The sequence below is a fragment of the Ambystoma mexicanum genome, chromosome 2q, assembly GCF_040938575.1.
Source record: "Ambystoma mexicanum isolate Mex_15411 chromosome 2q, UKY_AmexF1_1, whole genome shotgun sequence".
Classification (NCBI taxonomy): domain Eukaryota; kingdom Metazoa; phylum Chordata; class Amphibia; order Caudata; family Ambystomatidae; genus Ambystoma; species Ambystoma mexicanum.
In genome coordinates, this window is record NC_090924.1 from 1,231,846,465 (window position 1) to 1,231,918,553 (window position 72,089).

Sequence of the window (72,089 nt, forward strand, 5' to 3'; positions counted from 1 at the left end):
TTTATGCCAAGGGCCCAACCGGGGACAATGGAACGGGGACCAGAGATACCTGAGGAGCGGAAATCAATTCTAGTGAATTTATCCACGTATACGCCTACTAACATGGAAAAACAAGTTCTGGAAAAGGGCCTAGGATTCGTTATTTCGAAAAAAACATCATCCTTTTCTGTTCCGCACAGATTTTTTTAAATTCATGCGGAAAATAAGACTCAAAGAATTCTTTGCTACACGTGACAAAACAAATAGAGAACCCAACACTCTGAACCACTCAGGGCTCAAAAATCCCTCTACTTTCTGTCCCCCCTCATACACTTATTCGCCAGAATCAATAATCTTTGAAAAAAGAGTTCTGGCGGAAGAAGCCAAGTTGGGACAACAAAACATCCCTATGTATCATAACTTGACCACTAATGAGAGAACAGCGATCGAATCATTAGCTTCCAATGATAAGATCATTATTAAAAGAGCAGATAAGGGGGGAGCTATAGTGTTGCTAAATAAGACAGAATACATAGAAGAATGCCACAGACAACTAGAAAATGAGAACTATTACAAGAGATTACCTACAGATCCCACAAAAGAATTGGAAAACCTAATTGAAACTAAAACTACCAAAGCTTGTGATAGAAGATGGATTAGCAAACAGGAATGGGTTTTTCTGAATAAAAAGGAACCAGCAACACCCAAGTTCTACTGCCTACCCAAAATCCATAAAACGCTGACTAAACCACCGGGTAGACCCATAGTTTCAGGGATTAATTCTATTTTAGAACCGTTATCTAAGTATGCAGATCACTACCTGAAAGGATATGTAGAGAAAATGAGTTCTTACCTAAAAGATACCAAAGATGTGATCAATAAATATGAAAATCTCCCATACGATCCCGCGAAAACACTCCTTATAGTTCTAGATATTGTATCCCTATATACTAACATCCCTCAACAAGCTACACTCGAAACCATCAGCGAAATTCTACTCAATAGACTTGACAACGACCCAGTACCCAGCTCGTTTATTATGTGGTGTATAGAAATAGCTCTTACACGAAATTATTTCGCGTTTCAAGGCTCATACTTTCAACAAATAGAAGGAACAGCGATGGGGGCTACGATGGCCCCGAGCCTAGCTAATCTATTTGTAGAATTTTTTGAGAAAAAATACCTTTACACAACAAATCCTTTTGAAGCACATATACAGTCATGGGCGAGGTATATCGATGATGTCCTGTTAATCTGGACAGGGACAGTAGAAAAAGCAGAGGAATTCTTAATTTGGCTTAACAATTGTAACCAACACCTTCAATTTACCATTAATATTCAAAAAACCTCCATCGATTTCCTCGACCTCACCATTTTTCATGAGCACGGGCGCCTGTTGGTTAAACTCTACCATAAAAAAACAGAAAAAAATTCACTCTTACATTACACCAGTCATCATGTTAAACACCTGAGAGATAACCTTCCATACGGCCAATTTTTAAGACTCAAGAGAAATAGCAGCCAAAATGTAGACTTTGAAACAGAAGCAAAAAATCTGACGGCCAAATTAAAACAAAGAGGATAGCCTAAAAAACTGATCAAAAAGTCAGCCAAAAGAGCGGCGAACAACAACAGGGAAGCCCTCCTAGAAGCAAAAATTAAACAACCGCAACAAGATATGCTAGTATGTGTTAACACTTTCTCTAATTTGAGTCTGAAAATTAGCCAAATAATAAAAACCCAATGGAAAATCTTTGAGAAGAGTGAAATAGGGATTCCTGTTCCTCTTTTTGCATACAAAAAATCCAAGACGATTGGGAACAGAGTGAGTAGTAACAAACTCAAAGAAAAACCAACAAAAACCCTGAGCCTGACTGAATCCTGGGGACTTAAACCTATAATTGGACATTACCCATGCACTAATTGTGCAATGTGTAAATTAACCCAAAAAAACAAAGAAATAGACATAGGGTTACTCACCCCTTGGAAACAAAAACTAATGACTAATTGCAACTCTGAATATGTAGTATACATGATCACATGTCTGTGTAATAAACACTACATAGGGAAAACAAACCGGAAGGTAAAAACCAGGATGTTTGAACATAAAAGCTGTTTGAAAAATAAAGTCACTAACGCACCTCTAGTAAAACATTTTGAGGAAGCACAACATGGTTATGAAAACTTTAGCTGGACTGTTTTACTAATGGTACAAGGGAGAGATCACAATACTAAAAATAGAATCCTACTTGAAAAAGAACAGAGATTAATTTTTTTAACTAAAAGTGACAAAATAGGACTCAACGAGTCTATAGATTGGTTAAAAATCTGATCGCCCTAATGTATAATTTATAATCATCGGCACAACCTTCTTTTTGACTGTTAATAGCAGAGCCAGAGAACACAATTTAAGTAGAGGCCCTTTAATGACATAAACACTAAAAAAGGACTACTAGAGAGCTATATATAGACCTCTCAAAATGGCGGCCCAAACATAGATACTAACCAGAACAGGCGCAGGCATCAATGAAGGAGGATCTTACAGAAGGAGCTAAAATCAGCCCATATAAGACACCAGCCCACAGGGATACCACTTCACCCTGTAGTGGCACCTTTGGGAATGACTAGAGACCAAGAAACAGGTAAATCATGATATACACGGTAGCCTGTGCAAAGTATTGAAATACTGAGAAGTAAGATAGCACTTAGATTTAAACTCAGCATTTGACTTGCATTTTTTAACATCCTTTTAGCATTGTTTTAGCACTTTTCTAGCTTTAAGAATAGCTGGAGAACTTTTTTCGAACTGTTTTCAGCAATGGGAAACAGGAATCCATTTAGAACTAACGGATACAACCCGTGTGGTTTATTTCAGAAACCAATTGTAGAAGCCTCTACAAAGAAGCTAAAACTGCATTAACACATCCGCAAAACATCGCGGCAAGGAAAAGAATAGAGAGAGTTTGCTGACTAAACTACTGGTAAGCTGACTAAAATGCGACCTTTTTAAGAACCCATGCATAAGGGATAAGCTATTATGATCTCGCCATTATGTTTAAAATATATAGAAACCATAACCAATTACTAAAGAAAGGACACCATTCCTCTCCAAATCAAACAACCTCGCAGAGGAACTGCAATTACCAGAATGCTGTGTGTTTTCTAAGCTGAAGGCTGGAATAGACTTTCTTGTAAATAAAATAATTTGTTGTTTGCAGATTCGGTAGGAATATCCTTCCTCCAAAGAAAATGATGCCCAACACATGTGGACATTTTTTCGCCTGCTAATCAAGAAAGCCCCCACACTAAGAAGACCAGGTAACCAAATGGACCCTGTAGTCTTTTTTGACACCTCTAAACGTGTCTAAAGAAACATAAATTGATTCTTTTTTAATGTTTCTTTATCAACAGTTATTATCATCTTAAAGAAGAGGCCAGAAGAATTCATACTTAGCTGAAGCCCATTCTAAACCCCCCTTATTGACCACTCCTGAAGAAAGTCCCAAGACCTACACAGAGGACTGAAACATGTCGAGAGTTTTTTGTCAGTCTAATTAGTTAAACTGTCTGAATGAATTGAAAATTCCAATGAAGGGACAATCTAATCCTAATTATTGAATAGAATTAGAATAGAAGAATTAGAGATTAGAAAGTCATTATCTCTAAGATCTTTTAGAATTGTATGTTCTTAATGTTTGTCTTTGTCAACACGATACACTTGTATCTTTTTAGAGGGTTTTATCATGTATTTTAGACTATTTTGCTATCTCCATTAAAATTTGTACTTTTTGAATTAACCAATGGCATTCAAATGAATGGATAACTGTTGATAAAGGACTAAGTCCTATCTTTTCGAGACTTGTATAACTTTAAATCCCAAATACAAGATAGGACTCCACAATCGTGGATTTTGGGCTCTCTTCATTGTATTCCTTACGTGTGTGGGTACCCAGGAAGTGGGTTGGGACTGTCTGGTCCCAATCTACACTGACAACATGAAAGCCACAGTAGTCCCTGATTGGACCACTGCTGACGTGCATGAGTGGGGCAGATCTCATTGGCCAGTTGGGTGCAAGCACTTGCCGGACCTGTGGATATGAGGAGCGGTACTGAATGCAGACCTGCAGATCAGCAACAGGTCTGAATTGACCTGTGGACAGAGGCAAGTATCCGGGAGAGCCAAGCAGAACAGAGGACTATCCAGAGATGCACCAAAGAAGGTTGTCACCCTGAGCCCACTGTTGTCCCAGTAGGGTCCTGCTTTGTGCTCAATCTCAGAAGACATGTGAAGGTGGGAGAAATCAATTTCAATGCCTCATGGTTGCACAGCAAACACGCTTGTTTGGAAGTATTCCTGGGCCATCCAGTTGTGGGGTATCATTTCAGCCCCAGAATGACAAATTAAAAGGCCAAGCAAGACCACTACTGCAAGATTAAATCTGGCTGAAGGTGCTACCTCAACATCTGCTCTACAGAACACAGGAGCAGACACTGATAAATGTGTCCACTACCCATGAGTACATTGAACATTTAAGGAAACACCTCCAGCATGTTTTTGCGTCTGCTCAGCACAACCTAGAAATGCCATCAGAAGGAATGAAAATCTACTAAGAACCTAAAGACCACCAACAAGGAGTATGAAGTAGGTAACAGGGTCTACCTGTACAATTTCCAAAGGAACCTGTCATGATTCCTGCCCCTCATGTCCCCAGCCTTCCAAGATGTCAGGCTGGAGCCAGGCCACAATCACCTACATGGCCCTCAAGGGCCTCTCCATCCCTCCAAAGACCCATTTGGAGTCAGACTTGGCGCTTGTGGCACCAGACTCACTCACTCCCATAGGATAACATTGGGGATTGGACTTGTAGTGCATTGATGGGGACAAGATGGATGCCCCCACATATTTCGGTTCCCAGAACTGCATGTGCAGTCTAGTCTTTTGGGTGTGGTTCAGCCCAGAGGCACCTGGGATACCCAGAGACTATTTAATCCACACCCAGGCTGAGAAACATGCTTTTCATTTTCTGCACCTGCAGCGTGACACTCACCGTCGTCGGATCGGTCTCCAGTAGGCCTGCATCTTTCTTCTGCGCTCAGCTCCTGCAACAACAAGAACACTGTTAGGAACAGCCTTACACTGTGGCGCTTCTGCCCATCATTCATCGCTCCTTCTGTTCTGCGGGCATCTTCGGCGGTGTCATTCCCATCCCAGCACGCCGCTTCCTAAGGAAAAGGGAAAAAAACAGAAAAAAGGCATTAGTAAGCATTCTGCAAATCTTCGCTTATTTTTAAATACTGTACGAGCTTCAAACACTTACCTGAATCCCAGCCACTCTGGGGGAACTCTGTCTCTGGAACTTCTCATCCATCTGCAAGAGGGAAAAGACACTCCAGGTTAGTGTGGAAACATCTAGAGGCGCTGAATACCGCGCTTACCCACCGCATTTGTTCTTCATAACAGGCATCCACGCTGAAAATGTTGTGGCACCTAAAAGACACAGAATAAGAATTCAGTTCAATGCAAATACGAAAGGGGTGCATCGCGCATCGCGCTCTCACTCACCTGCAGCGCTACTCATCTCAGCTGCACGCCGCCATCCCCGGACGCCAGCCATCATCTAGGAAGCAAAGGAACGAAGTTAGAGAACTGTTCAAAAGACTCATTATACTTACCTGTCAGACTCTTGACAGTGAAGTAACTAGGCAGCAACGAGCCCACATCAATCAATGCGCCCCTGCGCTGAAGGCAGGACGGAGAGCACACTATCCAAGAAAACAAGGTGAGCTGTGGATCAAAGGGAAGGATTGGACCCCGGGGAAAAATGGGTTCAAGCGCCCAGAGACAATAGGGAGTTAAACTCTACAAATCCTGTGTTTCAGGCCCAGTCTCCAGTCGAATAGCCTCCAGGGAAGGGTTTGAGGTCGTAAGAGGTCAGAACAGGCTGAGTGACGTCCCCGTGGATACCAGGTGAGCGTCACAGAACGCAAAGCCTCACATCAAAATCCACCTGGGCGTCATGGAAACGTCAGAAACCGACCAGTTAGCCCACATGTTGGGGCAGCTACGTTCTGAAGTACATGCAGCCAGGCAGGAGACCAACACCCTGAGGAGAGAGCTGATAGTAGCCAAAGAACGCACTGATGATTTAAGCCGGCAACTTCTCCAGTCACAAGCAGGGCATGCACCATTGCCGGGAAGCGTGCCCTCGATGCCAGCGCCATCAGCCAATCCCGTTCAGATAACCCTTCCTGGGGCAGTTCCCTTGGCCCCGCCCAAACGATTTACGGGGGATCCCAAGAGGTTTGCAACGTTCATGAACCAGTGCCGCCTGCACTTCTTTTGTAGGCCAGGGGCCTTTCCGAATGACCAATCACGGGTCGCTTTTGTGCTATCCTACCTGAGTGGTAGCGCCGCAGAATGGTCTGTACCCTTTGTGGCCCAAGACAATCCTTTGCTGCATGACTTCAGGGGCTTTCAGCAGGAGATGGAAAAGCTGTTCGCCCGTCGTACTCATGGGCAGGCATTAGACAACGAACTTCTGTCCCTACGCCAAGGGGATCAAGACCTATTAACATACATAGCCATGTTCAATAGACTCGTAGTTGAAGCAGAATGGCCAGTGGAGAAGAGAACCACGTTATTTCATCAGGGCTTGCGGGGGGAGCTCAAGGATGTTCGCGTACAAATAGTGAACCGCCCGAAAGACTGCTCAGAATTCATTGATCTTGTTGTTCAACTGGATCAAAGGTTGCAGGACCGAAGAGCAGATCGAACCAGACCGTACCCTCGCCCTATGTATGTGCGTTCAAAGGACAATACTGCCCGAACAACGGAAGGTTCAGGAGAACCAATGCAAATCGGGAAGGTCAGATCCCCCTTTGATAAAGCGGAAAGGGATAAAAGGAGACAGCAGCAGTTATGTCTGTACTGTGGAAGGTCAGGTCATTTCCTTAAAGAGTGCCCTGTGAAGCCACCGAGGAGGACGGTAGGGGCCACGGACAAGGAAGATACCATCAAGGAATCGGAAAACTCCCCAGCCCGACAAAGTGTAGGGGTCCACTTGTCGAGCGAAGAACGTGAACTACAGACCTCCCATTTTTCTGTGGTCTTGATCAATCACCAATAACCATCTCGGATGCACGCAGTAAAAGCATAAATGGACAGTGGAGCCGTTGGAATTACATCGACCAGGATCATGCGGCAAAGATGGGGCTTCCATTACGTCCTAAATCAACCACCGACACTGTTACCACAGTCGACGGCACAGAAACAGCTTCTGGTCCAATATCCCAATGCACTGCAGCTTTAACCCTTCTGTGCCAGGATGGACACGAATAATCTATCGTTTTCAACCTCATTAAGGCACCACAGTTCCGGTTGATTTTGGGAATGCCATGGTTGGTAGCTCACAATCCTCAAATTGATTGGCGAGCAAAAGAATTGGCCTTTCCCGAGACTTGTGCCCACACATGTTATCGCCAAGAGAAACAACCAATAGACACCAGAACCTCCACGCTTGTGACTGTGGCAATCGGCACCCTACCAAGTGAATACCAGAACTTTCAAGATGTCTTTCAGAAAGAACAGGCTAATACCCTGCCACCGCATAGACCATACGATTGCCAAATCGACCTGATACCCGGTGCACAAATCCCTTTTGGGCGATTTTACACACTTACGGAACCAGAAAACCAGCACCTGACGGCCTATCTTGACCAATACCGGGCCAACGGGTTCATCCGTCCCTCGAAGTCTCCAGCAGCCAGTCCTCTATTCTTCGTACCGAAAAAGGAGGCAGACTTGAGAACGTGCATCGACTATCGCGCACTGAACCAGATTACCGTAAAAAATCGCTACCCCCTGCCACTGATCCCTGAATTGCTTGATCAATCAAAGATGCCCAAATCTACACAAAACTAGACCTGAGGGGGGCATATCACCTTGTTCGCGTAAAACATGGGGACGAATGGAAAACCGCTTTTCGCACCAAATACGGCTTGTATGAATATCAAGTAATGCCCTTTGGCCTTTGCAACGCGCCTGCAATCGTTCAATACTTCATGAACGATGTCCAACGGGGATTGATTGATGTCTGTGCTCTATTGTGCATCAACGATATCCTAGTATATTCCGCATCAAAGCAGGACCACGTTAAACACGTGCGATCCGTATTGGAGAAACTCCGTCAACACCAGCTCTACGCCAAGCTCGAAAAGTGCTCATTCCACGTCTCAGAGGTGGAATTCCTGGGCTTTATTCTCAGCCCGAATGGAATCCGAATTGATGTACACAAGATAGATGCTATCCTGAACTGGCCATACCCAAATTCATTCAAGGGGGTTCAAAGTATGCTGGGTTTTGCAAACTTCTACCAGCGGTTCATCCCAGGATTTTCGCAAATCGTGCATCCCATCATGTCATTACTAAGGAAAAGCAACAAAAAGTTCCAGTGGACAACAGAAGCCGAGGAGGCTTTCCAGGAACTCAAAGCAAGATTAACATCTGCCCCAATCTTAGGCCACCCTCGCCCTGATCTCCGATACCTGGGGGAAACGGACGCCTCAAGCATGGCTATGGGAGCCGTCCTCTCACAAAAGGACCTTGAAACGTGCCAGTTACACCCTGTTGCCTTCTGGTCATGTAAATTTACACCCCCTGAACTCAATTACGCTATCACAGACAAAGAACTTCTGGCCATTAAGTCAGCCTTTAAGTCACGGCGGCACTACCTCTTGGGCGCCAGACACACAATCACCGTAATAACTGACCATCGGAACCTCCAGTACCTAAAAACAGCAAACGCCCAATCCTCACGACAACTACTGGGCAGACACCCTTTTATACCATGTATGGCAGGCACCCACGTACTTCTGTTTTGGACGTTCCGACAACCCTGGAAATGCCAGCAGTCAAAACCTTGCAATCAACCATTTCTCAAACCTTTAAAAGGGCAGCTGAAAACCTAATTCAAGCTAAGAATCGCCAAAAGAAGTTTGCTGATCAATGCCGAGCAAAGGCCCCCAACTACCAAGTGGGAGACAAAGTCTAGCTGGCGTCTAAACACGTGTCGATTAAAGGAGCCCAAACCTTCCGTCCAAGATACCTGGGTCCATTCACCGTCACCTCCGTGATAAATCCTGTGGCGGTTAGACTAGATTTTCCGTCAAACAGGCGAATTCATCCTGTGTTCCACGTGTCTCTTCTTAAACCTGTTCAACCTGGGACCCGGGTTGCAACGCCACCGCAGCCAGTAATAGTCGCCGGGGAGCCAGCATTCAAAGTCAAGGACATCCTAGATTCAAAGTACGTCAGATCCAAATTATACTAATTAGTAGACTAGAAGGGGTATGGTCCTCAAGACAAGACATGGGAGCCTTGTGAGTACATCCATGCACCTCGCTTGCTTAGACGATTTCATCAAAGCCATCCAACCAAACCGGGACCAGACAGAAGAACCACCTTGAGAGGGGCCTTGGGGGGAGTGCTGTCATGATTCCTGCCTCTCATGTCCCCAGCCCTCCAAGATGTCAGGCTGGAGCCAGGCCACAATCACCTACATGGCCTTCAAGGGCCTCTCCATCCCTCCAAAGACCCACTTGGAGTCAGATTTGGCGCTTGTGGCACCAGACTCACTCACTCCCATAGGATAACATTGGGGATTGGACTTGTAGTGCATTGATGGGGACAAGATGGATGCCCCCATATATTTCGGTTCCCCGAACTGCATGTGCGGTCTAGTCTTTTAGGTGTGGTGCAGCCCAGAGGCACCTGGGATACCCAGAGACTATTTAAGCTACACACAGGCTGAGAAACATGCTTTGCGTCTTCTACACCTGCAGCGTGACTCTCACCGTGTTTGGATCGGTCTCCAGTAGGCCTGCATCTTTCTTCTGCGCTCAGCTCCTGCAAGAACATGAACACCGTTAGGAGCAGCCTTACCTTGTGGCGCTTCTGCTCATCATTCATCACTCCTTCTGTTCTGCAGACATCTTCAGTGGTGTCATTCCCATCCCGGCACGCCGCTTCCTAACAAAAAGGGAAAAGAACAGAAAAAAGGCATTAGTAAGCATTCTGCAAATCTTTGCTTATTTTTAAATACTGTACAAGCTTCAAACACTTACCTGAATCCCAGCCACTCTGGGGGAACTTGTTCTCTGGAACTTCTCATCCATCTGCAAGAGGGAAAAGACACTCCAGGTTAGCGTGGAAACATCTAGAGGTGGGTAAGCATACCGCGCTTACCCACCGCATTTGTTCTTCATAACCGGCATCCAAGCTGAAAACGTCGCGGCACCTAAAAGACACAGAATAAGAACTCAGTTCAATACAAATACGAAAGGGGTGCATCGTGCATCGCGCTCTCACTCACCTTCAGCACTACTCATCTCAGCAGCACGCCGCCATCCCCGGACGCCGGCCATCATCTAAGGAAGGAAAGGAACAAAGTTAGAGAACTGTTCAAAAGACCCATTATACTTACCTGTCAGACTCTTGCCAGTGAAGTAACTAGGCAGCAACGAGCCTGCATCAATCAACGCGCCCCTGCGCTGAAGGCAGGACGGAGAGCACACTATCCAAGAAAACAAGGTGAGCTGTGCATCAAAGGGAAGGGTTGGACCCCGAGGAAGAATGGGTTCAAGCACACAGAGACAATAGGGAGTTAAACTCTACCAATCCTGTGTTTCAGGCCCAGTCTCCAGTCGAATAGCCTCCAGGGAAGGGTTTGAGGTCGTAATAGGTCAGAACAGGCTGAGTGATGTCCCTGTGGATACCAGGTGAGCGTTACAGAACCAGACCAAGGAGCCGTAGATCCTTCCCTCTCCGAGCAGGGCTTTTGAAATTGTTGATCAAATTTCACCTGTTGCCTATAATGGGCGCATGCCTAAAGGAGAACATACGGAAGAGAAATGGGTCTTTATCAATCAGTTAAAGGGCTGTCACACCAGACAAGCTTTATGACCGATTGAGGGGCCCAGTGAGGGTAGAGCTCAGGAACCATCTGAAGGATGAAAGGAAAGAATGGAAACCCGAATGGAAGAGATCACATATATAAAGGGAGTAAAGTAATTAATACTCTTCAGGATTGAAAATAATAATGTTTGTGTGGGAAATGTTCTGGTAAGTCAAATACATTTCCATGTGCAGTTTGGTTGTATCATTGTATGATGTTGTTTACTTTCAAATTGGAAGCCTATGTACCAGGGAATGGGCTATTGTATAATATGCTTAACCTCTCTTTTACTCCTTGATGCATACTCAATAATCACATTACCTTCACACTCCGGTGGGAGGAGTTCCCAAAAGGGAGGGGTTTCATGACCATACTTCAAAATCCAAAGACAGGGGCGGAGGCCAGAGCGCATCCTCCATCAGGATTGAAAAAGGAGCAGACGTGCGCCAATGGAAATAAAAACTGGGAGAAAAGAAAAAACCCACTTTCCCTTGCTCTTTCCTATGAGTGACCTGAGTCAGTTAAAGAGCTGTCACCCCAAGCTTTACGACCGATTCAGGGGCCCAGTGAGGGTAGATCTCAGGAACCATCTGAAGGGAAAGGAAAGAATGGAAACCCAGATGGAGGAGATCAAATATACGAAGGGAGTAAAGTAATTAATACTCTTCAGGATTGAAAATAATCATGTTTCTATGGGAAATTTTCCAGTAAGTCAAATAAATGTCCATGTGTGGTTTGGTTGAATCTTTATGTGATGTTGTTTATTTTTAAATTGTAAGCCTATGTACCGGGGAAAGGGTGTACTGTATACCATACTGAACCTCTCTTTTACTCCTCTCTGCAGGCCCAATAGCCCCATTACCTTCACAGCCTGTGGGAAGGAGGTCCAAAAAAGGGAGGTTTTCCAGAACCATACCCCAAAATCCAAAGACTGTGGTGGAGGCTAGAGTGCCTACTCCCTCAGGATGGAAAAAGGAGCAGATGTTCTCCAACAGAAAAAATAAAATAAAAGGAGAGAAAAGAAAACACCCACTTTTCCTTGCTCTTTCCTATGAGTGACCCGAGTCTAAGAGTCCGGGGGGATCTGTGGGGTATAACTTAAGCCCCAGAATGACAAAATAAAAGGCCAAGCAAGGCCACTACTGCAAGGTTAAAGCTGACTGATGGATGCAAACATGCAGGCCAGTCCAAATCACTTACTTTACAACACAAGGCCTAACGAGTGTGGAAAGGGGGCCTCACTCAACTCTCAACATTACCAAACATTACCAAAATGGGAAGGCATTCAGGTGAAGAAAAACATGCTTAAAACATTGATAGAGCAGAGTGTGCCCAATGGATTCCAAAAGACATGTGTTCTGAAAATGATGATGTTATGTAAAACGGAAAAGGCACATTTTGTCTGAGAGAAACAAACAGCAGCATGATACATGAGACTGCCATACATTAAAATTCTGTGCATGTGGAAAATAAAGAAGGAATTGTGCATTGCACCTAAAAATGAAGCCAATTGACATATTTCATTTGACACTAACAAAAATACTTACGTTCCAGCATGCAAAGTGACTTTAGGTAAAATAGAAAGGACTTCTTTGTTTTATAATGAACGCTGGTTTCCCAGGTTAAATAATAGCCCATGTGTGGACAATTCAAGGGGAATACTCATGTCTTTTCAATGGTCAGATTAAAGAAATATATTAACCCATGGAAAGCAGGCACAAATGCAATGCATTGAAATAAAATGTATGACATGCTAAACACATCTTTTGATTTAAAAAGAAACTGCGTTCAGCTTGCAAGTGTGATTGTAGTTTGCTTTTGCAGCTTCCCCCACTGAACTACCGACCTGTGTATCTGGAGTTCTGACCTCAGAGACCTTTAGCTGAGGCCCACCTTGAAAACAGGTCTGTTTCATGTAAACCTAAAGAAATACAACCGTTTTTAGATCAAAATTGTGGAAGGGTCAGATAAGGCACCCAACAGAATTTACCTTTCAGGACTGTCATGGCTGCAACAAAATGCCTCGCAGAGAATCCTAATGGTACTTCAAAGTCTGTGTATAAATAGACAACATAGATAAGCAAATGTCCAAGGGAAACGGAATGGATGAAGGAAGGACAATCGTATCCCAATAATCAGTAGAAACAGTGTAGAGACTGCACAGTCACTATCTCAAGGTGACAAATATGTTTTTGGCGCGCATTGAAGTTTGGAGGAAGTGTGTTGACTGTTGGGCTGTGGACCTGCTCGCCGCTGCTGAACTGTCCTTTTCCCTGCACTGGCAAGCTGTATGGAGGAGAGGAAGGTCTGCCATTTCAACTGAGGCGAAATGCCTCTTGGACTATTGGGACTCCATTAACCAAACTCCTTTGCGTGCTTTGGTCACGCCCCAGGTGTTCCCAGCATCCCTACATAGTGTAGGGGGTACGTGCATTTTGCGCGCGCATTGAAATGTGGAGGATGTGTGTTTACTGTTGGGCAGTGGACCCTACTCGCTGCTGCTGAACTGTCCTTATCCCTGCACTGAGACGCTGTATGGAGGAGAGGAAGCTCTGCCATTTCAACTGAGGTGAAACACCTCTGGGACTATTGGGACTCCATTAACCAAAATCCTTTACATGCTTTGGTCACGCCCCATGTGCTCCCAGCATCCCTACATAGAGAAGGGGGTACGCGCATTTTGCGCAAGCATTGAAGTGTGGAGGAAGTGTGTTGACTGTTGGGCTGTGGAGCCTGCTCGCCGCTGCTGAACTATCCTTTTCACTGCACTGAGATGCTGTATGGAGGAGAGGATGGTCTGCCATTTCAACTGAGGCGAAACGCCTCTTGAACTATTGGAACTCCATTAACCAAAGTAATCATTTCTTTTAACTTTACTGCATTCAACGACGCTGAATGTTTTGGGTGGGGTGTGGGTTGGGCTGTGGTGGACAGAGCAGTGCTGGGAGTGGGCTGTGACTGGGCTGGGAGTGGGTTGAACTGTACTTGCAGCTTTGGTGATTGCGAGCGTGAGACTTAGGTTTGTTTTCTCACGCTCCATTGCATATCCTTTGCGTGCTTTGGTCACGACCCATGTGCTCCCAGCACCCCTATCTAGTGTTTTGGGTTTGTGCATTTCACGTGCGCATTGAAGAGTGTAGGAAGTGTGTTGACTGTTGGCCTCTTAGGGTGTGGGGATGTGGGGCGTTGGTGGCTATGCGCATAACTAGTATTCAAGGTAAGGAGGGCTACTGAATCGATAGGACTGGCAAATATTGAATATATTGCACTATGTCCATACCCTTGTAAATATTTTTTTTTTAAATGGGAACAAAAAATTGAAAAAAAAAGTGTTTTCCCCTTTAAAGACCGGGATCGTTAGCTAATCCGTCTACCCTGCTTACTTTATAGACGTTGGTTTGATTTCTGCTTTGCCTTTGAGAACTGTTTAGGGTATGGTATTTTCTAACACATTACCTGAATGATTGATGGAGCAAGGACATAAAGTAGTGCATCTGGCAAACGCTTAGGTCGAGGAACCATTGTATCTCTGCTGTTTAGATTCACACGCTTGTGTTATAGCTCAATATTGGCTAAACATGGCTGACGGTTTAAGAAGTGGCCGTAAACTCCACAGGGATTTGGCATCAACTAAATTCACAACTACTGTTAGTACTAATGTGGAACTGGAAAACTTGGACTCACTTATTTCACTGACAGTTATGTAATGGAGGTAGGGGTTTTGCACAAAGGAAAATTTAATTCTCTGATTCCTTCATCATATCTTGTGTCTGTAAATGCCCAACAGGTGTTATGTAATCATGCCCCTTATATGAATGGATCTAGCCCTTGTAGTCTGTTAAGATGGATTTCTGAACTCTGTCCTGGAGGGGCAGAGGTTCAGAAGGCCAGCCTAGTTTCTTGGAACAGGGTAACCTCTGGACAACCAGACCAATCAGGGTAGCGGTGGCGGCGGTCAAGACTAGGTCTCAAGAGGGGTGAGGGTGACTGAAAGCCCGCAATGAGCACACAAAGCAAGGACGCTTACAAATTACTTCAGACAGGTGTTATATTAAAAATATAGACACATTTATTACCAGGCCCTTGTAACATCGACCATAGTAAAGAATCACGGTAAAACTCCAATAAACCAACACATCACAAGCAATACAATATATATACAAGACCAAGGGGTCTAAAGAGTTAGAAGCACGAAATATGCAGACCACCTAGATGGGGAGGAAAATAGGCAGTGCAAGTAATCGTTAGACCCAGTTCGACATCAGAGGCCACCTAACTAGAAGGAAGTCCGAGCCCTACGAAGAGTGGAGCCTTGAGCTCAAAAGTACCTGCACACGCGGGTGCCAACGGGCAAAGGAGAGTCTCTTCAGGGAGATCAGGCAATTCAGAGAGGTGAACAAAACGATGATGAACAGTTCCCCGCTACTCAAGCGCGGCCTCCACTTGTGGGCAGAAGCAGGGCGCAAGTGTGGAAAAGGGTTGCTGTTTACGACAGCGGTGGAGAACCACAGGCTCCTGCGGGAGGGCGACCGGTTAGGGTATTGACTACTCACCAGTCCCCGATGCAGGCAGACCCAGGCTTCTCCAGTTCCGTTTCGGTACTGGCAGGTTCAGATGCGATCAGCAGGATGTCTTGACGCCGTGTAGATTCCGCGACAGCAGGAGTCAGGGTCGAGGGTGTCCCAAAATGCAGCGAACACGCACAGGTTTGTTACCACAGCAGGGCAACTCGGCAACCGCAGGTATTCCGGTCCCAAAGCACACGTCTCACTTCAGACCTGGGAATGCCAAGTGTACGAATCGTGTGAGAGTGCCGAGGACACGGGATTAGCAGTAAGCCAGACGGCGATGACAGAGCAAGGTTCCTGTGTAGGCTGGTCAGTCCATTGGATGGCCCAGGGACGCTTCCGAAGGCTTACGTACAGGATTTGGTGAAGATGCCGAGAAAAGTTGTTCCCACTATTCTAAAGCGTCGAAGCGCCAGTACAGGCCTTCTCGTTCGATCAGAGGCAGAGGGGTCTCACAGGATGACAGCAGTGCAGGGTGCCAAACCTTCCGGGAGTCGCCAGCGATTCCTTGACTCAGCTTCTTAGTTGCAGGATACTTGGCTCCTTATCCTTTGTTCGTGAGAACTCAGGAGATCGACATGGTAGTGGTGTTTCCAGCCTCCTCTTATCCAGAGTTTCCTTCGCGCCAAAACAGAGAGGACCCAATGGGAGATCTGCTCACAAAACACTCACACCATACGTGGACCTATCACGGACCACGGTGGTCCCAGGCATTCAAGACACACTAGACTCTCTGGCACCCAGGATGTGTATTGGGAACAGACATCCCAGCCCACATCCTGCAGGCACACACAAGGCATGCAGAAGCCTGCGAAAACGTTGTGTTTCACGGGAAAGTGCATGACCAAATAAGGACTGCCCCGGGTCGGCTCGACCTGGGGGAAGGTGAAGGGGCAAGACGGTCAGCGGACAGGACAAAGAACCTTGTGGCATGGCCATTTTGGAGGCCAGACCAACCATTTTGGCCAAACGCGGGAAGCGCGGTTACCATGGCAAAAAGCGGTTCAAAATGCAAAGAAACGATAGCTGCCACCAGTCCCGTCCGTGACACACTTGCACATTTCATGATAAGTCCAACAAGAGTTTCTAAGGCCATTGTAATGACTAGAGACCCAAGAGCGCGGTAATGTAAGTTACGGTACACTCGTGTTTCATGTTGCTCAAAAGCTGCAACATGAGGAAAGGACTAAGCGAAACGAGTCTCCCGGTACTGACTGTTTTAAGGGCATGTCAGTGTCCCCGTAAGAATGGAGCGAAAGCCCAGAGGAGTGCGGCGGAAGGCTGCGCTTCTCTGGCAAAGTCTAGATCAGGATGTAAAACAACAGCAAAAGGTTTGGGGGTTGCCACATGGAAGAAAAATTACCTACAATTATGAAATCTTTCCTAACATAGTCTACCTAACAATCCAACCACTTTCACATTACACGAGGTAAATGATGTGCATTACAAAAGCATGGAATCTGCTGATCTTGCAGACTCAACAATCAATAAAGGGGTGAAATCCATGATTGAGGCCAAATACTTTAACAACCATATTGCCAATTGTTCCATGCTGGCTCCAGCAATCCAGGCTGAGTTAGGAAGACGTATTAGGTTATCTTTGGGTCCATCTACACCCGTTATTCAACTAGATCGGGTATAGAAAATGTTTTTTTATTTAACCATCCAGGTGTAAATCCATTAGAGCTCCAAGTCGTGGAAGCTCAACTATCTATCCAAGTAGAAGCTATTAATACATCACAAACTGAGCAGATCTCACTTGGAGACAGTTTCCCTCTAAGGGCAACCTCCTCTGTAATAGATTTATGGACCTCTAAATCATTTGAAAAAATGAAGCTCATGGAACAGGAAATAGAACAGCAATTACCCAAGGTAGAGATAAGAGGTTCGGGCTCAGAGTCTATAGCTATTCCTCCCACTCATGAAGACTCCCTCACTGAAACACATTTCCCAGTTATGACCCGTATACTTAACCTGCTCGATAGGGGCCACGAGCAAACGTACTGGGAGATCAGTGTCATGAGGAACACTCTGATTGAGATCATCAGCAGATTAAGTAAAATTGAGGGGCTCTTATTTACATGTGACGCAATAGCCGTACTAACTGCCAACCCCCAAAAGGCTGTCAGAGGTGTGTCGATAGCTCCACAAACATCTGAATGGGCTTGTCCCCTGGAGCATGCTTGATAATTACATGTCAAGAATCCTGCCTTTATTAATTTCACGCAAAGCTTATTTGAAGCTAGCATGAGGAGGCTATATTCAAAAACATTGCTATTAGTAACGCCCAGATAGCCAAACTTGGTAATGTAATAGAAGAACTAAAATTGATTAAAAACCAGTGTTTGGATAACCAAACTGCAGAAGATGTTATTGAGAGCTATGGTGCAGCATTGCAGATCTAATTGTTCTTGAAGATCACCAATTGCTGCAAAACCAAATACAGGATGATCTCAATGACTCCCATATTGATGTACCCCAGGTCCAGGCACCCACACGTAAACAGAAAACAATGTGCTAAGCGTGCTAAGAAAAGAAATATATTCCAAGAGAAAGTGCAAGCTAACACAGAAAAAAAACTGAAAGAATTAATCAAAAATTAAAATGTGGACCATGCCTTTGTGCCCGCCCATGCTTCTAACATGTCAAACGACGACGCTATTGAATTTCGAAACTGACAAACATACGCAATGTCCACAGATAAAGAAAATACCTGCACACAAATATAAAACACAGGATTATCCCATCCCACCAGCTGCCAGTAATGTGCCCAGCCTTAGTATCAAAGCTCTGGTAAAAGTTGAGACAGCAGATCTGCCACTTTCCCTGGTAATCAACTTTAAACAACCTGATTTAGCTTCATTTTTTCCAGTAATAGGGCTCAAAAGAACTAGTAATGTGATATTAGGTTCTGATAAGGGAACTGGGCTAGGCAAGAAGGACACACAACCCGCAGGCCGGGGGTCCAGTTGTGCTGATCAGAAGGTTACCGCCAATAAGCAGCCCACAATACCCTGGTTGATGGGGCAGGGGATGATTATTTCAACCCCCACCCTATCCCTGAAAGATGCCAAAAAAGAGGAGGGTGGGTTAATGAATTCCATCTCTCAAAAAGATTTTGCAATCTTGGGGGAAGATGTAATACTGACGATTAAATCTGACTCTCCTGTACCTCCGACAGTATTCACCCAAGATATACCAACTATAATGGGGTGGGAGATCAATACGGCTTCAGAAGGTAAAATCTGCCTTAATCGATCTCATATGCTGAACACATCCCAGAGAATATCCTCGCTCCGAACACTCAGATCAGAATGACATCAATTGGATAAAGCTCAATTCAAATAATCATAACAGAATGATATGCAATTTCTATTCCCATATTATTTTCAAACTAATATGGGACCAACGTGATGATTTTGCATACATAGGTTTGACTCCTCACGTGTTTAATTCGCTGGAAGAGGTGATTATTTTCTTAGAAACTCCCATGCAAACTTTAGAGACGGCGATAGGGGTCTCAACCAATGGAGCACCAGTCTAGCTCAATCAAGGTTTGCTGAGACAATTTACGGCACTGGCATCGGCCATTAAAGACATCCATTGGATAGAGTCAATCATGAATAAACCACCAGGAATGAAAGACCTGCCCCTGCAATGGTAGCCACAAAACATTGGTGATTTGCTCTTGGAATGTATGTGGGTATAAAAACTTCCTTCTCTGGTTCAAAGCTCTAAAAACCTATGAGAAACTGGCAGTTATGTTATTGCAGGAGACAATGCATACCTCCCCTATTTATGTTGAAGGATAAACCTCCTATATGCAAGTGGCAAAGAAAGGCATTATGGGCAGACCTTATGGAGGCATGGTGATATTAATCAACAATGCCTATATCATTTCATCTGGTGTCCCTATCGACAATGGCAGCATTTGTGGTAACTATTTGTCGCTATCATTACTAAATGGCCAGAGATGGGTAGATTTCTTTTTAGATTGGGATCTCCAAATGGTCCAGCATGATACCACAAAATATAATTACACTTGGGTATGAGCAAATTATCCCTTATAGATAATTGTGTTGTATCTTCCCCTTTATATGCATTGTCAGAACAAATACTTATTTTAAATCCTTCATGTGGTGACCACGTGATCATTCAATTGAGGCTGCCAATTTCACTCACTCCATATTCTAGCGGAACAGGCTTTGCGTTATTAGAACATGATCGGGATAAGCTTTCAGTCAGATGGAATCCTAAACTCTGTTGTTTATTACTCAAGCAAATCCAAGCTGATCCAGCTATTAAGCTTAGCGCACCCACTCAATATTTTAACCTGGCAGAGGAGCTGCATCACAAACGAATTCACTATAATGTTATCAGCATAGCTTCTGAAATTAGACATTATTTGCCACTTGTAAAGCATCAATATCAGTACAATGTGACTAATGCTGATTTAAAAAAAAGATAAAAACCGACATGTAAGACAGTTACATAGATCTAATATCTCTCAGACTGAATTTTTTAAACAACTGAAGCGCACTAGACAGAACTATAAAAATAAAATAAAGTACTTAAAGTGTACTTTACATACTGTGGACAATCAACACATTTTGTATAAAATATTAAAACATGATAATAGGCATATTTGGGCCACATTACGAACACTCACCACTGATGCTGTAACTTATACAGAACCCTTGATATCTGAGAAGTATGGTCAACCTATATTTCCCAGAAATATCACTAACCCCTGAGCTTTTGTTCAACTGACTGGGAAAACGATAAATCATTTCTTGCTGGGCACTCGCCCTGGTCTCAGGAGGATATTAAAGATGTGATAAATCATACTAAAAACTCAAAAGCTGTGGGTCCCGATGGTATCCCCCCTTGCATGTTGAAATCTGATCCTGTCTTTTGGGCCAAGATATTAAAGATGAAATTTGATGGCATCTATCAATCCGGGGTGCTGCCTTCATCGTGGTATTCTGCTAACATCATTCCTGTTTACACAAAAGGCCCATCAGGTGACCCTCAAAATTTGAGACCAACAGCACTAATGGACTCATCCTCTAAAATCTTTTCTATACTTCTATTAGATTCGGTGCAATTGTTTATTACTCAAAACAAAATCTTCCCCCGAAATCAGATGGAATTTTGCAAATCCATGTGATGCCCTCTCAATGCAGCCATTGTAGCACATCTGCAGTATCAAACAAAACACTCGAAAACAGACCCAATTTACAAGGCAGCATTAGACTTAACCGCTGCTTTTGATAGAGTCATAAGAGAAGTACTCTGGTTAAAAATGCTTAAATTGGGTTTTCCGTCACATCTTGTTTCTATTATCACCTTATTACTTTATAACACATCCGACAGGATTAGACTCAATCAGGAAGCGGCGATCACGGATCCGATCTCCACATGTATTGGGCTTAAACAAGGCTGCAATCTGGAAGTGGTACTTTTCAATCTTTACATATCAGACCATGACTATTCATGGAAAGATCTTGCCATGTACCCTGCAAAATTGGGCTCTCTTTTTTTAAACTGGATTGGCTTTGCAGATGACTTCTTGTTTTTTGACTAGACGCCATTTGGGCTCCAAAACAAGTTAAAGCTTTATACATGTTTTGCACAACAGCATAACCTTCAAGCTAATCCCTCTAAATGTTTCATATCAATTTTTGCAGATGGGAAGCGTAAAACCCCAAGGTTTGTCTGGAAATTGGATGAAACACCAATCATCTACACGCCTACAATCTGATACTTCGTTTATACGTTAACAGATAATTACTCTGCAGAAATGTGGAAGACTATCTTAAATAATAAAATCAAACCTCTGACCTCCCAAATGAAAATAATTTTTCACAGTTATTGTAAGTTGTTGCTACTACCCCTTATACAATTCTATTTGTTAAAAGAACCTATCATTCTTTATGGGCTTCATGTTTGCCTATCTGACATGGATACTTACCTATATATGTTGCAAGGTAGGCTATGGAAATTGGTATTGGGATTGTCTTCCTCAATTCCAAATGCCATTATATACTATGAGTTTGAACTTCTTCCTCTCTCTGCTAAATGGAACTGGCATTTAATGAATAACCATGCCAAAATCATACAGCCGCCGAGAAACTCTATCTATGAGGAGCTGCACCTTATGTACATGGAAGCTAAATCGCCTTCTATCAAAAAAATTACACAAAAAGTCAGATCAATTCTCAAGGCTATTTTGGTATCAAAAGAAGGGATTTGTGCAAGGTTGCCTCTTGTAAACATAAACATCAAATATACCAATGGTGTATTCTAACAGATAAAGTTTGTGGATACAAGATGTTTATAGAATATTGCAAATATCCCAGAAAATGGGGTGAGAGAGCAATGTATATTCTCAAATTTCCATGCGCAAAAGTAAGAAAACCGTATATGCGCTACAAATTCATTTTATTTCCTATTAACGAAAAGCTCCAATCCTGGGACAAAAAAACAATCAATGGTCACAGGCGTATGCCGGTTTTGTACCAGATTGTTTGAGAAAGAAACCCTTAAACATCTTGTTATGTACTGCAAGTGTTTTGAGGATATTAGGATTAGGACATTCAACACCTATCTTGTATCAGGATCAGAGCTTTCAAGAGAAGCTACGTGGAGTAGGTGTATGTGGGCCAATAGCCCAACTTTGATTCTCAAACTTGCAGTGATTCTGGAATTTATAAGTGACAATCTTCTCACAAAAAATGCAATATATCACATATGTTAATTAGTTGTGCATTTTGTAATGATCTCAGACTGTTAAATGTGATTATTGGAGACATCTATTTTGTGACTGTATTGTTTTGCTTGCCTGTTTTAATGTGTATCTAATTTAACATTCTATTTTGATACATCAATTTGATCTATCTGTTCTTTATTTTGAATGGTTTCACTGTTCTATTCTGACATACACATTTTGGTGTTAGTCTTTTTTATGTATTATTTTAAAATAACTATTATGTAAATATACCGTTTTGTAAAGATTTGTTGTAAAACAAATACAATAAAAAAATAATATATATATATAAATGTCCAAGTCATGTGACTTTGGAAAAACTAAACTACCTGGGTTTTCTGAAAAGTGAAACTGAAAACGTCTGTATTATGTATTGCTATTGATTAACATTGGATTCCTAAGCTCCTCCGGGACTCATATTAAAGATCACAAAAAGACCACCAGTCCTATGTAAATATCAACATCATGCAATGTATGTAATTTGAGTTATAAGTAAAAGTATGATTATGGTCCTCTGATAAATGATGGAAATTTGAATCTTGGTGAGCTGATAGACAGTAACATGAATATGTATTTTGTGAAATTTGATTTTCATAACTATTTGGGTGTATGAATAGACTGCAAAAAATGATAGCATGCTCCAGGAAGGTTGTGCAGAGACCAAACTAATTTGAATATGCTTAGCAGGAGTCGCTGAATCTGAAAATATATAGTTTGCACTGGTTATCTGTAAATTGAAGAACGTTGTCATGTTGTGATTTTCTGAGAAAACTAAAATGTCACTTAAATGTCATTTTGAAAAGATGCATTTCTCTCCTCCCCTCATCATCCATAATCAAGACCTCCTAAACCCCTTGCCCTATCAGCTGGCAGAGGCTGGACTAGAGAGGTGAGGGAGAACATGAGTGTCCAATCCAATGCATGGGAATATTCATAATCTGGAGTGTGTCACAGGTACTATATAAACTTAAATTCTCCATGTGAAAGGGAGAGCTGCCAAAACCATCGGGGTAATAACTTGCCAGGAGAAAAGCTGACTAAAAACCATCTTGGAGGGAGAGAGCTGTCTACATTGAGAGGCCTTAAACCTTGCGTGGGAGTAAGAGACAGGGAAACTTTAACGTTGATTGAGCCTGACATTTGAGGAGCCAGATGAGGGCTGGGTGCTGGTGACTATACTTGGCAGAAGCCTTTGACCAGATATGTGCTTTCCAAAGATGAACCCTGCTATTTCCCTGAGTGCCCAATAACCAAGGTCTCTCTTGTAAGTATATTTATCAAAATGACAACAAAAGTGGGGGAATCTGCCAGCCTTAAACACCTTCATGCATAGTTGGTGGGGGGGGCAAAACATGCTCCATTGCTAATGAAGATAGAGATGGGGAACATATCCGGGGCTGTTATGGAGGTGAACATTTCCAACTGACATTATATAAGACCTGGTTTTAGCTGGATTATTAAAGGATAAAATTGAGACATGTATCAATGAGATATAGCACAAGAAGTGGTGTGGGATGCCTTTAAGATAATAATGAGAGGGAATCTTATAGTGACAAAAGCGGCAAGGGATAAGTAAAGAAGGGTACAAGAATCAGAGCTAGTGAATATAGTGAGAGAAATACAAGTGGAAATGGAGAAGGGCTCAAGCAGGATGTTGCATATGGCACTAAAACATGCACAGGGCCACTTGGAGGTGTTTTGAATGAAACAGGCTGAAAAAGCTTTGCTGTTTACAAGGCAGTATTATTATACAAAAGCGAATAAAGCAGATAAACTCTTCGCAAGACAGCTCAAAGGGGACATATGCGCCCGTACAATTTTTAATTTAAAAAAGGAAAGATGGGGAATAGTGACAACTAACAAGTCTATCCCAGGAGTTTTCCAGAACTTTTATGGGTCCCTATATACATCTGAAAACCCAGAGGGTGAGAGACAAGAAACATATTTGCAAAAGGTCATATTGCCAAGAATCAATCAGTAAGATAGAAATTGAGGAGATATAATCAGGAGGAGGAGGTGAGGAAGGTCATTTGAACTCTCCTGAGAAATAAGGCACAGGACCGACTATCTATAAAACATTCCTTGATACTCTAACTCCACGACTAACAAACCTTTTCAATTCATTTGGACAAAAGGGTAAGATCACAGACTCAATGAATACGGCCAGAATGATTGTGCTTTTAAAACCAGGGAGAGTTCTGACACTTCTGGGGTCATACAGGCCCATAGCGTTGATTAATACGGACGCTAAGATGTATACTAAAATATTGGCAAATTAATTGATGGATCTCCTACCTAAGCTTATTGGGGCAGACCAATCGGGGTTCATACCGAGGAGACAGACCAGTGATAATATTTGCAGGGTTTGCCACCTGATAGAAAAGACAGCTATTACAAAGACACTGCTTTATTGATTTATGCAGATAAAGCGTTTGATAGAGTTAAGTCGTCACTATTATTTTGAACGATGGAAAATATGGGGTTTGGGCCAAGGTACTTGAGAATGGTTCGAGCTAATTATCAGGCTCCTCTGATCCGAGTGGCAATTAACAAAGCTGTATCTGGGTGATAGCGTGGTCCCGTGGAACGAAACAAGGTTGCACCGTCACCCTTTTGTAGGCTATCTATTTGGAACCTCTGCTAGCAAGGATCTGAGGTATATGGATGGAGAAGAACACAAGGTGATGGCATTCACTGATGATATGTAAATTGCAATATAGGACCCAGAAAAGTCATTACCATCATTGTGGGCGGAACTAAAAAAAATGGTGGTGTATCAGGTCTAAAATCGCACAGACAGAAATCTGAAATACTGAACTTATCAGTAAACCCATCCGGTATCGAGAGGATGAGGACTCCTTCTCAATTGAAAGTAGTGGAAAAGGGTATTACTTATTTGGAGTAGTTCTGACAAAAACATTGGATCAAATATATATAGAAAATTATCCCCAATTAATTACAAAAGTTAAAAAAGATTTTGCAAAGATGGAACCCTTTATAGGTTTCATGGTTAGGGAGGATAACAGTGATACAAATGGTGACCCTTCCTAGAATATTGTATTATTTTCAGGCACTCCGTTTCAGTGCAACAAAAACATTTTTTAAACCCCTTACTAAACTTATTTCATCATATATATGGCAAAATAACCTTGACGGCTCCAAAACAAAGTGGAGGGCAGGCATCACCGCATTTTTATAGATATTATGAGGCGGCTCAATTAAGAGTAATAAGGGAATGGTTCGTAGCGGATGGTCAGAAAGTGTAGGCAAGACAGGAAAGCTGGGATACCCCTGGCCAGTCTATTATGGCTTAAGGGGAAACACCAACCACCCAATGTATATATTAGCAAGATAGTGGGCTTAGGAACAGAAGTGAGGGACTCAGTGATGAAAGAGTGGACCCTACCCCCGGGACCGTCTCCTTTCCACCCGATGTTTTATAATCCCAAATTTCCCTCCAGGTATGGAAAGTGGGGCCTTTATGAAATGGAAGGAAGCGGGCTGTGTAAAGATAAGAGATATGTTCCAAGGCCAGACAATTAGATTAAGGATTGTATAATTAATATTGGTATTTTAGAGGTAGATAGGATGTGATACGTCCAACTGAAACATTGGCTAACTAGTGCAGGAATTACATCTGTGGCCCAGAGACAACGGACACCTTTTGAAATATACATCACGACTCACACGAGTTAAAGTAAACTAATTTTGGTACTAAACACATTTTTAACCAATGACACGACCCAGGTTCAATAGAAATGTATAAAGAGGTGGGAGAATACAATAGGTAAGGTTATGTTAAGAGAACAATGAGAAAACCTTTGGGATATCATACCACAAATAACCCAATCCATTCAAGTAAGGGAAATGTGGTACAATGGTACTACACTCCCAAAAGGCTGAATTCTATGTACCCGAACACATCAATTTTCTGCTGGAGGGGTTGTTCGACAAAGGCGGATTGGAAACAAATATGGTGGGACTGTCCAGTTTTGCAACTGTTTTGCGATGAGATTAGAGTGCATATGGAGGTTATGTTTCAGGATTTGAGTCCCCTGCAAATGGAGGTGTGGCTATGTGGTCTTTGGGATCCTAAATTCAAGTCCTATACTAAAAGGCAGAAACGATTGTTCATGATTCAGTTTATTGCAGCATGGTTAGAGGTGGCACGAAGGTGGAAAAAAGCACCAAGAACAACAGATCAGGACTGGCTTTGTAAAATATGGGACTTTTTATCGATAGAATGGGCTTCGTATGTAACCCAGGGAGAACAAGCCACCTTTAAGCAAGACTGGGACGGTGTGCTGACTTATCTCCAGAAAGACTAAATGAAACAACGGTGCCCCCACAGTATACAGATCATGGACCTTTTCTGAGAGCAAAGAAACGTGCATGGATTAAAAACAAAGGGATCTTCAGGCAAATGGGGAAGGGGGGAGTTTTTGGGGGTTTGTGTTGATTTTGTTGTAAGAATGCAATTAATATAATTTAAAGATGGCCCAAAGTAAGTGTTCGAAGCCACTCAAGCACTTGTGTCAGAATTAAAAACTCAGGTCTCTGCATCCCAGCAAGAGATAGAGACTGAGGAAACAGGTATGGGATATTGACAAACAAAATGGAGAGATATAAACAGTCTTTGATCAAGGAGCAGAGACTTCTCTACCAGGGACCTCAAGCCAATTAACCACCACTTCATATGTCCAGAGTGGAGCTGACCTCATGCGTACTACTTATCAAGAACAGGGAAACATGAATCAGATGGACTCACCCGGCCTAGTCCAACTGATCCAGAAGGCCAGTCCTTATCTAACTACGATGAGTACTCACTGTCACCCAGCAGAAGGGAATGTGGCCAGACCAGGGAGTCCTGGGAAATCAATAATACTGTAGTGAGCACTTCTGACCATGAGGACTCCTATGATGAAAAGATCAGGGAGTTGGACAGGCAGAAAATGAAATCACAAAGGGACCACTTTGTCTACTTTGCAGAAAGAGGAAAAAAGAGTTGCGGCCTAGACAAAGCATCTTAAAAACCTCTGCACCATTCAGGGGAAGGGGAGATTTCCCCAGCCTACCTGGAAGGAGGGATGAAAGGAATGAGTACTCTCCTCTGCAGAAAGGAGACTACAGGGGAAATTACCCTGTGAGTTCACAGCACCATAGGAGAGAAGAATCCAGACCCTGTAACTAGCTGAGTTTTTCCCAGTCGCATAGTGGTAGAGAGCGCCCAGAGGACAGGAAATGGACCACAAACAGTAGCAGCTTTGAGTCAGAGGTTGAGTGGATTCAGGTTCAGTGGAAAAGGAAGTCTGCCAAAGAGAAGAAAGGTCTTGTGAAACACCCAATTCGAAAGAAAAAGGCCATAACGAGCTTCATGACTCCCAACCACAAGAATGCAAAATGTTTGGTATGGGAGCATTTGAAGCTTTATGAACAAATGATGACATAATTTGGAATAAAAAAAGATGGGAATTGCATGCAGTTTGTCAAGTGGACATTCTCCCCGGAATACTCCAGCTTCTTTGCTGGGCGGGAGGATCAAGATCTCTATAAATTGTCCACCTACAAGACAGCCATCTTGAATCAGAAACCCACAGGAGGCCCTGCAGTGTGGGGAAGACCAGGCACCTAGAGTGTTTGAGCAAATTTGAATCAAACATTTGTCCAGACTTCTAGGTGGGTGAACACCAGTAGTATGATATGATATGATATGGAATTTATAACGCGCCTGTAGGAGGGAGTTCATAACTACATATTTTAATGTGTTCCCTAAATATACAATGACTCAATTAGTGAGAGACTTTCATGAGTATAGGGCCATGGATTTGGTGATTGAACAGGCCACCAGGATCTATGAGGTCCAAAAGCCCTCTGAAAGTAAAAATAAACTCAAAACTCCTAAACCATTCAACACACCTGCTTCTGCGAAGGTGGCAGAGGTAAAAATACCCCTTTTGTTAGGAGCACCAGGAACCATGGGTCGCTGCGCCTTCCATCTCTGTTTTAAGGGTACACTGCCAGCCAGTCGGTGGAAACTCAAAAAAGGCCTGTGCTCGTGGTGCCTATTGTGTGTATCAAGAGAGATTTGTATTAGTGTCCACTCATTTGGCGCGTGTGCTGTTTGGTATACTTTGGTTTACTCTTTTGATTTTTATTTCAGGTCCACAAAACTTTTGGTTTTCATTTTTTCAAAAGTTTATTCTCCTGAGTCCATCCATTCAGGGTATAACAAGTGGTGCCGACACGTGTTTCGACCTAAAAAGGTCTTTTTCTAGGCTACCAATTTAGTTTTTGGAAGCGTGTTGAAGTATGTCCCTTCAGGCTTGGGAATGATGCAAGATCCTGAATCAGGTAAGGAATCAGATTAATGTCCGTAACCTAACCTCTTTACTTTCCCCTTTCTTCTAGGTGCTCCGGATGCGAGGCGGGCGTGGCAGAAGACTGGATGCAGGTTCGCAGGCAGGGTGAGCGTTACGCTGCAGAATGCAGAATGACGCGAAGCGTGTGTTGTAGATCGGGCGTGGTTTAAATAGCCTCAAAAGTAGTCCCAGGTAAGAAGTCCCTAGAACCACACCCGAGTAAAGAAATAGTCCTTGCAGAAAAATAATCCTTTCCAGGTCTCACGTTGGCCTGGATGCATGTGCAGCATGGTCTGCCTGAGGTAAGTGATGACTATGAGCCTGGCGCCTTAGGCGCCAGGACTGATTCCTACTATGAGCCTGGCGCCTAAGGCACCAGGACTGAACCCAGATAGCCCCTAGCCGGGGCTTCTGAGGTTTTACAAAATGTCTGGATGCCTGCTTACGGGGCGGATGGGCTTGGTCCAGATGCCCGGGGGTAGGCATCATGACAGCACTCCCCCCTAAGGCCCCTCCTAAGGTCGTTCTTCCTCTGGGCCCTGGTTTGTCGGGGAAGTTCCGATGGAATTTCTTCACTAACCAGGGTGCATGGACGTGGTCACTGGGTTCCCATGACCTTTCCTGCGGTCCGTAACCTTTCCAATCGATTAAATAAAAAAGTTTAGATTTAACCATTTTAGAGTCTAGGATATTTTTTACCTCGAATTCAGGTTCTCCATCTATTGGGATAGGGTCAGGTGGTTTCGTTAATCTTGTTCCGGGTTGAACTGGTTTTAGAAGTGAAACATGGAAGACGGGATGGATCCGCATATTAGAGGGTGATTCTTTCTGGACCAAAAGGCTACAGGATGAAGTTGACCGGTTTCCGGATCCTTCTGGGACAGGACAGCTCCCATGGCTAAACTGGATGCATCGGTTTCGACTATGTATGGGAGCTCAGGACGTGGATGCTTCAAGACAGGTGCTGATGTAAATTTCAACTTCAGCTCTTGGAAGGCCTTTTCGGCCTCTTCGGTCCACAAGAAGCATTTGTTTTTTCGCAAAAGTGCAGTGATCGGGTGTATGACCTGTGAGAAGTCTGGAATAAATCTACGGTAGAAATTAGCAAATCCGAGCATGCTTTGTACTCCTTTAACTGAATTGGGTGATGGCCATTTGAGAATTGCATCCACTTTTTGAGAGTCCATTCAGACTCCTTTTGGAGTCAGGATAAATCCAAGGAATTCAACTTCAGTAGTATGAAAAACGCATTTTTCCAATTTCGCATATAACTTGTGCTGACGTAGTTTCTGAAGGACTGCACGAACGTGCTTAACATGATCTGATTCTGAGGAAGAGTACACTAGAATATCATCGATGTATACGATGACACAGATGTCGATGAGTTCACAAAGGACATTGTTCATCAAATACTGGAAGGCTGCTGGTGCATTGCACAACCCGAAGGGCATCACCTGATATTCGAACAATCCGTATTTGGTACGAAAGGCAGTCTTCCATTCGTCGCCTTTCTTTACCCGTACCAAATGATACGCCCCTCTGAGATCTAATTTAGTGTAGATGCAAGCATCCTTTACTTGGTCCAGTAACTCGGGGATCAAAGGCAATGGGTATCGGTTCTTCACAGAAATCTGATTTAATGTGCGGTAGTCTATACATGTTCTAAGGTCGCCTTCCTTTTTAGGTACGAAGAACAAAGCTGAGGAAGCAGGGGACTTGGATGGACGAATGAAGCCATTAACAAGGTATTGGTCTAAGTATTGTCGTAGGTGCAGGTTTTCGTGTTCCGTAAGGGCGTAGATCCTGCTGCATGGAGGTTGTGCACCGGGTATGAGGTCGATTTGACAATCGTATGATCTGTGTGGCGGTAAGGTGTTTGCCTGTTCTTTTTGGAAAACGTCGTGGAATTCTTGGTATTCCTGAGGTAACTGCACAACAGGATTAGTGACTGTGGCCAGGCCTTTGTTCAAAGTCTTTTCCGGGTAGCAGGTGTGTGCACACTCCGGGAAGGTTATTCTCTTCTCTCGCCAATCAATACAAGGATTATGTGTTTCTAACCAAGGTATCCCCAGTATTATTTGGAACTGCGGTGCTTTGATTAAATCAAACACAATAGTCTCTCGATGCCCATCCTGACCCAGCAGTGTCATCTCTGTAGTGGAATGAGTTACAGGCACAGAGGCAATTTCAGTTCCGTCGACAGTGGTGATGACATCCGAAGTGGTCTTTTTGCAGAGAGGTAGATTCAATCTAGAAGCCAATTTATGGTCCATATAGTTTCCTACGGCCCAGCTATCGATGTATGCCCTTGCTGCGTGCATACGTGATGTGAGCCTTGGGTCAATAAGGACCTTTGGTATGATTAAATGTGAGGTCTGAGTGTCCTTCTTCAAGCTCGGCAAGCGGACCTCTACGCTTGTCGGGCATGGTCGTTTCCCGATTCAGGCTCTGTTTGATTTTTAACAGCTACTCCAGCCACCTTCTTGGATGGTTTTATGGGAAAATACGGTAGAAAATGTCCTGAAGCCCCACAGTAAAGACACAATTGCATCTGTCGTCTTCTTTCTCTTTCCTTTTGCGTTAAGGGTCCCTTAACCCCCCGATCTGCATAGGTTCTGATGCGTCTGTTCCTTTGGGGTAACATTTGGTTTAACCAATTCTCGATTCTCGAATTTAGCTCGATCAGCCTTTCTATTCTGAAGTTGGTGGTCTAACTGGACTACTAAGTCTATATATTCTGCGCAATCCTGGGGTGGGTTCACAACCTGGGCCAAAACATCTTTGAGCTCACCCCGCAGCCCACAATGAAATAATGTAATTTGTTTTTCCTCTGGCCAGCCGGTTTCCACCACTAACCTATTAAAGGTTGCCATATAGGTCAGCAGATCCTGAGTGCCTTGTCGCAGGGATACAAGTTCGTTATCCAGGGCCTGACCCTGTGAATGTCTGGCGAATAGTTTTTCCATACTCAGTTGAAAACCTTGAAAATCCTAAAGAAGAGGGTCATCCTGGTTGACCAGTGGGATGGACCAATCTGCTGCGCTGCCACTAAGGCATGATAGTACAAAGGCTACTTTGGCTTGGTCTTTTGGGAAAGCCCCAGGTCTGCATAGAAAGTGCAAGCGGCACTGGTTCATGAACACTGCAAACCTTTTCGGGTCCCCAGCAAAACGTTCGGGTGGAGCTAAAGGAATGCTCCCTGGTAGCACCACTTGCACAGGATTGCTCGATGAGACAGGAGTTGGATTCCCCCCAAGTCCAGGTAGTGGTGTTTGGCCAGCTTGGCTTTGCAGCAGTTGCCTAGAAAGATCATCAGTGCTTTCTTTTGACATAATCAGTTATCTCCTGAAGGCATTATTTTCTTGGTGTGCCGAGTGCACCTCTCCCCTAAATTCCCCTAACAATTGGGCTAGTTAGTCGTTTTCAGAGGTTTCCATTACGCCCGGGTGGGGATTTATAGGTAGGCTTCGCGTTCTGTTACGCTCACCTGGTTCCCACAGGGGCGTCGATCAAACCCGGACAGCAGCGGCCTCCACCAATGTGAAGCGTAGGGCAAAGATGGCTGTCTGGACGGACCCGCCTAGTCTCGTGTGCCTGACTCGTAGGAATATTCTCCTGTAGATGGAGAAAGGGATTTAGTCCCGTGGATTTGAGTGCAGACCCTTCCCCGCTGCTCCCGCTCTCCCCGCTGGCCACCTCCGATATTCCCACTTAGTGTCCTCACCTTATGTTTTTAATGGAGGAGCTCTCCATCCTGTGTAGCATGCAGGGGAGGGTAGATACCAGTTACTTCACTGGTTTGGGGTATTGGAGTTCTGGAAGATTATTGACTGCAGAGTTTACCAAGTTTAAAGAGTTCATTATGTCCTATGCTCACTCTTGTACCCCTTGTTGATTTTGCGGCAACAAATACTGTCTGGAGGTTGCTGGTGGCGTTCAGGTAAGAGTCTGTATTACCCAACACTATCCGGTAAAGTTGCGTGAGTTTAACTTGTTGTTTTGTCCTTCTTTCATAGGTGCGGTGTAAGAAGATGCGGCGTATTGAAGGATAATGCCTCCGGTGGTAAATCAGGTAAGCCTTGTGGTAAATGTTTGTCTTTGTAGTCTCTCTAGGCTCACCTTGCTATTCCTTTGTCTTTTTTCCCCCAGGTGTTGAGGATCGCCGAAGAAAATGATGGAGGCAGCGCCGAGTCGAAGATGCTGTGGACTGGTGAGAATGGAGCGGAGCTGCAGCTGCGAAGCGAAGCGTGTCGAAGTATGTCCCTTCAGGCTCGGAATGGTGCAAGATCCTGAATCAGGTAAGGAATCAGATTAATGTCCGTAACCTAACCTCTTCTCCTACTTTCCCCTTTCTTCTAGGAGCTCCGGATGCGAGGCGGGTGTGGCAGAAGACTGGATGCAGGTTCACAGGCACGGTGAGCGTTACGCTGCAGAATGCAGAATAACGCGAAGCGTGTGTTGTAGATTGGGCGTGGTTTAAATAGCCTCAAAAGTAGTCCCAGGTAAGAAGTCCCTAGAACCACACCCGAGTAAAAAAATAGTCGTTGCAGAAAAATAGTCCCTTCCAGGTCTCACGTTGGCCTGGATGCATGTGCAGCATGGTCTGCCTGCGGTAAGTAATGACTATGAGCCTGGCGCCTTAGGCGCCAGGACTGAACCCAGATAGCCCCTAGCCGGGGCTTCTGAGATTTTACAAAATGTCTGGATGCCTGCTTCCGGGGCGGATGGGCTTGGTCCAGATGCCCGGGGGTAGGCATCATGACAGCTATGCTCCGGTCAAGGTACAGGGTCAGTGTTCATTATCAGCACTGTTAGATACTGGATCACAAGCCACCTTCCTGTTCAAAAAGGCCTTCGACCAACTAAATTCAGGAAGGGGGAGAGTCACCAAATTCCCCTCACACTTCTTCCTGGACAACTCCAAAACTTAGATCGGAATGATATCTCAGCTGAAGGGACAGTGGATCTGGAAATAAAAATTGGATGACAGAGTGAGACACCCAGTGATAGTCGTGATTCCTGAGTGCACACATTGTCTACTGGGGAATTACCTACTTAGGAGATTATCACCCCTGATTGACTATGTGAACAAGGTCCTCTAGACTCAGACTAACTGGCCAATTAAATTAAAACAAAGCACAAATTATGTGAGTTTGAATGGCACATGCCATTTAATTAAACAACGTTCAGAGAAAGTGGAATTTAATTTCCAGAACAATCAGGTGCCAGACATCACTGCCATCTCTATAGGAGTACAGACTGGTGATGGGAACTCTTCTCAATTCTTGAACATCAACCTTCCTTCCAGATTTAAGTGGCATTCCACACTGGAAGGAAATACGCTGAAATGTTATAATAGTCCAAAACCAGAAGAAAACCTGAGTCCCATAAGAAGGGACGATGAAAAACCGGCTCAAAGCCTGACTGACATCCAGATAAAGGGTGACCAGCTGTTTTCCCCATTCAGATAAATGAGCGGGAGAGCCTGTTCTTGCCAGAGTATGCCTGAATAATGGAAGAAGTTTAATCAGTAGAGCATTATTCAGGAAACTCCCAAAAGATCAGACCAAATTGGTGGCAAAAGCATAGAACATAATTGTTGGGCCATGAGAGATGTCCCTTCTGCCTTTTACTTAGGCAGTGACATTCTCAATCGCAATAAATTTGGACCTAATTAATAATAAAGCCTGGTCCTGAAAGGGGGTATCCCCATCAGATTTGACAACACTGAAAAAGCATTCAGGTCAGCTCAATTGCTGCCTTATGCAGTTGAAGTTCAAGTGCAAGAAGAGGTTTCCATCCCAGGACAGGTGCGACAACGTACACTTCCTCTCAAAATTAAGTGAGGACAGAACCTCAAAAGTCCTGACGCCTATATACATTTGAATTATTATCTCCAAATAACAAGGTTTGTATTTACATCCAACACACCTAGTCAAACTAGAACACGACACCTTTCGAATATTGGTGGATAACAGGGACCCTCGAAGTATCACTTTGAGCGCAGACACCTTTATTGGAATGGCGGTTGATGCCCAACATTATTTTATGGATTTAGGTAATGAAATCAATGGGCCAATCCCAAATGACTGCTTCAATATCAATGACGGTATCCCTCCAGAACAGATTTTCACCAGAAAAGGGGGACATTTCTTGGTGTACTTTTCCTGCACATATGGTGTGGAAGAGGTGACTACCTGTGAAATCAGGAAGGATGAGATGGTATTCCGAGTCAACAATTACTACCTTGCAATCTTGCAACCTTATGTCCAGGTCAACACCATAACAAGAGATCTCTCCACCCAACTGCTGGATACTGCTGAAATTGCCAAAGTTCTTCCCAGCTTTCAACCAGATGGTCGAAGAACGGATCAATCATTCTGATGCCTGTGAGACCGAGGAGCAAAAACAGAAGCTAGAAGCAGTGTTTCTGGATTTTCAGGATATCTTTTCAGTGGACTCATATGGCTGTGGAAACACATATATACATTCAACCACCATATCCAAGGACCCCAAGATGGCTCCAGCATTTGGGAAACAATACTGGTTACCTCTTGCATCCATGGAGTCACTCACAGAGATTAGTACAAATCTAGAATCCTGTGGGATAATTCCTCCAATCCACAGTACCTTTAACAACCCGGAACACGGGATACTCCTACCTGGGATATACTCAAACCCAACAGCCAGTGGAGACTATGTGCAGACATGAGGGAGCTAAACAAATAGGTCCACATGTTAAGATGCCCACTTTCCTACATTGATTAAGGGCTAGCACAGATCCAAGAATTAAAAGTGTACACAGCCATTGATTTGACTAATGGCTACTGGACTGAACCCGTGAGACTAATACAAGCTGGCCTTTACCTTCGGGGGTCAGGAATACATGTGGACCCAAACCCCCTTGGGATAAATAAACTCTGGCAATGACTTTAACATCTTCCTACATAAGGCCCTGCCCGATTTGATCAAAAGGGAAAACCTGGCCTATGTAGATGATGTCTTAATCAAGAGCTCAATTGTGGAGGAATACATAGCAGCAATCTGTTCTGACCCAGTTGCAGAAAGCTGGAGCAAAACTGTCCTCTCAGAAGGCACAGAGCTATAAGAACTGTGTGAACGTCTTAGGGCATGAGATCACCTCTGAAGGTCTTAGTCCCCAGTTGAAGAAGGTGGAAGCATTGTTGAAGTTAAAATACCTTACTACTCTGCAAGAATTAAGAAGCCTTCTTGCACTTACTAATTATAGTAAAAAGTTCATTGAAGACTACGCAGAGGTCACTCAACCTTTGGTCCATTTATTAAAGGCCGGAGTCAAGTGAAAAAAAACGAGGTAGTTAGACAACTGACAATAAGCCTTTCCCAGGATCCTTGTCAGGCTCCTTGTTTGGCTTACCAAATCAAGAATAAGGAGTTCTTCTTGGAGACAGGGTTTTCAGATACCTGCATAACAGCACTATTATATCAAAAACACACAAGGTCAACACTTTAATTTCATATGTTTGCAATCATTTGTCCTCTGTGGAAGAAAAATTCAATGATTGTGAAAAGGCACGCCTGACAATGGTGTAGGCATTGAAAAATGACCACCCGTTTATCCAGAGAGGGCACATCATTGTGGAGAGTCCTCATCAGCCCTTGCAATATCTCCAAAGTGACTGAATCCGGGCAGGGAACGCAAGTAAATCCAGAATTACTTCTTGGATGATTCTGTCCATGCAAGACTTTCCTGTGGAGGTAAGATATCACCAAAATAAGAAAAGTCTCAAGTGCAAGGATTGACTGACTTGCATGACTGTCTCAAGAAAACTGTCTCGAGGATGAAAGACTTAGGACTAATGACCATATGGAGGCATACCTTAGATCTCTGCACACAGTCTATGAAGAAGTCATGTGTCAGGGGATACCCACAGTTTATGTGGATGGGTGCTCCTACCACATTGACAATAACAGCGAAAAGAAATTAGTGACTGCCATTGGGAATGCCTGGGTGAATCATACCCCAGAGCCCTCTGCTGGTTACAAAATAGGTCCCCAAAGTAGTCCGGTGACAGAGTTGATGGTAGTACATCAAGCCATCCTCACTGCAGCACACAACTAGCTCAAAGAGCTGGACATAATCACTGACTCTGATTATGTTAGGAATACGTTTGTGGAACACCTGATTAACTGGAAATGAGGCATGCTGTGTGCAAACAATAAACTGCTAAATCATGCTACATTTTTCCAATCAATTGATAATCGTGTAACCTCTAATGAGATGACCATCTTTTTGCAGAAATTAGAGGTACCAGATAAGACAGCAAATGGCCTGGCTAATCAGCTGGCTAAAACCAGAGCCCTTTGCAGTGATTTCATAGAAACTGGTTCCCTGTTGACTTAAATACAAGTCACTGCTGTCACCAGATGCCAAATCCATGCCAACAATGAACTCTCAACTGCTCAGTGGAGTAAAGAAACCCCAGATGCAAATTTGATTACTGCACAAAAAGAGCACCTGATTATTGGGAAATGTTATCAACATATTGAAGACCCCTTGAATTTTACTCTGACAGAATCTGTTGATAGTGGGAAGAGGACCTCTGGGTATTAATGAAATTTTCAAAATGTTCTGAATCCAAGATAGTTTGTTGATATGTAGATCCCCATCTGGATGTGAGTAGTGGGTGGTATCTACCTCATTCCAAAGCCTGATGTTGAGTCACGTTCATGACTCGCCCACTGCCGGTTATAAGAGGTTTGATACGACATTAGAAATCTTGCACAAAGTCACATACTGGCCACACATTGGTCAGGACCTTGATATCTACTTAAAGGGGTGTCTTGTGTGTGCTCAATTCCAGCCAGTAACTCTCAAGCACTGAGCTCCACTACAGAAAAAATGACTGACAGTGCCTTGGTCAGACTTGCAAGTCGATTTCATCATGCCAGTGATTCGCTCATCTAGAGGAAATAAGTACATGTTGACTGTAACATGCTTGTTTACCAAGTGGGTCGAATGTCTTCCAGCCCCAAATTGTAAGGCGGAGACAGCTGCCACAATAAAGATAAACCACACCTTCTCTCGTTTCGGCCTCCCTCAAAAGATTGAGTCAGACAGAGGAAGTCATTTTACCAGTGAAGTGATGACCAAGATGTGGGAGATTCTGGGGGTAAAAAGAAAACTCCACCTTGCCTACCACCCAGACTCAACCAGTGGGGTTGAGTGGTACAACAAGACTCTGGACCCAGTTGGGACATTCGATTACCACTTGTCCTGATGGATATTAGGTCTACACCATCTTCTGCAACAGAAATGTCTCAATTTCAGCTCATGACTGGACAAAACATTGTGCAGACATTGATAAATGCGTCCACTACCCATGAGTACATTGAAAATATAAGGAAACACCTTTGTGTATGCTCAGCACAACTTAGAAAAGTCAGCGGAAGGAAACAAAATCTACTATGACCCAAAGACCACCAAGAAGGAGTATGAAGTAGGTAACAGGTTCTACCTGTACAATCTTCAAAGGAACCAGAGAAAGGAGCGGATGTTTTTTTCTCTTGGAGCAGGGCTTTTGAAATTGTCAATATAATTTCACCTGTTGCCTATAAGATCCACATCCCTAAGGGAGAACCTACAGAAGAGAAATTTGTCCATATCAATCAGTTAACGAACTGTCAGCCCAGACAAGCTTTATGACCGATTGAGGGGCCCAGTGAGGGTAGAGCTCAGGAACCATCTGAAAAATGAAAGGAAATAATAGAAAATTGGATGGAGAAGATCACATATATAAAGAGAGTAAAGTAATTAATACTCTTCAGGATTGAAAATAATAATGTTTGTGTGGGAAATTTTCCGCTAAGTCAAATAAATGTCCATGTGTGGTTTGGTTGTATCATTAGGTGATGTTGTTTATTTTCAAATTGTAAGCCTATTTACAGGGAAAGGGGTACTGTATAATATAGGTAACCATTCTTTTACTCCTCTCTGCAGACTCAGTAACCCCATTACCTTCACAGCCTGACCGAAGGAGGTCCCAAAAAGAGAGGGGTTCCAGGAGCATACCCCAAAAGACAGGGGTGGAGGCCAGAGTGCCTACTCCCTCAGGATGGAAAAAGGGGCAAACATGCCCCAACAGAAATTTTAAAAAAGGATGAAAAGAAAAAAAAAACTATTTCCCTTGCTCTTTCCAAGTCTAAGAGTCAGAGGGGGAATCTTTAGGGTATAACTTAAGCCCCAGAATGACAAAAATAAAAAAAACAAGCAAGGCCACTACTGCAAGATTAAAGCTGGCTGATGTATGCAACCCATTGGACCATGCAGGCCAATCCAAAACCCTTACTTTGCAACACGAGGCCTAGCGCGAAAAAGGGACCTCACGCAACACTCAACATTACCAAAATGGGAAGGCATTCAGGTGAAGGAAAACATGCCTTAAAACATTGATACAGAAGAGTGTGCCCAATGGATTCCAAAAGACATGTCTGCTGAAAATGCTGACTTTATGTACAATGGAAAATTCACATTTTGTCTGAGAGAAACAAACAGCAGCATGAAACATGAAACTGCCATTCAATAAAATGCTGTGCATTTGGAAAATAAAGAAGGGACTGTGCATTACACCTAAACGTGAAGCCAAGTGACATATTTCATTTGACACAAACAAAAATATGTACCTTCCATCATGCAAATTGACATTAGGTAAAATGGAAAAGCCTACTTTGTTTTAAAATGTTCACTGTTTTCCCAGTTAAATAGTAGCCTATGTGTGGACAATTCAAAAGGAACACTCATGTTCTTTCAACCATCAGATTAAAGAAATATTTTAACCCATGCAAAGCAGGCACAAATGCAATGTATTGAAATAAAATGCATGACATGTAAAACATCTTTTTAATTAAAAAGACACTGGGCCTCATTATAACACTGGCGTAATGAAGGGTGCCGGTAGGGGACCGGCACCCTTCATTACGGGAGCGCCAATTACGAGGTTCCCTTTACGGGACCCGCTAAGGACGCCTGGTAAAACCAGGCATCCTAAGCGGGTCTTGCGAGAGGAAGAGGGAGCTAATAATGGGCCGTTATTAATGGCGCCGTTATTAGCTCCTTCCCCATTCCCATTGAGTCCTATGGGGGCTCAAATGGGAATGGGGATGGGTTCCTGCAAGGAGGAATTACTGGGTCCTCCATTGTCGGAATGGTAATTCCTCATTGCAGGAACCTGGTATTGGAGCCCGGTATGGAGGCAGCCATGGCGCTAATAGCACCATGGCTACCTCCATACTCGAAATGAGGCCCACTGCATTCAGATTGGAAATGTGATTGTAGTTTGCTTTTGCAGCTTCCTCCACTGAACTACAAGGCTGTGTATTTGGAATTCTGACCTCAGAGACCTTTGGCTGAGGCCTACCAGGAAAACAGGTCTGTTTCAAGTAAATCCAAAGAAATAAAACCGTTTTTAGGTCAAAATTGTGTAAGGGTCAGATAAGGCAGCCAAAAGAATTGACCTTTCAGGACTGTCATAGCCCCAATAAAATGGCTCTCAGATAATCCTAATGGGACTTCAAAGACTGTGTATAAACAGTCGACATAGAAAAGCAGATGTCAAAGCCATGTGACTTTGGAAACACAAAACTGCCTGGGTTTTCTGAAATTTGAAACTGAAGACTTCCATATTATGCATTGCTATTGATATACATTGGCCTCCTTTTTCCTTAATAACAGGAGAATTGTGCGTCACAATAAGCTTATCCAGGACTCATATTAAAGATCACAAAAGGCCTGTCAGTTCTCTGTAAGCATCAACATCATGCAATGTGTGTAATTTAAGTTATAGGTAAAAGTATGATTGTGGCCCTCCCATAAATGATGGAAATTTGAAACTTGGTGTGCTGATATAAAGTAAAATTAATGTGTTTTCTGGGAAGTTTGATGTTCATAACTATTTAGGTGTATGAATAAACTGTGAACAATTATAGAAATCTCCAGGAAGGTCATGCCAAGATCAAACTAATATTATTAGCCCTGGCCGGAGTAGCTGAATCTGAAAATATATAGTTTATGGTGGTTATCTGTAAATTGAAGAAAGTTATCATGTTGTGATTTTTGGAGAAAACCAAAATGTTACTTAAATGTCATTTTGAATTGATGTATTTCGTTCATCCCCTCATCATCCATAATGCAGACCTCCTAAACCCCTTGCGTTATTAGCTGGCAGAGGCTGGACTAGAGAGGTGGGGAGAAAATGAGTGTCCAGTTCAATGCACTGGAATATTAATAATTTGGAGTATGTCACAGGTACTGCAAAAACTTAAATTCTCTTTGGGAAAGCGGGAGCTGCCAAAACCATCAGGGAACCACCTTGCCAGGAGAAAAGCTGGCTAAAAACCATCTGGGAAGTTGACAGCTGCCTACATTGAGAGGCCTTAAATCTTGCATGGTTTGGCAGAGACTCGGAAACCTAAAAGCTGACCGGGCCTGACATTTGAGGAGCCAGGCGAGCTCTGGGTGCTGGTGACTATCCTTGTCAGAAGCCTTTGACGAGATCTGTGCTTTCCACTGATGAGCCCTGTTGTCTCTGAGTGCCCAATAACCAAGGTCTCCCATGTAAGTAGATTGATCTAGATGACAACAAAAGTGGGGGGGTTCTGCCAGCCTTAAACGCCTTCCTGCATAGTGGGTTGGGGGTAACACTGTGTAGACCCTGGACATATTTAACTACATATATCTAAATTAATTCCCCTATAGAAAAACACCACCTCCATTGTTAACTGAAGTGTGAGGGGAATCTGTCTATTTTAATCCATTGCTTTCCATTAGTGGGTTATCTTCCATTAGTGGGAGGGTGGTAAAACTGTGTAGACCCTTAGCATATTTCATAAAAAATAATTCAATGAATTCCCCTATAGAAAAGATCACGAGATGAGTTGCGTTAGAATTTAAAACTAACAAATCTCATTCCCAGTGTGTTACAGTCCCTATAGCCTATAAAGTAGTTGTGTGTATCCTGGCCCAAACCGAGAATCCCAATACCCTGCATCCGCTTTGAAAGTGAAATTTTATGAATGTTCCCATTGATTCCATTTCCCAAAACCCTCACTTTCAGTTAAATGTGCTGTGTTCAAAAATGTGTTTTCCCATTTATTCCACTTCCCAAAACCCTGCCTTTCATTGAATGTGCTGTGTTACAAAATGTGCCATTGTCCCAAAAACGAAAATCCCTATCCATTCCATGGTCCCAAACCCTGCTTTTCAAAATAAGCCAGGTGTGAATCTCCAGTGAAAGAAATATCCTCTCTCTCCTGGGAGAGAGCAAGGGATACTCATAGTACAAAGGCTTGAGACTGCTTTGGGGTAAAGAAGGAACAAAGGTGCTGATTTGAAATAAACTTTGTGTATTCTCAAATGTATGTATTTTGGGTGCAGAGACATTAAGCCCACGTTCAAATTGAATGCATAAATAAATGCCTGTGAACTTTCTAAGCCAATAACCAAATGATAATTTGCCCTATTGTACAATAGTATTGCAACGCATTGTGTGATTTTGTACATTTGGATGGAACAAAGAAGGTGGTGTGTGCCAATTAATTGTTTTCTAGATATCTATTAAAACCATTTGTTAATAAAAATATCTTTTATCTCAATACCCCAACCTGGTTCTTATCGTAGTGTGGTACAGAGGGAGAAATCCTTGGTTATATTGTACGTGGTTCAAACAGGGCTAAGCAAACCATATATTACAGGAATAATGGTATTTGGTTTGGCACTTTAACTTGGGGGAGAAGGTCCTTCCTGTGTTGATGGTGGTCCTCAATAGATATCGTTACACAGTGGACTGTCCAGTTCGAACCTTTGCACCCATGCAGGAACATCGTTTTCCCCTGAAACTTGGGGAGTCCTAGCTTGCACTGCAAAGCACCTTTTCACTGAATTCCGTCATCCTAGCTGCTTTGGGCTGCGACAGAGAAGGTTCTGTCAGATCATGAGAGTTAGTTGCCCCATCGTCACTGTGCAATAGCGACAGTCAATGAAGGTGGTTTTCCTGCGTTCCTTCTTGTACCCTGAGAGCAGTTGCATCAGTATTTTCTTCTTCAACTGAGTCAAGAGATACAGCTCCTGTTGCAAATCCGACCTGCATCTGCACCAGCAGTGCCTGTACACATTGAAGCCAAATGAGGGCGGGAAATCAAACCTCTGACGACCCTCTCCAAGCTTGCCAAATTTAGACCAGAACTGAGCTAAGGGGGGTGAGTACTGAAACCACTTCTGGTGACCCCTTTTTCATCTATTGCATTTTACTCAATGAGGATCCCTTGTGGCCCTGTCTTTGGCTTGGGTAGCCCCCACTTCCAAAATTCCAAAAACCCTCCAAAAGTTGGGAATAGTATTATTCTTCACAGCAGATCCTCCCCTGACTCTTGGAACCTGTTTTCACCCTTTAAAATCCTGTCCCAACTGTGTCAGCTCCTTAGAAAGGTACTTTGTGACTTGTATGTACGACCAAGCGTATTTATGAACGCATCAAACATTGAGCACAAGGAGCCATTCATCGTAGGGCTGGATTTATAGAAGTAGTGTTTTCTATTTCAGAAAATTGTCTATGCTATTAAGATTGCCTTCCCTTTTCCCTTACAGGTATTGGCAGAGTTTAGAACTTCATCGCATTGACTCCAGTGACTTTATATATTTTACAAGGTTTGAGTGGGGTTTTTACTACTGCATTTAAATTATTCACTTGTGTTTATTCTTGGGCCTAATTAATTGTATATTTTCGTTTACTAGTGTCTAATGGTAATTCTTGGTGTTTCACCTCTGATCACCCTCACTCCTCCTCACACTTAGGGCCTCATTACAAGTTCAGCGGTAACCGTGTCGGTAAAACTGCCAGGTTGCCGCCGGACTTGTAAACAGGTACTGGCACCTAGCTTTCTGGTAACGCCAGGACATTACAAGTCCCGGCGGACTGGGAGGTAGGTGCCGGTAATATGTTCTTCCCCATTCCTATAAAGTCCCATTGGACTATGGGAATGGGGACCACAGAAACACCAGCACCAGTTATAACAGTGCCGATGCTTCTGTGAAAGTCTCTGGGGGGGTGCAGGTCCACCAGGCAAGTCAGACCTGCCGGGCACCCACCAGACTTGTACTTTACCGGTCCGGAAACAGCAGTGTCTGTAAGCTTACCGGCACCGTTGTTTCCGGACCTGCAAAGATGTAATGAGGGCCTTAGCCTTGACTGCTCTGCAAGCTAAAGTGAATTGGTCTGGCTATCTTCCCAGAAGTGTTCCCTGTTTCAATCACAAAGGTAGCCCCCTCAACTCCTGTTCACCAGAGCAGAGATTAGAAAACCACTGTAACAGTATCTGTGCCAAAGTTAGGGACTGATAGTGTCCAAAATGTTAGATTATAATAATCCCACGAATCAGAAGACTGTGGACTTGATTTTTGTAAAACATTTTTCAATGACACAATCCCATTGAAAAACGCTTTGTAAATCAGGCCTGCATTTTAAGCAAAAACTTTTTCTCTGAAGCCAATGCTTGGGACAAATCTAAGTGAATTGTTATGTTTCAAACTTGATTTGAAGAACTGTTTTGACTTTTGACTCATAGCATCTCTGTACATTTGGGTGTTTACATTGCAGAGTATTACCTTAATATCTAGAATAGGCATTCTAATTTATTTTCCATTTATGGATGTTTGTGCAAAATTGAGTGAAAACGTGTGTCAGATAATAGTGACAGGTTGTGTTTTCCTTTTTGTCGACAAGCTCCCTGTATTTATGTGATATATTAATGTTAACCTATGAATGCAATGACTGCAATCTGACCTAGCTAGTAACATACTTCTGAACTGCTTAACCTATGTCTGCAATCCCTGTAACTCGACTGAGAAAGCAATGTAACCGATTTCTTAAACTCCCAGATGCCTTTGGGTTAGGTGTGCTATAAAAATGTTAGAATAAATAAATATATATATTGTGGGTGACTTCCCCAGCATTGAAAGTTAAATCACTTTTAATTAATCGATTTACTATTATTTCAAATAAAATAAAATATTAAGATTTCAACGGCCTATTTCTTGTCCTAAATTGTTGAGTATGATTATTGCATTGTGAGAATATTACATCAGTAACATGGTGCCATAACAATAACCATAAAACAAATACATATCTTCCTTAGATAGATGTTATTGCACGGTACATATTAATGTAAACAGCAACCCCAATATGGAAGAACATGGTAACAGGGCGCATGTGATGACATAACCGCGATGAAAGCATATAGAGGCACATAGGCATATAGAGTCTCCTGTCACCACTTATGTATTAACATTGACAAAAGCAATATGGCATCAGCCCAAGCAATACACTCCCTCCATCAGTGTGATAATCAGAGAAAGTCAAGATAGGCCATTGAATGCGTTTTTGGAAAAAGGTGTTTATTTGTTGGTGCTCCCCGCTCCCTAATTTATGTTTTTTGATTTTGCTTTTTTTTCTGATTTCAATGGATGATGCACGCTGATTTGAAAATCGTTCTCTTTTGGGGGGACTGGGGGGTAACCAGTTCAGAGCTTTTAACCTGGAGGTGATGGGGGCATGCTGAACGAGGACACGGATAAGTATGGCTGCTTTATTTTAGATCAGTTGTAGGTGGCACATGAGGCTTTTGATTAGGCCCTGGTACAGATTCTTACAGCAGTATTATTGCAACAGGATTCGGGATTGGGTTAATTCAACTTTTGGGAGCATTTCTAGGAAAGGTGCACCAATTCACGTTCAAAATTGGACTCAGTCTCAACTGTATTACTGTACACTTGTCACCAGTCTCACTTGAATTGTAACATGCTGGCAGGTTTTACTGGCACTATATGTATTGTCTGTGTGCCAACAGTTATTTCTGGAGTTATAGAGCACACGTGGTGTTCTTAGACTCTTCCCTTCGAATCTTAGTGTCCGCTATCAGGACCAGGTTCCCCTTCGTGAGTGGGATTTTGATTTTTATCTCGACTCCTTATAAATTACTTCATTGCAGTGCTTCTGTGAATGCCTATACCTAATTTCTGCCGATTTCGATTTCCAATTTCCAACAGCTTGGGTGTTGGGGGCCTTCTCTGGGTCACCGGGCAGGCCCCATGCACATGTCTGGAGCACCCGACACAGTCTGGCAGGGCGGCGATCACGCCGCGAACAATGGAGTGGGGCTCACCCCACTCGCTCCAGATCACTGGAGCTCTCCACATAGCTGGGGGCACCCAGCACAGGGCGGCCCCAGCTCTGGGGGCACTCAGGCCGGGGTCGTCCCAATAGCCATGATCACATGGCGTATGTACCCCATGGGACAGCGTTGCCCAGCAGGGGCCCCGTCCTGGTGCTGGGCCCTGTCTTTGGGCCTACAGCACACGGTGTGGCGCCGGCAGGGCGCAGGACAATAAACGACACCGCGCCGGCAGGGCGCAGGACAATAAACGACACCGGAGCCTCTTGCTGGTCAGACAGACGAGCCGGAAACAGCTTGTACGTTTTATTAACTTGGTCACATGGCGAACCATGTGACCAAGGCACACACACTGGGAGATACCATGTCTCCCTACAGGGGTGACATGCAACACTTGGGAAGTCTCTGGGTCTCGGTTTTCCCCACCTTTTACCATGATCTACTCAGATTGCATTTAATTTTTCAAACCTAAAAAGAGATGTGGCGAGATGTGGCTCTGCAATGCCTGGTAGGTAGTAGGCATTTCCTGGCTGTACTCCCTGTAACTCTGTGTAAAGTGCCACATGCCCACAACTAAGCTCAGAGAAGTGGAAAATGCTGCATCAAAATTGAGCCCTCAGTGTAACACATTTTAAAAGAATATTCCAAGGACACCAATATCTATCAGATTGTTTTTTGTGGCTAAATGGCAATTTTTTTTCTGTATTGTCGTATTTATCAGTGAAAAGGGAACGATGGGGGTGAAAAGCCAGCACATGAAAAGCAGGAAATTATGTTTGACTCAGTAAAATTGAAATCACGTGTTTGCATGTAAAGAGGCAGATTGAAATCAATTGTTTAAGTAATTATTATTTTAAAATGTGCATAATATAATTTGTAGAGTTTGCCCATTGACGAGTGTCTAATTGGATTTGGAAGAGTATTACAGCCCTCGCCATTATACCGCATGCATTCTGCCAAATAAAGAAGATTTATGCACACAATTACATACCTCGATCTGTTTAAACACAAAAAACGGCCATTAAAATATGCTATTGATCTGCACTCTGAAACATCAATGCTAAACTCTCCAATATATTAGACCCTTACAGTGACCAGAGGAGAAAGTCATTATGTCCTAATTTGAGTGACAAAAATATCAATGCAGCGCATACGGAAACACGATGCACGCCTTGCTCGCTAGGAGCAGCGCAACTGCGCGCCTGATAATCAGCGGCCAAACGTGTTATCGAAGTAATCCTTTTACTTAAGTGTCATCTTCTAGGTAATTACTGAAAGGAGCATGACCTCCTCACCTTCCTGCTCTTTCATGTTCTCTCTCGTGGAGCCGCTCTCTAATTGTGTTACATCCTCTGTGTGAACAGGCAAACAATTAAAGGGATAAAATATGACACAGCTGAGTACCGGCATTGTCAAGTCGGAAAACATTATTTTTGACAATGAAAGTTTGCTTTCAAGATAGGACCTTCTAGTGAATAATTGAACACTACAACTGGTTTGAGAAACATGCTGAGGGCACAGAACCGGACGGTCTCATCTGCTTTAAAACATATTTCTGGGCATAACATGTTTACATCATAACAGCACAAATCACTACACACCATAGCGGCGCTGAAACTATTTTATGAGTGGGTTGCTGGCGAATGGCATTACCTAACCAAAATTATAGAGTTGTTATAAATACGATCCAGAGAGAGTAACCAAAACGCAAACTATTTTTATGATAACACAGTCATTTTCTGGCTTTGAACTGAGGCAATTTATATCCAAGTGCATCGAATATTGCATTTATTTCAAGGCGCATTTTATCGATTGCATTGGTAAACCAACGCTAATATTGTTTAGTCATTCACAGTAGGGGTTGGAGCAGAATATGGCATGTGTCATGTGCCAGTGACACGTGCCACTGCATGTCACTACTACAAGTGACACGTGCCACTGGCAAGTGACACGTGCTACTGGCAGGTGCCACATGCCAGGCCCCACAAATATCAGATGTACCTCATATTTGTTTGTTTTTCAAATTATAATCCTCTTTTTTAAAAATAAAAACGTGAACCTCCAATTTAAAAAAAAAAAAAATGAGAAGCTCTTTGTTGAATTTGATCAGAACACCTCGTGGTGTTGAAACTAGCTCTTTCTCCACTAGACTATCACGCTCGTGGCAGGAGTTTATTTCCTCTAACTTAAAGTAATTAACAGGTGTCACATGCCGGGCAAAACAAATATATGTCCCGCCTGTCGCTTCCACAGCAAAACAAATAGATGTCCCGATGTCGCTTCGTTTTTAAAATGTAATCCTCTGTTTTCAAAATAAAAATGGGAAGCTCCAATTAATTATAATCCTATTTTAAAAATAAAAATAGAAAGTTCTTAAGCGGATTGGATCACAAGCCTTCCCGATGTTGGGGCTAGCTCCTTAACCACCAGACCAACACATCCCATGGAAATCAGTTGTTCAGACGCTAGTGTGAACTTTCATGTGTTTTAGTGATGGTCCCTTTTCTAGTTTGAGTTGGATTCGTAAACTGCACATGCAATTATGAGTCCTTCAAATTCTTCCTCTAACGTGAACGGTCACATGGTTCAGTGATGGTCCCTTTTCTATTTTGAGTTACATCTTTAAACAAACTGCACGTGCTATTCTGAAAGTTTGCAGGATCGAAACAATTTAATGTAAGTATTTGCATCTTGTGCTTTTCTTGAATAGTACTAAACTTAAAAAGCAGTTCAATCCTAAATCTGTTATTGTTTAATGCTTTAAATGTCAATTGTATTGTGTACATTTTTTCAAAAACAGTATGGTAGCAATATTAAAGTGTGTGTTGTTGTACATTAATTCATGCATTTCACACTTGACTGTACGAACTATGATAAATACAAAACAACCATATCCTACTGATAATATTTATAACTTTTATTTCTGAGTATATGCATGATCATGAAAGCATCATTTACAAATGTTGCTAAATATTCAGATCTAGTTTAAACAGCCCTTAGATATAACACATTCAAGCTTGCCCCATGAAAGTTTTCAGAGCCTCTCGAAAGGTCATATAATGTGATGTAATTTGTCATTTGTATAGCCCTGCCTTTTCGCAAATGGTGAACGCCCCTGATGGAGCAGAGTCCAAGGTATGAGACATTTGTTCTGATGATTTTAGAATGGTTTTGTGTATTATGGTCAATACAAAGTAGGATAGGGGTAGTCAAGTCCCTACTACCTATCAATATCAATGGTGGCATGTGGATGGGTACGATCATCGGTATAGTATGCAGGCGCGGCAGATTCATTATGTGTCCATCTAGACTGAATTTTTGTCATAAGTGAAAGCTGTATTTTTATGGCAGATATGCTGTGTGTTGTATCTTAAGAGTGTTGTGTGTTGGCAGATGTGTGTGAGTTGGTGGCGTTGCCATCGGTTATTTTCCATGAGCATGGAATGTGATACCTACGCTTGTGTTTCGGCTGTTTTCCTGGTTTCGCAAATGTTGCGTGCATTCTGTCCTGTTTTCTGCTGGACTTTATTTTCTCTGTCGCCTGTTACAATTTATTTGCAGGTTCATTGCTGCCCTGGCTTACCTCAGAGGTGGTTGAATAACTGTTGTGGAGGGCCCCACCAATAAAGTACGCCACACCAAGAAGAAACTTCGAGGAGGTTTAGTTCAAGAGACAGGGTAAGACAAACCCCAGCCTGGAAGCCAGACACAAACTCCCTGCAGAGCTTCAACCTCCAACCCCCCACCATTCCACATTCCGAATCACAACAAGTATACATGGAGACCATAGTTAGGCACCAAGTATTCTAAGAACAAACAGGCCCCTGAGATGAGGCTTACAATAGAAATCAATGTAAAAGAACTATATACGGCATGTTTACATGGAGAGATCCACATAGGTTGGATCCTCTCCTAACACTAACCCAATGTGAATCATGGACTTGTTGCCTGATTGCAAGTTTTTTTTGGGTTGGTAATTGATGAGGTTCTTTTGGAGGTATTCTGGGCCTGTCTTGAGGAGGGCATGGTGGGTGATGCTCATTGTTTTAAAGTGGCTTGTCACCTATAGAAAGCCAGGGAGGGCACGGTCGGTGGGCGTCATGTGCTCTCTTTGGCCAAGGTCCAGTAGGAGCGTAGCTGCAGTGTTTTGGGGGATGACCAAGGGGTGGTTTGGGGGAAGAAAGCTATCTTCCCGCAAATTATGATATCTGTTTTTCCTGCCTTGAGTAGGAGGTGTTTGCTGGATGTATGTAGATGAGTAAAAACTGTGTGTAAGATATGGGTTGATGGGAAATGTCACAAGGAAGGATTTGCAGTCTGTGTTCCAGGCTTGTTTTGTGGAGTGTGAAATGAAGAGGTTTGGTTTGTGGAGGATGCAATCCAGCCTGCTCTGCTAGTTCTGTTATGGCTGCTGTGTGTAGCCTGGGGGAATGCCTCGTGTGCGATGGATGAGAAGACATCAGAGAACCAGGTTTCTGTGATGAAAGTGAAGTCTGGACTTTCCGAGGGAATTAAGTTGTATATGATGTGTTTCTTTTTGCCAGCAGATTTTGTGTTAATGAGTATGCATGAAAGTAAGCAGGGGACAAGTGGTGTTTGCCCCGGAGATGTGGGCCAAATAGGGCCTGTGTGGGTGGGTGTGGAGGGCAGGGAAGGGAATACCCTGGTTGTGCCCCAGTAGGGGTGGGTGGGTGCAGAGAAAATAAAGGAGCAGGGTATGAAATTTGTGGAGGGTGGATCCATCCTTCTGAAAACAGTGTATCACTTATGTTACAGTTTTCTTTGGAGTGTAAAGGTCGGAAATAGGATTTGGGCACAGGACATTTAACTATTTGCTTTTGATTGACATTCTAACATCATCCTTATTGTTATTTGATACAGGGAAACAAACCCCTCTTAGTTTTAGGGACAGTTAGGGTTTTTTGTAATTCTTTTGGTAAATATGAGTTTAGGCCAACAAACATGCCACCTTTTTGTCCCGCTTCTACTTCTACTACCTAACAGTTCTTAAATATTTTTGCACTTTTGGTCAGTTAGGATTTCTATCGCACAGAGGAACAGACATCATCAATCAGTATAATGATCTTATTAGCACTTTTCAGGTGACTACACCAAGTAATTATTTCCAAGTACCTACAGTAATCCATTGAGTGAGTGTTTTTTGAAGTCATCCTAAATATAGTAATTCCCACTCAGTGCCTAATTACTCTGTTACCTTTATGTTATTATTTAATGAATATTTCTTTATACGTGTTCCCTAAAATTAAGTGTGCAGTGAAGCAATGATTGATTGCAATTGTTTCCCCAAATGTTGATATATCATACATACTTTAACCAAAACATGTGAGGGGTGGGGCATTATGAAATGATGTTAACCACTGACATTGCTCTGTGCAACTTTCCACACCATATATTAAGCATGTGTTCACTGTTGCAAAAAGGAACCAGCTATATTTACATTTGCTTTGGTCCTACCATTAATGTAAGCGGTGCAGCCTGAATTGCAGACCACCCCTCTGCACAGAAATGTAATCAATCCCACACATGTTTCAGCCCAGATGTGGGTCCAGAACATGTTGTGCCTAGAGACCCATGTAATACCTTGCTGATGACGCAGAATGAGTCTGAAATATGTCTGTGGTTGCTTGTTGTCAATGGATTTTAAAAATGTGTCCTGGATAGACTTCCCCTTTTTTGAGGAAAAATATTTTATTTGTACATGTTTTTCTCCCCTTCTGTAAAGGCTTGGCAAACCGAAGAATGATTGCCTAGAGTGTTTCCTCGAGCAATGCCAGAGGTTACGATTAATTCAAAAACTTTTATCAATCACTCATTTGCTCTATTTATACATTAAATCCCATAATGTGCTTGAAAAGCAATGAAAAGAAAACAGTCTTTTAGTTCGTAAATATAATACACCGCTGTACTAGATGTCCCACGTTGCATTCTGTATGATTTGAAACATGATCACATTTTAACAAAGTGTTTTCTAGGGCTACACATATATTGTGTACTGGCTGAAGTATTCTTAGTAATATTTACTCATAATTTTAACTAGCATTTGTCCACAATGCTAAATGGCTAGGAACGTAGTACTACAATTAATTACAAAAACAGGTTTTATGGCACAATCCATTTGGTATTTAAGATTCAAACCTTTTTCCGGGATCTGTGCAGATACAAAGTAGTGTTGCTAGCACGTGACAAAGGAACACCACCAAAAGGAAAAAGGTACTCTCCCTCTTTCTTAGAAAATGCTTATCCCCTCCAAGCAGGTGTTGTGGATGTTACACATGCCTTGCTCCGTTTTTCCTAAATCATCTATTTGTTATACAGAACATATGTGACTAGATTATTTCTGTAGTGCATCTGAAAGAATGGATAGCTTTAAATAACTCATTCCAAATGTGTTGTTAAGATTATAGAGGAAGAGTCACATCGTTTTTCAAGGCTAAGCTTTGAATTTGACACCACGCTTAATTATTTGTCCAAAACAAATTATTAAAGAACGGCTCTCATAGAAGGATAGATGCCACTAAATATCTCATGCTATATTTACTACTTTTGTCTTTCTTTGCATGCCAAAGGCCTAAAACATCATCAATGCCTCCATCAGTCTTCAGAAGGCGGATTGTAGTTAATAAGGCAAGGGTTCTAGTGTGTTCCTTTTAGGCCTTATAGAGGTGCTTTTGCAAAGTTAAAAGGAAATGCTGCATTGGCAATGTACATGAATTATAGGTTTAATTTTATTTAGATTTGTATTCATGGTGTTTTCTTTTTGTTATTTAATTATATTTTAAATATTGCATGTCATTCACAGATCAACAGATAAAAAAAGAAACATGAAGTTTGGATTTTCAGACCAACATGATTTCATCTTCATCTGCAGCAAAAGCGACATCTGCACATTTTGCAAGAAGAAAGTACAATGTACTGAGCAACATCTAATTACTCAACATTGGAAATTAGCAGTGCTCTTTACCAATGGTTCAGAAGGTATAGTATTGCAACAGATTACATTTTCATAACATTTATTGTGGGTCTGTTTTGACATCACACATTATTCACTCTCTGTAATATTTTTTAAAATAAAACAGATCCATCTTTATCCCTCCTCTGATCTGTCTCATTTTCCACCCCCCTGGAGACTAAGGTCTGTAGATTCCACACTTGGTCGCAGTGCGCCATTCCTGAGGCAACCCTTACCATTGTTATCCCATTAGTAACAAAACTATAAATAGCATAACACATCAAGGTGTTTTCTTCATTATTGCTGTTTGTGTATTTTTATATCACAATATGCTCTTCTCTATGTCATGAAGTCCAATGGTAAGTCTAGGAGGGTATTGTGAGGTAGCCACAGGTGCCAAGTGACCACTCCTGCTATGGATACTTAGTATGTAAGAGGTGTGTAGTGTATCTAATGCCCTATCCCACCACTATCCTGCACCCTTAATAGATTCTCCCAATATTGGTATGACAGCAACTTTCTCAGCACCTTTGTCATACAACTGTCCAAAATAGTCATACCATACATGCATAATGGGCCACCCATCTCCCAAAGAGAGTGTTTTAGGACAATCAGACCTCTATGCCTGATAGTACTAAACAATGTCTCGCTTTCCGGGTTTTCCCCAAAGCCCTTTTTTTTCTCCAAAACACCTGCTTTATCATTGTCTCTGGTGGATGTCTGTCTGTTCAATTTGTTCATGTCTTCCATAACCTTTTAGGCTCTCACAGATGTGCATACATCTGTTTGGCCCTCTCAGCGGCATTACCTCTTCGGGAGTATCTTCTCTACTTTTTCAACCCTGCTCGTCAGCTGATGCGCCTTTCATGCGCCGATAGGGGAACCAATCACTGCTGCGGTCTGGACTCCGTTTTTGTAACGGGCCCCAGGGCCACCACGACTTCTGTGTGGATGCTGCACCGAGCGGGCCTTTGCTTTAGCATCTCCGTCTCACTCTCACTACTTTGGCCTAATTTCCATTCAGGACGCCAGTCTTCTAGTATCTTGCTAGAGATCATCTCACGTCCCGCGCTAACGCCGGGTCCGCGTTTAGTTTGGCTCTGCCCCTCCATGACATCTTCTCATCGTAGGATTACCTCTGCATAGGATTCTCTCTCTCTCTCTCTCTTTTGAGTTATGTACTGTGAAGAACTCATGGTGACAACAATTAAGACAGAACACAAGTGATCACAGTTCAAGGGTGTTTATTGAACAATGAAAGTGGTGTGATGGTTGGAAAAACACCTAATCTAAACATAAATCTAAGATGGGGACAAGTGTCGACCATCAAATGACAAATAAGGCAGTCCTAGTGGTGTTGTGTCAAATCAAAGTGGCCTATACTAAGAAACCTATTGCCAAACCTCACAACTAATACCAAAAGGGTGTGTGAGAGTTCTCATCAAAAGAAACAAGTGTTCTCAAAATGATACATCAGTATGCGGTGGCTTGGGTCTCCCTTTCCCATGTTTTAGACAGGGAATAAGATGGCAGCTTGCAGTACAGTACATTCTCGGGATTCTCTGTCATGAGATGAAAGTTCCAATGGCTGTTCTCAGGACTGTCAATTTCCAAGTATTGTTTCCTCTGAAAGTCTAATGCCTTCAGGGTTTGATGTATTCAAACAACAAAAACAAAACTTCCTTTAACAAATAAAAGTTTGTTTAACAAATAAAAGTGTGTTCTCAATATATACTGGGTGATGGGCTCACCCCTGGGTCCCCCTCTTGTGGGCTGGCCCTTCTCAATTGTAATCCGAGATTCAGATAGGGTGGCAACTTCACCCCTTTGTCTGCCTCTTCTGGGCTGACCCATTCACAATTGTATTTCTTTGTATCTCTTATTCTTTTCTCATTAAACTTTGGATGATAGCTTCACTCCTTGGATCTCCCTCGTTCGGGCTCGGGCATCTCTCAACTTCCATTGCTGACTTTAGCTTCACCCCGGATCTCTCTCATCCAGGCTCGGACTCTTCTTAGCTTCTTAATCTTTGTCAAACAGTTCAGTGGACCTCCTTTTTATTTATTAAAAAACTGTCAAAGCTTTCTTAAAAAATGCCTAGGATGATTGGGGTGGTGCCGTGTGTGGGCAGTTACCTGCTGTATTGTTTTATCCCAACCGAGAGAGGAGTTGCCTCCCCCAATTCCATTCAGGTGCCTAGGAGAGCCTATTTCAGCTATTGAGTTACTGGTACCTGCCAAGACTGATAAACAATCATTTGGCATAGATAAGTTCCCTGTATTGATGTATGCCAGAAATGTAATGCTCATCTCCTTGACTCCATCAGTACTACGAAAACAATTCCATTTACATTTGATGGCCATGGACTGATGCTGAATCGTTCAAAAACAAAGTGCATGGTGTTTAGGCCACCAAGAAGCAATTACTTGAAGCAAACCATTCAGATCGAGGGAAATACAATCAAACAGGTCAAATACTTTGACTGTTTCTGCCTGAGGCTCACACACTGGAAAGTAGTTCAGCCAGACTGAGAAAGCTATTTTTAGGCAGATACAGCTAAACCATAAAAAGGGTTATGGGTGGCAGTCCTTAGGCCTGTAATTGATATCTATAAGCTCCCTTGGTGCAAGCATGTGAAAAACTGCTTAATTGAACTAGGCTGCCAGCAGCTTTGGACAAACTCACATAACATCATTCGGCAGGGATAGACGAACAATGACACATGAAATCCACCAGAAGACACAGGAGGATGTTATTGCCATGGGAGAGGGATTCCGCTCAATAGGTTTGTACTGGGACTCAAATTGTCCAATGGTTATGAACAGTATCTGGACTGACATGGTCCTGAGTTAGCAAGGGCGCTCTTGGTTAGATTTACATGTGAAAATGTACCACTAGCTTTGAGTACTCACTGCTGGGGATTGAAAATGACAGATGCATATCCTCAATGCACAATGCACAAATATCAGAGAGGTAGGGTTGAAAGACTGGCTGCATAACGCTGCTATGTTCTAGGCCGCTTTGTTGATCTCAAGCCGCCCCTTTGCACTTTTGAGGGACATGTGCACCAACCACCCCACTGTGCTGACACCAACGACACACTCCCATCCACACCCATGCCATGCCGCCAACCTCCAAAGACAATTACCTGTTTTAAGCCAGCACTCCGTTGTGGACGCATGTCACACTCTTGTCTGTCTGTGAGTCTTTTCATGGCATTGTTGTGAGTGTTGCACTTCCCCTAGCAGTCTGCAGGCCATATTCAGGTTATTTGTATGTTTACAATGTTTATTTATTTATTTATTCAAATTTGTAGAGCGCACGTCAGCCCGGGGGCATCGTGGCGCTTGTTACAGACAATGTCTTAGTTACATAGGATACAATATTTGCATACAAATACAATATTTACAGTAGACATGTACACATTAGCTATGCAGTATATTTACATGGAATCCTGAGGGTTTCATGTTATTTTGCAAGGAATGCGGTTTTCAGTTTCCTGCGAAAAATAGGGAGTGAGTTTTCGGCTCTGATGTTTGCAGGAAGAGCGTTCCAGGTCTTGGCTACAATGTAGGGGAAACCTAGACCTCCGGCTTTGGCTTTTTTGATGCTTGGGATGCAGAGTAGGTTGGAGTATTTCGTTGTGGTGGGACGGGAGGAGGATGGTTTGAAGATGGTTTCTGATAGATAGGACGGGGCGGAGAGGGAGAGGCATTTGTGAGTGAGTGTGAGGATTTTGAGAGTGATCCGCTCTTTGACCGGGAGCCATTGGGCTGAGTGCCTGGCATGGGTGATATGCTCTCTTCTTGGGATACTAAGAGCGGCCCGGAGAGCATTGTTCTGTGCTATCATGTTACACAATTGATGATCAGTTAAAGTAATAGTGACCGAAATGTGGCATTTTGTTTACTTTTTTGCAGATGACAATCAAAATTCTCCAAAAATGTGAAGGACTGAACCGCTATGAAGCTGAACGTATGCTGATCTGTGGATGCACTTTAATTTGTGGAGAAGACGAATAAAAAGAAAAGTAGTAAAAGAAGTTACTATTTATTATTGGTAGCACAGTTTAATTAGACCTTTGCAGGTCAAGTGGTGGTATGTAAACCATTGACTAAGCTGTGATGGTCATGCTCTGCTGAGACGACATTAATAAACGTGATATATATACATTCTACGTAATGTTTTTACGGTTCATTTGCACTATCATTGCACTATTATATTTGTTATATTTATTTAAATAATAATTATTGTACATTACATTGAGTTGTCATAAGATGTGAGAGTCATGCTCTCGTGAAAATAAATATTTAAAATTGGGGTGTCATGTATATAATGTATATATATACATATATATATATATATATATATATATATATATATATATATATACATATATAATTGTTAAATACAATGCTGTTATGGTTTGTTTGCACTATTATATTTGTTTTTATTATCTATTTATGTATTTAAATAATAAATAATTTTACTTTAATTGAGTTGGTGCAGTTTGATATTCATTCATGTTTACTAGAAGTATACAGAAAATTGATTGTTGAAACGGCCAAGAAAACAGTAAACTAATCCACTGTAACAAGCGTTTATTCCGAGCATTTCAGTAAAAGATTAAAAATAAAAATGTTCTGCATTTTCAGTTGAGATTCTCATTTTAGATAAGTGATTAGTGAGGTGGGGTAGCAACACTCGCTGCTGGGATCTACAGGTTGCCGGTTCGAATCCCAGAAAGGCCAATTTAAAGTTTCAACCTTCTGAGACAGACAAATGAGTAACAACTTTGGTTGGGTGATTTTGTATGCAAATATGTTATATGTAAAGCGGTTATAACACATCATTATTGTAAGTTTGAAAGCAGAGGCAGGCTTATGATAAAGTGAATAGAAATTAAGACAATGAATTAGAAAAATAAGCACACGATTAGCATCTAGATCAGCTAATATGCCATAAATTAATAACAATTACAAGGGCCACATTAATCTTAATATATGATTATTGTATGCAAGAAAAGATAATTTAGTAGGAACAAGGAAAGGTTTAAATTAGAGACGACCAGTTTAAAAAAAAAGTAATTAGAAATTAAACAGAAGGTTATAACAAGGAAACATGCTTTCAAATTAATAATACAACTGAGACTATGGTAAAGTGACCATTGTTATTATGAGATGGACATTTTAATAAGAAATGTACGCCCTTCATCCTGTGTACAATACATAACAGATTTCATTTAATACAATTTGGATGATGCTTAATTAAAATAAACATTTTTAAATATTGAAAAAGAATGAACTATGTAGTTGAAGACAACTGCAGAATGTTTGAAGGCCTCCTTTCTCTGCTTTACTCGCTGTCAGAGGATTCTACTTATACACAGGCCATATTGTGTCATGCACAGGAGATAGACAGCTAGCAGCCGCAAGGTGACGTACAGGCTTTTTATTATTAAATTAAATGTATAACGTCTCTCAATGGTCGTGAGGCTATTTCTTCACTTGTTTAATGTCTTTGATTGATTCACGGTGCGTCACCCGTTCTCAACTCTCATGCTGGACTTCCTTTGCATCTTGTACTCGTGGTGGCCCTGAATCATGCTGTTTCCATCTTCATCTTGTATCCTGGCTTGCAACATTATGTGTTACTACTGACTTCTGCAATTGTATTCGCTCTCCTCTCTTGCTTCTCCACTCTTTTTGACTGCTTACTCTCTGTTCTCTCCTCCCCTCCCCCACCCTTTTCCTATCTCCTCCCCTTACTTTTTTCTATGCACTTACTCTATCAGAATTGTCCCTGGACCTACTATGATAGCAACCTCGTCTGTCGCTCCTCTATCCCCTTACTGTTGCCCCCCCTCCCTCCAGCACTATCTGAAACATTGTCAGGCCTAGTACGATAGTCACTTGTTTTGTTCCTCCCCTCCCTTTCTGCACCCCTCTCCCTCACCTTTTGTTTTCCTCCGGCTCTACCAGAAATGGCGTCAGGCCTAGTACGGTAGTCGCCTGTCTGTTTCCATTTCCTTCCCACTCTCCCCCTCCCTTTCTTATCTATGTCTTAGCATTTGCACTATCTGAAATGTCGTCAGGCCAAGTACGATCGTTAATTTCACATCATTAATGTTCATGGCCTGTAAGAATGTCGTTGTATTTTACCTTGGTCCCTTCCTTGCCTTGAAGCGCTTTGAAACACATTGTGTATAGGCGCTATATAAATAAACTATCATATCATATCATATCATTTGAAGTCATTTAAACAGTACATTTTACATCACCTAGTCCAGAGATTGGTGACTTGCTGTGGCATGCTGGAGTTCCAAGTGCTTTCAAACATTCAATTGCTGGAAGGTATGAAACATAAGACAAGAGATTAAGAGGTGAGATGCCTGAAGTAATTTTGAAGCAATGAAAACACTGATTTGAAGGAGATATAAGACATATCTAGGTGGCATGCCACATTAGTATTGACACTGAAAAGGGACTGTTGGGCCCTACTGTTTGAATGAGTCATAAGAACTGGCACCAGACATTTCCAAATAAAGCATTGATGCAACTGTAGAACTGCAGACTACAGTGTATGAGGTTGTAAGTTCTAGGCAGCTGTCAGAATCTGCATTTTTTTTTATTTGATTTATTAACATCGCAAAAGGATTGTGAGGCTTTTAACTCACGTGTTTAATGTCTTAAAAGTCATTTAAACAGTAAATTTGACATCAGCTAGTCCCGAGAGGGGTGACATGCTGTGGCATGCTGAAGTTCCAAGTGCTTCCAAACATTCAATTGCTGAAAGGTATGAAACATAAAACAAGAGACTAAGAGGTGAGATGCCTGAAGTAATTTTGAAGCAATGAAAACACTGATTTGAAGGAGATATAAGACATATCTAGGTGGCATGCCACGTTAGAATTGACACTGAAAAAAGACTGTTGGGCCCTGCTCTTTGAATAGGTCATAAGAACTAGCACCAGACATTTTCAATATAAAGCATTGGTGTAACTGTAGAACTGCAGACTACTAGTGCAAGAGGTTGAAAGTTCTAGGCAGCTGTCAGAATCCACATTTTTTTTTTTTTAATTTGATTTATTAACATCGCAAAAGGATTGTGAGGCTTTTAACTCACTTGTTTAATGTCTAAAAAGTCATTTAAACAGTAAATTTGACATCAGCTAGTCCCGAGAGGGGTGACATGCTGTGGCATGCTGGAGTTCCAAGTGCTTCCAAACATTCAATTGCTGAAAGGTATGAAACATAAGACAAGAGACTAAGAGGTGAGATGCCTGAAGTAATTTTGAAGCAATGAAAACACTGATTTGAAGGAGATATAAGACATATCTAGGTGGCATGCCACGTTAGAATTGACACTGAAAAGGGACTGTTGGGCCCTGCTGTTTGAATAGGTCACAAGAACTAGCACCAGTCATTTTCAACGTAAAGCATTGGTGTAACTGTAGAAGTGCAGACTACAGTGCATGAGGTTGAAAGTTCTAGGTAGCTGTCAGAATCCATATATATATTTTTTTAATTTGATTTATTAATATCGCAAAAGGATTGTGAGGCTTTTAACTCACTTGTTTAATGTCTAAAAAGTCATTTAAACAGTAAATTTGACATCAGCTAGTCCCGAGAGGGGTGACATGCTGTGGCATGCTGGAGTTCCAAGTGCTTCCAAACATTCAATTGCTGAAAGGTATGAAACATAAGACAAGAGACTAAGAGGTGAGATGCCTGAAGTAATTTTGAAGCAATGAAAACACTGATTTGAAGGAGATATAAGACACATCTAGGTGACATGCCACGTTAGAATTGACACTGAAAATGGACTGTTGGACCCTGCTGTTTGAATAGGTCATAAGAAGAAGCACCAGACATTTCCTATATGAAGCTTTGGTGCAACTGTAGAACTGCAGACTACAGTGCATGAGGTTTAAAGTTTTAGGCAGCTGTCAGAATCCAAATTTTTTTTTAATTATTTGATTTATTAACATCGCAAAAGGATTGTGAGGCTTTTACTCACTTGTTTAATGTCTTAAAAGTCATTTAAACAGCAAATTTGACATCAGCTAGTACCGAGATTGGTGACATGCTGTGGCATGATAAGTACTTAAACTATGCATTTGCTGAAAGTGTTTCAATATAAAACAATCCCACAATGATTGAGAGGGTATTTTTCACTTGTACAATATGTTTGAACTCCTTAAAACTGCACATTTTCCATCAGCCAATCCAGAGATTGGTGGCATGCTGTGGCACGCTGTGGCATGTGCCACATGTCACATTCGGCTCCTACCCCTTCTCGTCATTCATAGAAAGCACGTTCTCCATTATGCTGAGAAATCACAACAAACAACTTCTGAACAAACACGTCTTACTGGAGTGAGTAGTTCAACGCGTTTGGAAAATTACGACACTGTTTGAAGAATAGATCTAACAAGGATCACTCAGATTAATATATAGTGCCAATTTCTAACACTGCCCTTGATGATTTAGTCCTATGTATCTGCCAAAACATTTACATTTTTTACACAGAAATGTAAATATTTGTGAACATTAATAACGGTAAATGTGACGATGTGAAATAGTTAGCACCAGCAAATCCATAGAAACAAATGGAATCAGATCCACTGTGTTTAGTGAAAAATAGTTATCTGAAATAGTGCAAGATCAGCAGAAATAATGCCCAAAGTAGAATTTTGCAGTGGAACTATGCCCCTGAGAATACTGTGTGTAGGCAATGCCCATGGAACATTGAACCATAGAACAGGAAAATGAAATCAGAATAATCCCCTAGTGTACTTAGTATTATTAGTAGTGGTGGGAGTGAATCTAGATATTATCAGGAGCGTAGCTCAGAGTAGGGTGAGCCTGCGTACGCTCATGAGCCAAGTCTTGAGCCACATTGGGTATCATCAAGCCCCAAATTAATCAGTGTATTGTGAGGACATCTTTTTTTCAAGAATACAGGTGTGAGTGCATATCTTTCAGGGGATAGATTTGTATGAGTCAGTTTGTTATTATAGCAGAGTTCTGACAATATATGCATGATGGACAACATCTCCAACCATCTCACATTTGTAATGATTGTCTTCTCTATTAACATGTTTCTCTGAGACTTCAATGTCCCTGGATCTAAACCAATAAACACCTGAATTACGCACCACTCTCCTTGACCAACACCATAGATCCCAAACAAATCATGCTCTCCCCCACACAAGACAAAGCCAACACACTCAAGCTGGCCTTTCCTTCCTCCTTTCTGATTTGCTTTGTTGAGCCACTCTCTCTTCACTGGATCGACCAGCCTGCAATCCCTCTATTCTTATCACACACACAATTGCCACATAAAAGCCAGGCTGAACGCCCAGTGGTGGAATAATTACCTATGAGGGAAGGTGCCTCATACATAAGCACTGGGTTGAGGCAGAGGGATGCCGAGGTAATTCTGGGAAAATTAGCTGATTTGGGTGGTTGTGTTAGGGGGCGGGAGGGGATCTGTGAAGGGCTGTGTGTGAGGAGGCTGTGTGTGAAATCGTAATGGTCATCCATGTGAAGGCTAAGCAGGAATGATATGTGCTATTAGTGGCTTGACAGGCATTTTGGTGCAGCCAGTCTAGTACTTTATTACTTTACATGACTTTTTTTTTAACTGGGCATCTCTGATAAAGCAGTCCTGCTAAGGAGTGTGATTACCTGGCTAGACTGTCATTTGGGTGCTGCCAGTCTAGCCATTTATCACTATGGCATTGTATATTTTTCTGGGCATCTGTAATACAATAACCATGATAAGTGTCATTTCTTCAACTGATATTTTGGTGCTACCAGTTAGGTATGTCTTAATGTGGCATGGCATGTTTTACTGTAATATGCTATCACGTGTCTAGACTGGTCTGCAATGTGTGGCCAGTTGGGCATATTTTCATTGTTGCGTGGCATTTTTAATAGCAAAGCATTACATTACTTGAAGCATTTGTGTTCCTGTGCACTGTCAGTGACTTGCATGTATTGGATTTTTGGATTGGCATTACCCTACAAAACAATTACAAATGCTCTGGCTTTTCAACCAAGGACCAACCTCATGTCTAGGTTCATACCACTGTAAGGTCATGACTGTATTATACTGCTTATCTGTAATGCCAATATTGTTTTGTTGACCTAACTGCCTGTATCTTACTGTTTCAGTCGTTGTAATGTATTTATATGTATTCTGTATTACTCTGTAATCTGCTATCGATGCCTACTTGTACTAATTGTAACTTGCCCTATTCGCCCAGATACCTCAGGGTTCGGCGCGCTATAGAAATAGAATAAACAAACAAACTAACCAATTGTTCTCAGAAAGTGTGCTGTATAATGCATTAACACACATATTTATATCTATCTCCTAGTGCGCTGTGTGGCGTGCCCCTGCAGCAGAACGACTGTGTGTATTGTGCCAGTGTGGTTGTCTAGGCAAGCCCAGAATGTGGCACAACCCGTAATTTGTGTCTGAGCTGGGGGAGGGGAGATCCTCATCTTGGCTCACAGGTGGGCCCCCAAATTATGTGCCACGCCACTGCTCTAAGGCTAAGACTGCTTATGACACCTGCATCATTGAGGCAGCCTCTAACATCTGAAAAGCCTTATTCAAAGATGTCAAACACTGTGCCAAGTCCACACCTGACCCCGAGTTGCCAGCTTCACAAGTAAAATGTGACAGAATAAATACCTTATTCATTAACTAAATTCACAAAATCAGAACTCTCATTGACACCTCCAAGTTTGGAAAAGATCAGCTTTCCATCCTTTCTTGTATCCCCTTCCCCCTCTTTGGATCAACTGCATGCCCCTCTCTACCAGTGGAGTAACTTTGCTGAAAATGTTTGGTGGAACATGACATCCGAAGAAAAGGTGCCTCAGTCAAATGAATGGGGACAACATGGTGTGCCATGAAAGTTGGAGGGGACAAACACCCCTGTGCCCCCCTAAAATTATGCCCATGTTCTCTACCAAGGATCCCTCAGATACACTTGCCACCCCCAAACCCACCACTTACATAGAGAATAATGTCCTGTGTTAAGAAAGATTTCTCTTTAGGCTACTTTCCCCCCATATTCTATGTAGCTCCAACCGTGTTGCGTTTGTTTTTGAGTCTGTCCTTGCTTTTTACAACAAAGTGAATCCTTCAACTTCTCTCCCCTTTCCTTTTGCTCATTTGTCATGGGGAAACTGAACAGTCCTTTAGGCTATCAGTACTGGGAAACTATGTTTCCCTTTAGTCTTTTTACCTTCTTGGTAACTTTTTGAGAGTACAACAGCATCTTGCCATGCAGTTGTGGTACATGTGTATCACCCTAGTCTTTTACACTGGATGTTTTTAGCTACTTTGATATGTGCCTAAAGACAATCCGGTGGCAGTAGATACATTTTTAGCATTTTTGCATTCTTTTCAGTATGCACATTCTTGTTTACCATACCTGACTACTAAACGAGGCTAGTGCCCTAAAATGGCTGTGCCAAAAGACAGTTTGCTTGTCCTTTGGCCATATTGTTGTTTTGTCTCCTTTCTGCCTTCTCAGGCCAGGAAATACATAATATGGTCATTCATTCAACCAGAAAAGCTGCTGTTTTGTGTGCTACTGCTGGCCTGTTGTGTGAGGACCCATAAAGTAGGTGGGACTGTCTGGTCCCACTCCACATCAGTGGGTCCTGCAAGTCTAGTTGTGGGGCATACATGAAACCCACATGGGTACCTACTTGAACCTCTGTTGGCTATTTGGATCCTTACCATTGGTGGCATTGGACTTGTTTTCAGCATTTAGGATAAGAAGAGGACTCCTGAAGCAGCTTTCTTCAGATCATTGTTGGAGCCAAGTATCCTGTGTAGAAGAGCATCTGAAGGAAGATCCATGGATGACTACCGAAGAGGCTGGCATCCCTTCCTGCATTTGGGCTGGTGAAGCCCTGCTGGACTACCTGATCAGTGAAGGCCCTCTGTGGTGCTTCAACCCTTGGACTGGTGGGACCTACCAGTCTCAACACCTTTGAGGAGACAGATTTCCTGAGCCTTCAGAATTATACCTGGGCAACCCGGCGGACTGACCATCTCTCCAGTGGGCTACTCCACCAGAAGTGTCACCATTCTGCATTTTTGCCCAGAGCTTTGTTAGTCGCTAGTTCGTACCACAAGGCACCTGCCTGCCAAGTTTCAACTTTCCAGCATCAAGGGATCCTGTCCTGGAAGTTCTTCATCAACTGTGACTGGAAAGACGTCTGCCATTGTCACTGTGAGTTGACCACCGGTGGAAGTCACTTCCCTGTGTCCTGTGAGGTGTCCAGAAGAGTCCTGCATCATTAAATCCTGCTTGCCTTCTTTGCCAGGGGTTGCATCAGTCACCAGCAGCCGACCAGAGAAATGTTCATACCCGCAACCTGTAGACATCCTGCACCGAAACAAACAGCGGACCCCCAATAAACTCACCAAGTCAACTAAGAAAATCGGAGTCTGGGAGGTGAGTACTCACAAAACATTCAGCCCCATCGTCTCCCCTATAATAAACCTTACATTAAATATAGGCTTATTCCATTCAATCGCTTTTTAACAGTTTGATCTAAAAGCTGTACCTAAAGAAAGGGAAATCATTATACTGACCTGTAACATTGTCAAAGTATCTTCTGGGATATTTTTCACCACCACAAGAACTCTTCCTACATCTGTCCACTCTCCTGAGCAGAAGCTTTGTGTCCTTTTGGCGCAAGGTCCCATACCTCATAGGGATTGGACTTATAAACGTATGGTATTATTCTTGTGAACTGGTTTCATTCTATTGCATAAGTACTTACCTTCTTTTGTGTTGACTAAGGCATTGTTAAGTGTTACACACCTGTTCCAAAGGTTGGAATGGGGGTTAATGGCCTGGGATGTTCACACCCATTCCAGCGTTTTGAACGAGTGCTTAAAGCTATTAGTACCCGTCCGATGGGCTGGGATGGGACTAACTCATAAGTATTTTCGTTCCATGAACAGGAAGCCTTATGGCGTCCCGTTCACGGAAAGAACAGACTGTAAAAATATGGCCTCGGTGGAATGAGAAGGCATTTGTATGGCAGTCAAATGGAGCGGAAGGAGCAGCATCAGCTGTGGCGCCTTTACTCAGCGCCGCCTCAATTAGGTAAGTGGGGATTGAAAAAAAGTGAACAGAGGGTGATGGAAGATGGCAGATGGGTGAACCGGCCAACAGGCGGCTTGGAACGCAGGATATATCAGCACTATCAACCCATGTTCCTAGCCTCATGATTGGTTGGATCCCCCACAGGGGGCTAATACACATTCCAGCAAACCTAAAAGTGACTGTATATGTTTTACAATTGAGTGTTGTGTGATAGTGACATCTGCTCATTTAATTTCTCAGTGTGTCTAAGTGGAATTAATGTGTGCTTCACTTTGTGTACCCCTGACCCCACTCACCTTCTCCTGAGAGTAAGCCTTGACCACTATCCACACTTACTTTATTAGGTTTGGCTAGCCTCTCAGAGTATCCCCGTTCTCCAGAACTGGGGTAGCCTTCTATAATCTGTACACCAGGCCAGATGGTATAAATCCATTTTAACACTCGGCACCAGGAACCCATACCTCAACATGGGCTCATTCCCAGACGCACTCATATGACTCCTCCTAAAGAAGCTCTCACTCAATCCAGAGCACCTAATAAACAACGGACCAATCACAAGCCTCCCATTCATTGGGAAACTCATCAAAAGTGTTTTTGATCCCAACTATTGGCTAAAATCAAACACATTTCTTTGCTCAGTGACTAGCAATATATCTTCTGCCCGAATGGAGTGCAGAGAGTGACACCATCCAAGTGGTGGAAGACATATTGTAATTATTTGTTTCTTTATTCTTTAATTTGGAAATGATTTTTCCAATCAAAGACCCATTGTGAGCACATTTACTACATAACACGTACTCTAAATAATTTCAAAATTAAAATCCTGTGGCAAAACACTTTATAAAACTTGAATTAGAGAACAACAGCTCCTAAAACACAAACCATCCTACAAAACGGGAACTAATATGAATGATTCAAGTTAAGGTGTCATGGGTAATTTTATTCTTCTAGGGAAGCAACGTGTGTATCTTAAAAACACAACAACACAGAAGAAACTTTTACAAAATTCTTATCCTCGATAATTTCTAAGTATGAAATATAAATAATTCTTAACATAAAGGTCAACTTGTAAATATGATTCATTAGCATTCATTTTCCTTACATTCATGTTGTTGTTAATCTAGAACATATATTACCTATTACATTCTGAATTAAATACCTCAGATAAAGTGTGTTAGTGCTCATGTTTTTAAGAAGCCATCCTATTTATAATATAATTATACAAAACTAAATATATTTTAAATAAATCTGCCTCCATTTCAAACAATTTGGCCTAAAGCATCCAGGTAACTAGCTTCCTATTTTCTGGACAGGCACATCAAGTATTCAAAATAATCCTGTTACAATAGCAATATTTTAATTAATGTTCTTTCTCTTAGATGAAGCGCACCTAATGTAAAAGATGCAATGTCGATGTGTCCAGAATAATAAAGGTGGATATAAGAAATATAGACGGCCAATGACATTGTATAAATCCATTCAATTTTAACATAGGAATTATTGTATAATTCCTTATATCTTTATAGGTTTTGCAATTTATTGACAAGGGTCGCTTTTGCCTTAGACGTGTCAGCTGTTTTCAACACCACTGACCATCAGAAACACCTTGTCTTTCTTGCTGACAGGATGGGCTTCTCTGATACCGTCTTAAAATGGTTTGCTTCCTACCTCTCCAGCAGACACCAAGTCATACAGATGGGTCTGATTAGATAGAAATGTCCCCCTGTCACATGTGGCATCCTGCCAAGCTCCATCCTCTACCCAATCATCTTAAACCTCTAGGTAGAAACTCTGGAATTTTTCTTAAAAGAACCCAGCATAGTTATTCAACAATACACTCATCCCAGCTGTACCTCAAGGTCAAAGGCACCTAGGAGATCAGCCCCCTCTGTGAGTGCCTGTTCATCATCCAAACATGGATGTTTAATGCATAGCTTTAGCTTAACCACATCAAGATGGAACTCGTCCCTATCGGCCCCCAGCCAAACAAGAGCATGTCCAAAAGGGGCTTGATGGAAAGTGGAAGGATTCACACCAAAGCTATTAGACAAAGCCAAATCCATAGGTTCTTTGTGAACATCAGCCGCTCCTTCTAAAAGAACATAGCAAAGAAAGCCCACAGGCCTTGCTTCTGATCACGACACAAAATCAAACCGTTCTCCCCTGTACACATTCTGCACAATGGTTCAGGCTCTCATGATCTTCACCATTGGTGTGGAAAACACCCTCTTAACAGAGCTCCAATCCAAGCATCTGGCCACCATAAAGACTATCCACCACGCTGCAACCCCCCTCCTCACAGGCAACCACAAATTCAATTACATCTCTCCCCCATGTGAAAGATCCACTGCCTCCACCTCCCCTCCAGGATGATATTCAAAACAGCTTGCATCATCTAAAAAACAGTCTTAAATGGAACAACAACACACCTGTAGAGGCATTTGCACCTCTTGTAGCAAATCGATCAACAAGTTGGGTTCAAAGCAAGCCATCAAACAGAAAATCCACAAAATTAATTTTCTGTACAGGTTCCAAATGCCCACCCAATCTATCAGGATAAATGAAACTCAAGATTGATTTCCTAGAAGAAACTAAAGGCAAAAAAGAAGCCACAAAATAACAAAACCCTTAACTGTGCTGCTCCCTGTAAGTGTGAAGCAGGACTAAGTGCTGAGAGAATGAATACTTTAAATGAGAAAGGCTCTGCAAAAAAGATTACATTTTATACATGATTCCAGCCTCTTCAGAGATATGGGTAACTACCTGCACACCTCAGGGACATTATTGAACAAGTGTGTAAATGCACCAGAAACTATAACCTTCCCAAGGGCCTTTAGATACATTGCATCCAGAGACTAGATATTACAGATCTATGTGATCACTGCACCGCCCATAATGTCTGCCAAAACAATGCCAACTTCCAACATAGATCACTTGTTCCCCGCATCCACCTACCGACCACCCTTCTACCAATTTACTTTTTTGGCGGCACACTTCTGTGTGCGCCAACGGTTCTCCTCTATCCCTGCTGTGTCAGTTCTCTCCCACTAACCTTGGTCTGAACTGGTGCAGCAGGGTCCTTTTTTCTTTTTTACTTTTTTTCATTTTTGTCCCCTGCTACCAACGAATGGAAGGAGAGGACACCCTGCAACCTCTGACTCCCATTACAGTGACGAAGGGGAGCCAGGACACTCTTGCAACCCCCGCTCCGCTTGGCCACTTTAATGGGATTTGGAATTTTTGAAAATGCTGAATGTGCAGTAAATGGACATTCTTCCTTTTCTAGTCTGTATTTTGGGCCGATACCGATATTACCAAGGGCAAGGACAATAGGGCATGCAAAAAGAACCAGAACATTGTGAAATTATATCATTAAGAGTTCTAAGAAGCCCAAATTGGCGAGAAAGACTATTCAACTAACAATATAATGCACTCTGTAATCCAAGAACAAAGAAGGTTAAGAACAAAATGAACATGTAAATAATAAACTAACACGTTACTTACTTTCAAACGGATTACACCTAGATGATCAGTAAATTGCTTCCTGCAATGCATTTCATTGAAATCATGTGAAATAATGTTGAATGTAAAAACGGAAACACTTATAAATGAAGAAAAGACAGTGCCAGTAGTTCTATTGATTTAAATAACACTATATTTAGGCCAGCTTGAAAGCATGTTTACTACTTGGGAATTTGGATTAACCTCAGAGCAAGCCAGCCCCCACCCTTTGAAGTGGCAGAAAAGGATATTTAACCAAAATAAGGCTTGACATTTCAGAGCTCAAACATCTACAGTATATTTTGCTCATTAAAAAAAGCCTGAAAAAACAGAGAGATCCCAAGCCAATGAGCCCATAAATCCTATCCAATTGCTCAAATAACGTAGAGTACAAAAGAGAGCTGTCACAACAATCCCACTGAATGCATCATTTATCAAGAACAGGGTGTACCTTTGAGATGAAGGTAGTGGCTTACTTTCATGAACAACTGCAGCAAACAAGTGGCACATAGTTTGCCACACACTAAGAACATTTGGATGTGAATATTAAACCCACAGCCAGATGTGCTAAAAAAAATAAAGTAAACCTAACAATAGTGATTTCAAGTGGTTTCTTGTCAGATTGGAACAATGTAATGAAAGCAAATGAAAACCGACATCCTTTTCAAACCAGGAAAATATTCATGTTTAAGACAATACTAGCCTAAATAATCATTTTCCATTTTATAAACTAAATGTTGGTATGTGTTCAATGTGAATAGATCACAGTCTAACATCTTTCCATTTTATATCAGTATTTACATTGAAAAATGATTCTTCTTTAAAACATGTGAACTCAAAGGAATCAAGTCAGTGAAATGTTATTTGATCAAAATGGATAACATTTTATCATTATAATAGTAACCTACTACTTGACCTATCTGCGGCCTTCGACTTGGTCAATCATAAAGTCCTGGCCAAACACTTGACCATGGCAACCCACTTCTCCCCCAAGGCAGTTCTATGGATAGAGTCATTCTTATCTAATACGACAATGAGAGTATTCACCCCGACTGCATCTGTCGAACCAGCCCCGGTATCTTGCGATGTTCCACAAGGCTCTTGCGTCTTGCCTTATTGTATAATATATTTACCAAGCCACTTTTCGACAGCATGGACAAATTGGGCGTCTCCTACACTAATTATGCAGATGATACCCAAATCCTCATCTCTATTACTGGCTCCTATGAAACTGACCTGTAACTACTAAATTAAATTTACCATAACATAAAAGCTTGGATGGCTATCCACGGTCTATGTCTTAATGACAACAAAACTGAGTTACTCCTTATCAGATCGTAAAATAGACTAAATAAACTAGATGATCAATACAAATCCTTCAATATTAACAACAGTACTATGAAAGTGGCCATTGAAGTGAAAACTCTCTGGATCTACCTGGACTCATCCCTTACCTTGATGAAACAACTCAATCCCATCAGCAGCAGCTTACACCTCGAAATAAATCAATGCCTGAATGCCATTTCTATCAAAAGACAGCTGCATTACCCTAGCCAGAGCTTGGATACTATCGAGGCTCGACTATTGCAACACCTTGTAACTAGGCACAAGCAGTTGTAATCTAAATAAAACAAGTTCTACAAAATAATGGCATAAGAGTGGCCCTTAATATACCAAGAGCCAACCACATCACCTGTGCCGAGCAGGCGGCCCACTGGCTTCCAATCCAAGACAGAATGATCTTCAAAACCCTATCTATGATGCATAAATGCCCCCCCCAATACTGCTCCCAAATACTTGGTGAACAAATTCACCAAAAATCAAACTAACAGACCTACACGCTCCACCAAAGTGTACCTGCTAAAGATCCCCACATTCCAACTACAGAAAGCAGGGGGTAATAGCTTTCCAGTACTAGCTGCCAAACTTTGGAACTCCATGCCCCTAGTGCTCAAAGCGGAACCCTCCTTCTGGACCTTTAGAAAAAAGTGAAAACCTGGCTGTTTGCAGTTGAGTGCTAACTATGACAATAATACCTGATATGTGTTGATCCATCTCTGTATAATGAATGGCCCTTTACATGTTGAATGTTATGTGATGTAACGATAATAAAGGATTATATGCACTGCAATGAAATTGAATTACCTGAAATGTAATGTCGATGTAATGTAATGTAAACTATGCAATGCGCCCAGATACCTTTGGGTTAGGTGCGGCATACAAATGAACAAATTAAAAAAATACATAAACCAATAAGTCCTTCGTACTGTAACGCTCACCTGATTCCCGTAGAGGCGCCGGTCTTGACTGGGCGTATACCGTATCTTCAAAGGTGATGTGTAACACACGGCTGGCTCTTTGGGCTGGACCTCTGTGCACTGTATGTCTGACTCGAAGGGTAAGATGTCTGCAGATAGAAAATATGGGATTAATGAACTGGGTTATTGAATGTCTCTCTCTTCTTCCCTTTCTCTTCTCCCGTAGAACCCCGAAGGTTAACGCTCTCACCTTAGGTAAGTGAACGCCGTGCTCTCCATATGCCTCGGGGCAGGGTGCTGTAACCAGTTTCTTCACTGGATAAGGGGAGCAGGCCTCTTGACTTCAGAGGACTGCTGTCCGTCGTTTACTGCACGAACGGT

At 42.4% G+C, this 72,089-nt stretch overlaps 1 long non-coding RNA gene across 1 annotated transcript; it reads left to right on the plus strand.

The window, feature by feature from the left end:
• The first annotated feature begins 48,833 nt into the window (after window positions 1-48,833).
• Window positions 48,834-57,126, plus strand: LOC138569075 (uncharacterized). Its single transcript, XR_011303105.1, has 4 exons — window positions 48,834-48,964; window positions 49,391-49,507; window positions 52,650-52,825; window positions 56,720-57,126. It is a non-coding gene; the product is annotated as an uncharacterized lncRNA (long non-coding RNA).
• Window positions 57,127-72,089: the final 14,963 nt, after the last annotated feature.